General features: G+C 23.9%; 1 protein-coding gene across 1 annotated transcript; it reads right to left on the bottom strand.

Annotated features, from left to right (window-relative positions):
• Positions 1 to 7,239: 7,239 nt before the first annotated feature.
• Positions 7,240 to 11,226, bottom strand: LOC126749190 (uncharacterized). Its single transcript, XM_050458873.1, has one exon. The coding sequence runs from the start codon at positions 11,224 to 11,226 to the stop codon at positions 7,240 to 7,242; it is 3,987 nt and encodes a 1,328-aa protein (XP_050314830.1).
• Between the last annotated feature and the right edge of the window lie 50,772 nt (positions 11,227 to 61,998).

The following is a 61,998-nucleotide window of genomic DNA, read 5'->3' as shown; positions in this document are numbered from 1 at the left end:
CACATCTCGTGAGAGTTTTACTATTTCGCATATACAAGATAGCCAAATGATGTTTTTTACGGTTTGCACACAACCAGAGTTAAGAAAATGTAATAACTAATAGCGTTAACGATTGTTCCGATTCAAATTTATTTTAAAAATTAATATTTAGGTTATACAATATGACCCAAATGACCTTTTTTAAGTTTTGGACATAACCAGGGTTAAGAAAATATAACAATTAATCATTACAGCATTGTCCGATTTGATTCCAATTTAATTTTTGAAGTTCATTTAATGTACTGTAAATTATTTTTTAAATTTTTCTTATGAATTGTTTTTTAAAAAAATAATTATATCTCACTCATTACTGTTATCTATTATTCGAATAAAATTTAAATTTACTATTTCGCATATACAAGATAGCCAAATGATGTTTTTTACGGTTTCAACACAACCAGAGTTAAGAAAATGTAATAACTAATAGCGTTAACGATTGTTCCGATTTAATTTTTAGATATAATTTGATTAACCCTAACTGATTTTTTAAAATAATTTTGATGTATTGTATTTAAAAAAAAAAGTCATATCTCACTCAACTACGGTTATCTATTATTCAAATTTATTTTAAAACACCATCTCGTGAGAGTGTTAAGAAAATAGAACAATTAATCATTATAGCATTGTCCGATTTGACTACAGTTTCATTTTTGAAGTACTCTGTAATTTTATGTTTAAAATTTTTCTTATGAATTGTTTTTTTAAAAAAAGTAATTATATCTCACTCTATTACTGTTATCTATTATTCGAATATAATTTAAAATTTACTATTTCGCATATACAAGATAGCCAAATGATGTTTTTTACGGTTTGAACGAACACAACCAGAGTTAAGAAAATGTAATAACTAATTAGCGTTAACGATTGTTCCGATTTAATTTTCTTAGATATAATTTGATTAACCCTAAAATGATTTTTAAAAAATATTTTTTATGTATTGTGTCTTAAAAAAAAAATAGTCATTATCTCACCCAATTACGGTTATCTATTATTCAAATTTATTTCTAAAATTAATATTTTAGGTTAGACAAGATGACCCAAATGATCTTTTTTTAAGTTTTGGACATAACCAAGGGTTAAGAAAAATAGAACAATTAATCATTTACAGCAGTTGTCCGATTTGATTCCAATTTAATTTTTGAAGTTCATATTAATTGTACTGTAAATTATTTTTAAAATTTTCTTATGAATTGTTTTTTAAAAAAAATAATTATATCTCTCACTCTATTACTGTTATCTATTATTCGAATATAATTTAAATTTACTATTTCGCATATACAAGATAGCCAAATGATGTTTTTTTACGGTTTGCACACAACGCACACGAGTTAAGAAAATGTAATAACTAATAGCGTTAACGATTTGTTCCGATTTCAAAATTTATTTTTAAAATTAATTATTTAGGTTATACAATATGACCCAAATGACCTTTTTTAAGTTTTGGACATAACCAGGGAGTTAAGAAAATATAACTAATTAATCATTACAGCATTGTCCGATTTGATTCGCAATTTAATTTTTGAAGTTCATTTAATGTACTGTAAATTATTTTTTAAATTTTTCTTATGAATTGTTTTTTTAAAAAAAATAATTATATCTCACTCATTACTGTTATCTATTATTCGAATAAAAATTTAAATTTACTATTTCGCATATACAAGATAGCCAAATGATGTTTTTTACGGTTTCAACACAACCAGAGTTAAGAAAATGTAATAACTAATAGCGTTAACGATTGTTCCGATTTAATTTTTAGATATAATTTGATTAACCCTAACTGATTTTTAAAATAATTTTGATGTATTGTATTTAAAAAAAAAAGTCATATCTCACTCAACTACGGTTATCTATTATTCAAATTTATTTTAAAATTATTATTTAGGTTATACAAGATGACCCAAATGATCTTTTTTAAGTTTTGGACATAACCAGGGTTAAGAAAATAGAACAATTAATCATTATAGCATTGTCCGATTTGACTACAGTTTCATTTTTGAAGTACTGTAATTTATGTTTAAAATTTTTCTTATGAATTGTTTTTTTAAAAAATAATTATATCTCACTCTATTACTGTTATCTATTATTCGAATAAAATTTAAATTTACTATTTCGCATATACAAGATAGCCAAATGATGTTTTTTACGGTTTCAACACAACCAGAGTTAAGAAAATGTAATAACTAATAGCGTTAACGATTGTTCCGATTTAATTTTTAGATATAATTTGATTAACCCTAACTGATTTTTAAAATAATTTTGATGTATTGTATTTAAAAAAAAAAGTCATATCTCACTCAACTACGGTTATCTATTATTCAAATTTATTTTAAAATTATTATTTAGGTTATACAAGATGACCCAAATGATCTTTTTTAAGTTTTGGACATAACCAGGGTTAAGAAAATAGAACAATTAATCATTATAGCATTGTCCGATTTGACTACAGTTTCATTTTTGAAGTACTGTAATTTATGTTTAAAATTTTTCTTATGAATTGTTTTTTTAAAAAATAATTATATCTCACTCTATTACTGTTATCTATTATTCGAATATAATTTAAATTTACTATTTCGCATATACAAGATAGCCAAATGATGTTTTTTACGGTTTGAACACAACCAGAGTTAAGAAAATGTAATAACTAATAGCGTTAACGATTGTTCCGATTTAATTTTTAGATATAATTTGATTAACCCTAAATGATTTTTAAAAATATTTTTATGTATTGTGTTTAAAAAAAATAGTCATATCTCACCCAATTACGGTTATCTATTATTCAAATTTATTTTAAAATTAATATTTAGGTTAGACAAGATGACCCAAATGATCTTTTTTAAGTTTTGGACATAACCAGGGTTAAGAAAATAGAACAATTAATCATTACAGCATTGTCCGATTTGATTCCAATTTAATTTTTGAAGTTCATTTAATGTACTGTAAATTATTTTTAAAATTTTCTTATGAATTGTTTTTTAAAAAAAATAATTATATCTCACTCTATTACTGTTATCTATTATTCGAATATAATTTAAATTTACTATTTCGCATATACAAGATAGCCAAATGATGTTTTTTACGGTTTGCACACAACCAGAGTTAAGAAAATGTAATAACTAATAGCGTTAACGATTGTTCCGATTCAAATTTATTTTAAAATTAATATTTAGGTTATACAATATGACCCAAATGACCTTTTTTAAGTTTTGGACATAACCAGGGTTAAGAAAATATAACAATTAATCATTACAGCATTGTCCGATTTGATTCCAATTTAATTTTTGAAGTTCATTTAATGTACTGTAAATTATTTTTTAAATTTTTCTTATGAATTGTTTTTTAAAAAAATAATTATATCTCACTCATTACTGTTATCTATTATTCGAATAAAATTTAAATTTACTATTTCGCATATACAAGATAGCCAAATGATGTTTTTTACGGTTTCAACACAACCAGAGTTAAGAAAATGTAATAACTAATAGCGTTAACGATTGTTCCGATTTAATTTTTAGATATAATTTGATTAACCCTAACTGATTTTTAAAATAATTTTGATGTATTGTATTTAAAAAAAAAAGTCATATCTCACTCAACTACGGTTATCTATTATTCAAATTTATTTTAAAATTATTATTTAGGTTATACAAGATGACCCAAATGATCTTTTTTAAGTTTTGGACATAACCAGGGTTAAGAAAATAGAACAATTAATCATTATAGCATTGTCCGATTTGACTACAGTTTCATTTTTGAAGTACTGTAATTTATGTTTAAAATTTTTCTTATGAATTGTTTTTTTAAAAAATAATTATATCTCACTCTATTACTGTTATCTATTATTCGAATATAATTTAAATTTACTATTTCGCATATACAAGATAGCCAAATGATGTTTTTTACGGTTTGAACACAACCAGAGTTAAGAAAATGTAATAACTAATAGCGTTAACGATTGTTCCGATTTAATTTTTAGATATAATTTGATTAACCCTAAATGATTTTTAAAAATATTTTTATGTATTGTGTTTAAAAAAAATAGTCATATCTCACCCAATTACGGTTATCTATTATTCAAATTTATTTTAAAATTAATATTTAGGTTAGACAAGATGACCCAAATGATCTTTTTTAAGTTTTGGACATAACCAGGGTTAAGAAAATAGAACAATTAATCATTACAGCATTGTCCGATTTGATTCCAATTTAATTTTTGAAGTTCATTTAATGTACTGTAAATTATTTTTAAAATTTTCTTATGAATTGTTTTTTAAAAAAAATAATTATATCTCACTCTATTACTGTTATCTATTATTCGAATATAATTTAAATTTACTATTTCGCATATACAAGATAGCCAAATGATGTTTTTTACGGTTTGCACACAACCAGAGTTAAGAAAATGTAATAACTAATAGCGTTAACGATTGTTCCGATTCAAATTTATTTTAAAATTAATATTTAGGTTATACAATATGACCCAAATGACCTTTTTTAAGTTTTGGACATAACCAGGGTTAAGAAAATATAACAATTAATCATTACAGCATTGTCCGATTTGATTCCAATTTAATTTTTGAAGTTCATTTAATGTACTGTAAATTATTTTTTAAATTTTTCTTATGAATTGTTTTTTAAAAAAATAATTATATCTCACTCTATTACTGTTATCTATTACTCGAATATAATTTAAATTTACTATTTCGCATATACAAGATAGCCAAATGAGGTTTTTTACGGTTTGCACACAACCAGAGTTAAGAAAATGTTTTAACTAATAGCGTTAACGATTGTTCCGATTTCATTTTTAGATATAATTTGATTAACCCTAAATGATTTTTAAAAATATTTTGATGTATTTTGTTAAAAAAAATAGTCTTTTCTCACTCAATTACGGTTATCTATAATTCAAATTTATTTTAAAATTCATATTTAGGTTATTCAAGAAGACCCAAATGATCCTTTTTAAGTTTTGGACATAACCAGGGTTAAGAAAATAGAACAATTAATCATTATAGAATTGTCCGATTTGATTCCAATTTCATTTTTGAAGTTCATTTGATGTATTGTAAATTATTTTTAAAATTTTTCTTATGAATTGTTTTTTAAAAAAATAATTATATCTCACTCATTACTGTTATCTATTATTCGAATAAAATTTAAATTTACTATTTCGCATATACAAGATAGCCAAATGATGTTTTTTACGGTTTCAACACAACCAGAGTTAAGAAAATGTAATAACTAATAGCGTTAACGATTGTTCCGATTTAATTTTTAGATATAATTTGATTAACCCTAACTGATTTTTAAAATAATTTTGATGTATTGTATTTAAAAAAAAAAGTCATATCTCACTCAACTACGGTTATCTATTATTCAAATTTATTTTAAAATTATTATTTAGGTTATACAAGATGACCCAAATGATCTTTTTTAAGTTTTGGACATAACCAGGGTTAAGAAAATAGAACAATTAATCATTATAGCATTGTCCGATTTGACTACAGTTTCATTTTTGAAGAACTGTAATTTATGTTTAAAATTTTTCTTATGAATTGTTTTTTTAAAAAATAATTATATCTCACTCTATTACTGTTATCTATTATTCGAATATAATTTAAATTTACTATTTCGCATATACAAGATAGCCAAATGATGTTTTTTACGGTTTGAACACAACCAGAGTTAAGAAAATGTAATAACTAATAGCGTTAACGATTGTTCCGATTTAATTTTTAGATATAATTTGATTAACCCTAAATGATTTTTAAAATAATTTTGATGTATTGTGTTTAAAAAAAATAGTCTTTTCTCACTCAATTACGGTTATCTATAATTAAAATTTATTTTAAAATTAATATTTAAGTTATACAAGATGACCCAAATGATCTTTTTTAAGTTTTGGACATAACCAGGGTTAAGAAAATAGAACAATTTATCATTACAGCATTGTCCGATTTGATTCCAATTTAATTTTTGAAGTTCATTTAATGTACTGTAAATTATTTTTTAAATTTTTCTTATGAATTGTTTTTTAAAAAAATAATTATATCTCACTCTATTACTGTTATCTATTATTAGAATATAATTTAAATTTACTATTTCGCATATACAAGATAGCCAAATGATGTTTTTTATGGTTTGAACACAACCAGAGTTAAGAAAATGTAATAACTAATAGCGTTAACGATTGTTCCTATTTAATTTTTAGATATAATTTGATTAACCCTAAATGATTTTTAAAAATATTTTTATGTATTGTGTTTAAAAAAAATAGTCATATCTCACCCAATTACGGTTATCTATTATTCAAATTTATTTTAAAATTAATATTTAGGTTAGACAAGATGACCCAAATGATCTTTTTTAAGTTTTGGACATAACCAGGGTTAAGAAAATAGAACAATTAATCATTACAGCATTGTCCGATTTGATTCCAATTTAATTTTTGAAGTTCATTTAATGTACTGTAAATTATTTTTAAAATTTTCTTATGAATTGTTTTTTAAAAAAAATAATTATATCTCACTCTATTACTGTTATCTATTATTCGAATATAATTTAAATTTACTATTTCGTATATACAAGATAGCCAAATGATGTTTTTTACGGTTTGAACACAACCAGTGTTTTGTCTTCGAAGTGGACTGTATTTCTTGTAACTTGCTCTTGTTTACGCAAATTAAACCCGGTAGTTAGAATAAAAATAGTATTTATTAACTACATACAAAATTGGTAATTCGGTTTAGTAACAGCGTAAATTAAAATTAAAAAGAACTCGATTTCTTTGACGCGAGTCTTGATTGTGTCTGTCTTTTTGACGCGCCGTGATGTCACGGAGCATGAAGCAGCAGTAGCCATGGATACTTGCGCGGTGCGGCGTTGCCGTGTTTAACAGGAAATACTATGTTTCACAGTTTTATTTAGTTTTCAATAGTTTTTGCACAAAGTTTCACTGGCATGAACATGGCCCCGGCCTTGAAAGGACTACACTTTCAAATCACTTAAAGGCAAAGGACATATCTTCTGGAAACTCCTTTTGATGCATCCGGTACTCGTATGAATAGAAGCGATGCGAGAGATTCCATCTGCACCAGGATGAAGCTGAACTATTCGTCCCAATTTCCAGGCAGTCGGCGGAGCTTGATCATCTTTGATTAATACTAGGGAACCAATAGACAATTGACCTTGGCTGACCTTCTACTTCTGCCTTTGTTGTAACTCGGATAAGTAGTCCTGTTGCCAACGTCGCCAGAAATGCTGGCAGATCCTCTGCACCAATTGAAATCTGGACAGTCGATTTAGCTTAACGTCGTCAAGGTTCTCGTCAGGAGCGGCAGTCAAAGGTCTTCCGATGAGGAAATGAGCAGGGGTTAACGGGACTAGGTCGTTAGGTTCAGATGAGAGGGGACAAAGAGGGCGAGAGTTTAAGATGGCCTCGATTTGTGACAATGTAGTAGAAAACTCTTCAAAGGTAAGATGAGCATTTGCAAGGACACGTTTCAAATGATGTTTAACGCTCTTAACCCCACTCTCCCATAAACCCCCCATGTGCGGTGAGTATGGACAGATAAATTGCCAGTCTATTCCTTCACTCACAGCGGTACCCTTCAATTCATGTTGGTGCGATTTTAGAAAATCCTTAAGTTCGCGGTGTGCTCCCACAAAGGTTGTGCCGTTGTCACTTACTATTTTAGAGGGCTTTCCTCTTCGCGAAATAAAACGCCTAAGGGCCAAAATAAAAGAACTGGAAGTTAAACTAGAAACCAATTCGAGGTGCAATGCCTTTGTAGTAAAGCACACGAAAACTGAGATGTAACACTTCTCTAACTTGCAAGATCGAGACCTTCCAAATCCTGATCTCACCAAAAACGGACTAGCATAGTCAAGTCCAGTTACATGAAAGGGTGGCGAAGGAACAGTGCGATCGCGCGGTAAATTAGCCATAATTGGTTGAACAAAATCAGGTTTGACTCTAAAACATCTAATACAACGTTTAACAGTACTTCTAGCTAGGTTACGTCCCGAAATTGGCCAAAATTCGTCTCTTATTGATGACAACAAAGCTTGAGGTCCAACGTGAAGTAACTTAAGGTGTTGATAAGCAAAAAATAACTTAGTAAACGGATGACTGGAGTGTAAAAGTATTGGATGTTTTTTATCTGGTAAAAAATTAGAAAATTCTAATCGACCCCCAACCCGAATAATTTTATCTGAATCTAGAAATGGTGTTAAATTGAGAATTTTACTCTTGCTATCGATAGAACGCTTTTCAATAAGACATGAAAATTCGTATGGAAATGACTGTCTTTGCGCTACTTTAATTAAATATTTCTTTGCTAGGTTTATTTCTTGAATAAGAAGCGGACCCTGAATTCTATCAGAAATTGGTTTTAAACAATTATTTTTAAATCGCAAAATGTAAGCTGTAACGTGAATCAAACGAGAAAATTGTGAAAATCGCTCGAAAGGAAATTCTTCAATTTTAATTGTTGGCAGAACTGTGGTTGAAAATGGTTTCAACTCCGGAACGGTATCCAATTTCGATAAAGATGTAGGCCATTCAGCAGGAGGTGCCTTTAGAAACTTGGGTCCATACCACCACATATCCATTTCTAGAATTTGATTGTCATATAATCCTCTGGATAAGTGATCGGCAGGATTTTCTTGAGTGGGCACATGTCTCCAGTCTTGATCATTGGTGAGATTTTGAATTATCGCTATACGAGTGCCTACAAATGTCTTTAAAAGATTTGCACTAGTTTTGATCCAGGCTAAAACTATTGAAGAATCGGACCAATAAACAAATTTATCGATTTTTATGGTTAAAGACGTCGTGACCTTTTTTACTAGACGAGCAAGCAATAATGCCGCACATAATTCCAATCTAGGAATGGTAAGAGTCTTGATAGGTGCAACCTTGGATTTTGAGCATAAAAGATTTACAAAAACTTGGTTATTTTTATCTATGCTACGTACATATAGACATGCTCCATAGGCTCGCTCAGAGGCGTCAGCAAAGCCATGTAACTCGATTAACTGAGGCTCCTGGCACACTACATGTCGTTCAATGGTTAATTGATTTAAAAAAGGTAACTCGTTCTTGAATTTCGCCCACTGGCCGGATAGATCTACTGGAAGAGTTTCATCCCAAGGCAGCTTCTTAGACCACAATTTTTGCATGAAGATCTTAGCAAGAATGGTACAGGGACTTAGCATTCCTAACGGATCGAAAATGCGAGCTGTAAGGGACAATACTGATCTTTTCGTATCAGTTTTATAATTGTTTATATCAATACAAAATGCCAACTGGTCATTATAGCAGGACCAAGTTAAACCTAGAGTTTTCGTAGTCTCATGTGGGCCAAATGTCAAAATGCCGCATGACTTGTCCTCAGTTTCAATTCCATCGAGCACCCTTGGATCATTGGAATACCACTTGCGCAGCTCGAAACAGCCACTTCTTAAAATACGTGTTATTTCTCGACAAATATAGCGCGCATGCTCAATGGACTCTGAGCTGAAAAGAAGATCATCAACGTAAAATGATCGCCTAATGACATTAGCAACCTTAGGAAGGGAGTCAGCACATTCGTTGGCTAACTGGAATAAGCAACGAATAGCTAAATAACTTGCACTTGCTTGTCCATAGGTTACTGTATTTAGCATGTATGTCTTAAGTTGTTCCGTAGGGTTTTCTCGCCATAGTATTTGCTGAAGCTTTCTTTGCTCGGGATTTATCAGCACTTGTCTGTACATCATTTTGCAGTCAGCAGAAATGACGTAACGCTTTTCGCGGAATCTCAATAACATTGACAAAAGGTCGTCTTGTAAAACTGGACCTATAAATTGAATATTATTAAGAGATATTCCGTTGCTAGAGGGTGAACTGGCATTGAACACAACGCGAAGTTTTGTTGTCAAACTATCTTGTCGTAGAACTCCATGATGAGGCATGAAATATTGTACCCCACCAGGCACATAACTAGAATCAGCAATGGTCATGTGATTTAAAGATAGATACTCTTGCATAAACTTGATATATTGTACTCTTAACGACTCGTTTTTCAGCAATCTTTTCTCGAGATTATAAAACATGGCAAGATTGACTATAAACCTACCTTCATGGTTCCTAGTTGTAGTCTCTATAAAAATTTTCTCACACTCGGTTTCCTCGTTGGATAATGGCTTGACTTGATTTACCTCCTCGACTTCCCAGAACTTTGAAACTAAATCATGCAATTCTTGGTTAGTGCTTAAGTTGCAACAAACATCTTTTTCCTGCTCTCTTGTTTCAATTTCTCCCATTGGTCCTGCTACAATCCATCCAAGTTCAGTTTCTTGAATTGTAGGGCTATATTTACCACCTGACAACCTACCTGTTTTCAACAAACTCCAGAAAAGATCACAGCCAATCAAAAGTTCGACTGCTCCTGGCCTGTTAAAAGTTTCATCGGCAAGATGTAGATTGTGTGGTATATTTAAGGATTCTAGATTAATCTCAAAACCTGGGGTGACATTTGTTATTTCAGGAAGAATAAAACACATAAGCTTAGTTTTAAAATTGGTATATAACGAGCTCAAGTCAATTTGACATTTATTGCGCACCTTGGTAAGTGAATTTGATATGCCAAATATATTTAAATTTGCATCGAATGTGTCCAGTCCTAAAGTATCACACAAGTTTTTAGTGATAAAGGAAGACATGGATCCAGAATCTAGCAAAGCACGCACAGTGTGAGGAATGCCAAACTTATCCAGAACTTGAACACGAGCTGTTGATAACAATGTAACACGCTTACTTGATTTGGACACAGTACTAGTTAAAACTGGCTCGACTTGAGGTGTTTCATAGCTACTATTATCAGCATTTTGCCCCTGCGATACAGACTCACCTTTATCTTCATGCAATAAAGTATTGTGCCACAACTGACATTTCCTACAAGTGCCCCCTCTACATCTTTTAGGTGGATGCTGGCGTAAGCAGTTCTGACACAACTTGGCCCTATTAACAAAGTCGATGCGTTTTTTGACAGAAAGTTTAAGAAAATCTTCGCAGACATAAATAGAATGATCTTTCTTGCAATGGTAACATGAAATAGTAGAAGTAGATGTAACTAGAGACCTAGAGGAAAAACGTGGCTTGCTATCTCGTTTACCCTGTCTATCATCCTGTGCTAATTTCATGTTTGTTTTATACTCGAGAGTTTCTAAAAAGTCAGCCCGATTAGTTAAAAATATTTTTAAATTTTCTAGCGTAGGTGAATTTAATGTAATTGAATATTTTTCCCATTCACTAATGGTATTTGAATCGAGCTTAGAACTTACCATATAGATAAGTAAAGGATCCCATTCCCTAACTTGTTGATTTAATTGTTCTAGTGACCTTAGGTGCTTTGATACATCATCAATAATTTTTCGAATTCTACCCGAGGATTCCTTCTGAATATTTTCTAGAGTAAATAAAGCTTTGATGTGATTATGAACCAATAATTTTGAATTGTTAAACCGATTATTTAAGGTATCCCATGCAACGATATAACCATTTGCGGTAAACTCGATAGCTTTTAAAACTTGCGCTGCACTGCCTTCTAAAGAAGCCCTTAAGTAATGATATTTTTGAATGGCGGATAAGCATTCATTTTCATGAACCAAGGATTGAAAGGTTTCTTATACTCTAGCCACTCATGAAAAATACCGCTAAATTTGGGTAGGGGAATCACTGGCAATTTAACCCCACCTAAATCAAATTTTGGACTTGAACTTGATCTAGCATTTGAATGATATGAGTGCACTGACCCAACATCATCATTTTTACTCGCTGAATTTAAAATGTTTTTTGCTTTAGCTATTATTGCAAAATAGGACTCGTCCAATAACGCACGCTCGGTATATTGGTCATTTAAAAGAGCCAATGCAACACTTGCCTCGATATCATCTTGTATTGTCAAATAATCTTGATAAAAAATTTCAATTCGCGACAATCTTTCTTGAATTTGAATAATTTCTTCATCACTTAAAACTTGCCCCCGCAAAATACTCTCCTGTTTTTGATCTATAAATTTAGTAAAAACCGTAAGAGAACCCTTAATTGAACCCCTTTTGCGGATTAACTTGTCTAGGTCAGACTCTGCCATTGTTTATTTACCTATATAATTTTCCTTTGCTAGCGCCTTGACCTCGTCTCCCAAAACAACAACAAATAATATCCGCCCTCAACTCCGGCCTTGCGATGCTAATTCCACCTTTTTCAGCTAGCGATGAACTTAAACCGGCCCGTGCAATCGAGGAAATTTCTTGTTTTCTGGCTGGATTTTATTGTCTATTTGATGCGGCTCGTAAGGATTATGTTTTGTCTTCGAAGTGGACTGTATTTCTTGTAACTTGCTCTTGTTTACGCAAATTAAACCCGGTAGTTAGAATAAAAATAGTATTTATTAACTACATACAAAATTGGTAATTCGGTTTAGTAACAGCGTAAATTAAAATTAAAAAGAACTCGATTTCTTTGACGCGAGTCTTGATTGTGTCTGTCTTTTTGACGCGCCGTGATGTCACGGAGCATGAAGCAGCAGTAGCCATGGATACTTGCGCGGTGCGGCGTTGCCGTGTTTAACAGGAAATACTATGTTTCACAGTTTTATTTAGTTTTCAATAGTTTTTGCACAAAGTTTCACTGACATGAACAACCAGAGTTAAGAAAATGTAATAACTAATAGCGTTAACGATTGTTCCGATTTAATTTTTAGATATAATTTGATTAAACCTAAATGATTTTTAAAATAATTTTGATGTATTGTGTTTAAAAAAAATAGTCTTTTCTCACTCAATTACGGTTATCTATAATTAAAATTTATTTTAAAATTAATATTTAAGTTATACAAGATGACCCAAATGATCTTTTTTAAGTTTTGGACATAACCAGGGTTAAGAAAATAGAACAATTTATCATTACAGCATTGTCCGATTTGATTCCAATTTAATTTTTGAAGTTCATTTAATGTACTGTAAATTATTTTTTAAATTTTTCTTATGAATTGTTTTTTAAAAAAATAATTATATCTCACTCTATTACTGTTATCTATTATTCGAATATAATTTAAATTTACTATTTCGCATATACAAGATAGCCAAATGATGTTTTTTATGGTTTGAACACAACCAGAGTTAAGAAAATGTAATAACTAATAGCGTTAACGATTGTTCCTATTTAATTTTTAGATATAATTTGATTAACCCTAAATGATTTTTAAAAATATTTTGATGTATTTTGTTTAAAAAAAATAGTCTTTTCTCACTCAATTACGGTTATCTATAATTCAAATTTGTTTTAAAATTAATATTTAAGTTATACAAGATGACCCAAATGATCTTTTTTAAGTTTTGGACATAACCAGGGTTAAGAAAATAGAACAATTTATCATTACAGCATTGTCCGATTTGATTCCAATTTAACTTTTGAAGTTCATTTAATGTATTGTAAATTATTTTTTATTTTTTTTTTATGAATTGTTTTTTAAAAAAAATAATTATATCTCACTCTATTACTGTTATCTATTATTCGAATATAATTTAAATTTACTATTTCGCATATACAAGATAGCCAAACGATGTTTTTTATGGTTTGAGCACAACCAGAGTTAAGAAAATGTAATAACTAATAGCGTTAACGATTGTTCCGATTTAATTTTTAGATATAATTTGATTAATTCTAAATGATTTTTAAAAATATTTTGATGTATTGTGTTTAAAAAAAATAGTCATATCTCACTCAATTACGGTTACCTATCATTCAAATTTATTTTAAAATTAATATTTAGGTTATACAAGATGACCCAAATGATCGTTTTTAAGTTTTGGACATAACCAGGGTTAAGAAAATAGAACAATTAATCATTATAGAATTGTCCGATTTGATTCCAATTTCATTTTTGAAGTTCATTTGATGTACTATAAATTATTTTTAAAATTTTTCTTATGAATTGTTTTTTAAAAAAATAATTATATCTTACTCATTACTGTTATCTATTATTCGAATATAATTTAAATTTACTATTTCGCATATACAAGATAGCCAAATTATGTTTTTTACGGTTTGAACACAAACAGAGTTAAGAAAATGTAATAACTAATAGCGTTAACGATTGTTCCGATTTAATTTTTAGATATAATTTGATTAACCCTAAATGATTTTTAAAATAATTTTGATGTATTGTGTTTAAAAAAAATAGTCATATCTCACTCAATTACGGTTATCTATTATTCAAATTTATTTTAAAATTAATATTTAGGTTATACAAGATGACCCAAATGATCTTTTTTAAGTTTTGGACATAACCAGGGTAGAGAAAATAGAACAATTAATCATTACAGCATTGTCCGATTTGATTCCAATTTAATTTTTGAAGTTCATTTAATGTACTGTAAATTATTTTTAAAATTTTTCTTATGAATTGTTTTTTAAAAAAAATAATTATATCTCACTCTATTACTGTTATCTATTATTCGAATATAATTATTTACTATTTCGCATATACAAGATAGCCAAATGATGTTTTTTTATGGTTTGAACACAACCAGAGTTAAGAACATGTAATAACTAATATCGTTACCGATTGTTCTGATTTAATTTTTAGATATAATTTGATTAACCCTAAATGATTTTTAAAATAATTTTGATGTATTGTGTTTAAAAAAAATAGTCATATCTCACTCAATTACGGTTATCTATTATACAAATTTATTTTAAAATTAATATTTAGGTTATACAATATGCCCCAAATGATCGTTTTTAAGTTTTGGACATAACAAGTGTTAAGAAAATAGAACAATTAATCATTATAGCATTGTCCGATGTGACTCCAGTTTCATTTTTGAAGTACTGTAATTTACGTTTAAAATTTTTCTTATGAATTGTTTTTTAAAAAAATAATTATATCTCACTCTATTACTGTTATCTATTATTCGAATATAATTATTTACTATTTCGCATATACAAGATAGCCAAATGATGTTTTTTATGGTTTGAACACAACCAGAGTTAAGAACATGTAATAACTAATATCGTTACCGATTGTTCTGATTTAATTTTTAGATATAATTTGATTAACCCTATATGATTTTTAAAAATATTTTGATGTATTTTGTTTAAAAAAAATAGTCATATCTCACTCAATTACGGTTATCTATTATACAAATTTATTTTAAAATTAATATTTAGGTTATACAATATGCCCCAAATGATCGTTTTTAAGTTTTGGACATAACAAGTGTTAAGAAAATAGAACAATTAATCATTATAGCATTGTCCGATGTGACTCCAGTTTCATTTTTGAAGTACTGTAATTTACGTTTAAAATTTTTCTTATGAATTGTTTTTTTAAAAAATAATTATATCTCACTCTATTACTGTTATCTATTATTCGAATATAATTTAAATTTACTATTTCGCATATACAAGATAGCCAAATGATGTTTTTTATGGTTTGAGCACAACCAGAGTTAAGAAAATGTAATAACTAATAGCGTTAACGATTGTTCCGATTTAATTTTTAGATATAATTTGATTAATTCTAAATGATTTTTAAAAATATTTTGATGTATTGTGTTTAAAAAAAATAGTCATATCTCACTCAATTACGGTTACCTATTATTCAAATTTATTTTAAAATTCATATTTAGGTTATTCAAGATGACCCAAATGATCTTTTTTAAGTTTTGGACATAACCAGGGTTAAGAAAATAGAACAATTTATCATTACAGCATTGTCCGATTTGATTCCAATTTAATTTTTGAAGTTCATTTAATGAACTGTAAATTATTTTTAAAATTTTTCTTATGAATTGTTTTTTAAAAAAATAATTATATCTCACTCTATTACTGTTGTCTATTATTCGAATATAATTTAAATTTACTATTTCCAATATACAAGAGAGGCAAAATGATCTTTTTTATGGTTTGAACACAACCAGAGTTAAGAAAATGTAATAACTAACAGCGTTAACGATTGTTCCGATTTAATTTTTAGATATAATTTGATTAACCCTAAATGATTTTTAAAAATATTTTGATGTATTGTGTTTAAAAAATATAGTTATATCTGACTCAATTACGGTTACTTATTTTTCAAATTTATTTTAAAATTCATATTTAGGTTATTCAAGATGATCCAAATGATCCTTTTTAAGTTTTGGACATAACCAGGGTTAAGAAAATAGAACAATTAATCATTATAGAATTGTCCGATTTGATTCCAATTTCATTTTTGAAGTTCATTTGATGTACTGTAAATTATTTTTAAAATTTTTCTTATGAACTGTTTTTTAAAAAAATAATTATATCTCACTCTATTACTGTTATCTATTATTCAAATATAATTTAAATTTACTATTTCGCATATACAAGATAGCCAAATGATGTTTTTTATGGTTTGAACACAACCAGAGTTAAGAACATGTAATAACTAATATCGTTAACGATTGTTCCGATTTAATTTTTAGATATAATTTGATTAACCCTAAATGATTTTTAAAAATATTTTTATGTATTGTGTTTAAAAAAAATAGACATATCTCACCCAATTACGGTTATCTATTATTCAAATTTATTTTAAAATTAATATTTAGGTTATACAAGATGACCCAAATGATCTTTTTTAAGTTTTGGACATAACCAGGGTTAAGAAAATAGAACAATTAATGATTATAGCATTGTCCGATTTGACTCCAATTTAATTTTTGAAGTTCATTTAATGTACTGTAAATTATTTTTAAAATTTTTTTTATGAATTGTTTTTTAAAAAAAATAATTATATCTCACTCTATTACTGTTATCTATTATTCGAATATATTTTAAATTTACAATTTCGCATATACAAGATAGCCAAATAATGTTTTTTATGGTTTGAACACAACCAGAGTTAAGAAAATGTAATAACTAATAGCGTTAACGATTGTTCCTATTTAATTTTTAGATATAATTTGATTAACCCTAAATGATTTTTAAAAATATTTTTATGTATTGTGTTTAAAAAAAATAGACATATCTCACCCAATTACGGTTATCTATTATTCAAATTTATTTTAAAATTAATATTTAGGTTATACAAGATGACCCAAATGATCTTTTTTAAGTTTTGGACATAACAGGGTAGAGAAAATAGAACAATTAATCATTACAGCATTGTCCGATTTGATTCCAATTTAATTTTTGAAGTTCATTTAATGTACTGTAAATTATTTTTAAAATTTTTCTTATGAATTGTTTTTTAAAAAAATAATTAAATCTCACTCCATTACTGTTATCTATTATTGGAATATAATTTATATTTACTATCTCGCATATACAAGATAGCCAAATGATGTTTTTTACGGTTTGAACACAACCAGAGTTAAGAAAATATAATAACTAATAGCGTTGGCGATTGCTTCGATTTAATTTTAATTCAATTTTTAGATATAATCTGATTAACCCTAAATGATTTTTAAAAATAGTTTTATGTATTGTGTTTTAAAAAAATAGTCATATTTTACTCAATTACAGTTATCTATTATTCAAATTTATTTTAAAATTAATATTTAGGTTATACAATATGACCCAAATGACCTTTTTTAAGTTTTGGACATAACCAGGGTTAAGAAAATAGAACAATTAATCATTACAGCATTGTCCGATTTGATTCCATTTAATTTTTGAAGTTCATTTAATGTACTGTAAATTATTTTTTAAATTTTTCTTATGAATTGTTTTTTAAAAAAATAATTATATCTCACTCTATTACTGTTATCTATTATTCGAATATAATTTAAATTTACTATTTCGCATATACAAGATAGCCAAATATTGTTTTTTACGGTTTGCACACAACCAGAGTTAAGAAAATGTAATAACTAATAGCGTTAACGATTGTTCCGATTTAATTTTTAGATATAATTTGATTAACCCTAAATGATTTTTAAAAATATTTTGATGTATTTTGTTTAAAAAAAATAGTCTTTTCTCACTCAATTACGGTTATCTATAATTCAAATTTATTTTAAAATTAATATTTAAGCTATACAAGATGACCCAAATGATCTTTTTTAAGTTTTGGACATAACCAGGGTTAAGAAAATAGAACAATTTATCATTACAGCATTGTCCGATTTGATTCCAATTTAATTTTTGAAGTTCATTTAATGTACTGTAAATTATTTTTTAATTTTTTTTTATGAATTGTTTTTTAAAAAAATAATTATATCTCACTCATTACTGCTATCTATTATTCGAATATAATTTAAATTTACTATTTCGCATATACAAGATAGCCAAATTATGTTTTTTACGGTTTGAACACAACCAGAGTTAAGAAAATGTAATAACTAATAGCGTTAACGATTGTTCCGATTTCATTTTTAGATATAATTTGATTAACCCTAAATAATTTTTTAAAATAATTTTGATGTATTGTGTTTAAAAAAAATAGTCATATCTCACTCAATTACGGTTACCTATTATTCAAATTTATTTTAAAATTCATATTTAGGTTATTCAAGATGACCCAAATGATCTTTTTTAAGTTTTGGACATAACCAGGGTTAATAAAATAAAACAATTTATCATTACAGCATTGTCCGATTTGATTCCAATTTAATTTTTGAAGTTCATTTAATGAACTGTAAATTATTTTTAAAATTTTTCTTATGAATTGTTTTTTAAAAAAATAATTATATCTCACTCTATTACTGTTGTCTATTATTCGAATATAATTTAAATTTACTATTTTCCAATATACAAGAGAGGCAAAATGATGTTTTTTATGGTTTGAACACAACCAGAGTTAAGAAAATGTAATAACTAACAGCGTTAACGATTGTTCCGATTTAATTTTTAGATATAATTTGATTAACCCTAAATGATTTTTAAAAATATTTTGATGTATTGTGTTTAAAAAATATAGTTATATCTGACTCAATTACGGTTACTTATTATTCAAATTTATTTTAAAATTCATATTTAGGTTATTCAAGATGACCCAAATGATCCTTTTTAAGTTTTGGACATAACCAGGGTTAAGAAAATAGAACAATTAATCATTATAGAATTGTCCGATTTGATTCCAATTTCATTTTTGAAGTTCATTTGATGTACTGTAAATTATTTTTAAAATTTTTCTTATGAACTGTTTTTTAAAAAAATAATTATATCTCACTCTATTACTGTTATCTATTATTCAAATATAATTTAAATTTACTATTTCGCATATACAAGATAGCCAAATGATGTTTTTTATAGTTTGAACACAACCAGAGTTAAGAACATGTAATAACTAATATCGTTAACGATTGTTCCGATTTAATTTTTAGATATAATTTGATTAACCCTATATGATTTTTAAAAATATTTTGATGTATTTTGTTTAAAAAAAATAGTCGTTTCTCACTCAATTACGGTTATCTATTATTCAAATTGATTTTAAAATTAATATTTAGGTTATACAAGATGACCCAAATGATCTTTTTTAAGTTTTGGACATAACCAGGGTAGAGAAAATAGAACAATTAATCATTACAGCATTGTCCGATTTGATTCCAATTTAATTTTTGAAGTTCATTTAATGTACTGTAAATTATTTTTAAAATTTTTCTTATGAATTGTTTTTTAAAAAAATAATTATATCTCACTCTATTACTGTTATCTATTATTCGAATATAATTATTTACTATTTCGCATATACAAGATAGCCAAATGATGTTTTTTATGGTTTGAACACAACCAGAGTTAAGAACATGTAATAACTAATATCGTTACCGATTGTTCTGATTTAATTTTTAGATATAATTTGATTAACCCTATATGATTTTTTAAAATATTTTGATGTATTTTGTTTAAAAAAAATAGTCTTTTCTCACTTAATTACGGTTATCTATTATTCAAATTGATTTTAAAATTAATATTTAGGTTATACAAGATGACCCAAATGATCTTTTTTAAGTTTTGGACATAACCAGGGTTAAGAAAATAGAACAATTAATGATTATAGCATTGTCCGATTTGACTCCAATTTAATTTTTGAAGTTCATTTAATGTACTGTAAATTATTTTTAAAATTTTTCTTATGAACTGTTTTTTAAAAAAATAATTATATCTCACTCTATTACTGTTATCTATTATTCGAATATAATTTAAATTTACTATTTCGCATATACAAGATAGCCAAATGAGGTTTTTTACGGTTTGCACACAACCAGAGTTAAGAAAATGTTTTAACTAATAGCGTTAACGATTGTTCCGATTTAATTTTTAGATATAATTTGATTAACCCTAAATGATTTTTAAAATAATTTTGATGTATTGTGTTTAAAAAAAATAGTCATATCTCACTCATTTACGGTTATCCATTATTCAAATTTATTTTAAAATTAATATTTAGGTTATACAAGATGACCCAAATGATCTTTTTTAAGTTTTGGACATAACCAGGGTAGAGAAAATAGAACAATTAATCATTCCAGCATTGTCCGATTTGATTCCAATTTAATTTTTGAAGTTCATTTAATGTACTGTAAATTATTTTTAAAATTTTTCTTATGAATTGTTTTTTAAAAAAATAATTATATCTCACTCTATTACTGTTATCTATTATTCGAATATAATTATTTAATATTTCGCATATACAAGATAGCCAAATTATGTTTTTTACGGTTTGAACACAAACAGAGTTAAGAAAATGTAATAACTAATAGCGTTAACGATTGTTCCGATTTAATTTTTAGATATAATTTGATTAACCCTAAATGATTTTTAAAATAATTTTGATGTATTGTGTTTAAAAAAAATAGTCATATCTCACTCAATTACGGTTATCTATTATTCAAATTTATTTTAAAATTAATATTTAGGTTATACAAGATGACCCAAATGATCTTTTTTAAGTTTTGGACATAACCAGGGTAGAGAAAATAGAACAATTAATCATTACAGCATTGTCCGATTTGATTCCAATTTAATTTTTGAAGTTCATTTAATGTACTGTAAATTATTTTTAAAATTTTTCTTATGAATTGTTTTTTAAAAAAATAATTATATCTCACTCTATTACTGTTATCTATTATTCGAATATAATTATTTACTATTTCGCATATACAAGATAGCCAAATGATGTTTTTTATGGTTTGAACACAACCAGAGTTAAGAACATGTAATAACTAATATCGTTACCGATTGTTCTGATTTAATTTGATTAACCCTATATGATTTTTAAAAATATTTTGATGTATTTTGTTTAAAAAAAATAGTCTTTTCTCACTCAATTACGGTTATCTATTATTCAAATTGATTTTAAAATTAATATTTAGGTTATACAAGATGACCCAAATGATCTTTTTTAAGTTTTGGACCTAACCAGGGTTAAGAAAATAGAACAATTAATGATTATAGCATTGTCCGATTTGACTCCAATTTAATTTTTGAAGTTCATTTAATGTACTGTAAATTATTTTTAAAATTTTTCTTATGAACTGTTTTTTAAAAAAATAATTATATCTCACTCTATTACTGTTATCTATTATTCGAATATAATTTAAATTTACTATTTCGCATATACAAGATAGCCAAATGAGGTTTTTTACGGTTTGCACACAACCAGAGTTAAGAAAATGTTTTAACTAATAGCGTTACCGATTGTTCCGATTTAATTTTTAGATATAATTTGATTAACCCTAAATGATTTTTAAAAATATTTTGATGTATTTTGTTTAAAAAAAATAGTCTTTTCTCACTCAATTACGGTTATCTATAATTCAAATTTATTTTAAAATTAATATTTAAGTTATACAAGATGACCCAAATAATCTTTTTTAAGTTTTGGACATAACCAGGGTTAAGAAAATAGAACAATTTATCATTACAGCATTGTCCGATTTGATTCCAATTTAACTTTTGAAGTTCATTTAATGTATTGTAAATCATTTTTTAATTTTTTTTTATGAATTGTTTTTTAAAAAAATAATTATATCTCACTCTATTACTGTTATCTATTATTCGAATATAATTTAAATTTACTATTTCGCATATACAAGATAGCCAAATTATGTTTTTTACGGTTTGAACACAAACAGAGTTAAGAAAATGTAATAACTAATAGCGTTAACGATTGTTCCGATTTAATTTTTAGATATAATTTGATTAACCCTAAATGATTTTTAAAATAATTTTGATGTATTGTGTTTAAAAAAAATAGTCATATCTCACTCAATTACGGTTATCTATTTTTCAAATTTATTTTAAAATTAATATTTAGGTTATACAAGATGACCCAAATGATCTTTTTTAAGTTTTGGACATAACCAGGGTAGAGAAAATAGAAAAATTAATCATTACAGCATTGTCCGATTTGATTCCAATTTAATTTTTGAAGTTCATTTAATGTACTGTAAATTATTTTTAAAATTTTTCTTATGAATTGTTTTTTAAAAAAATAATTATATCTCACTCTATTACTGTTATCTATTATTCGAATATAATTATTTACTATTTCGCATATACAAGATAGCCAAATGATGTTTTTTATGGTTTGAACACAACCAGAGTTAAGAACATGTAATAACTAATATCGTTACCGATTGTTCTGATTTAATTTTTAGATATAATTTGATTAACCCTATATGATTTTTAAAAATATTTTGATGTATTTTGTTTAAAAAAAATAGTCTTTTCTCACTCAATTACGGTTATCTATTATTCAAATTGATTTTAAAATTAATATTTAGGTTATACAAGATGACCCAAATGATCTTTTTTAAGTTTTGGACATAACCAGGGTTAAGAAAATTATTGTGTTTAAAAAAGTAGTGATATCTCACACAATTACGGTTATCTATTATTCAAATTTATTTTAATATGAATATTTAGGTTATACAAGATGACCCAAATGATTCTTTTTAAGTTTTGGACATAACAAGGGTTAAGAAAATAGAACAATTAATCATTATAGCATTGTCCGATTGTATTCCAATTTAATTTTTGAAGTTCATTTAATGTACTGTAAATTATTTTTAAAATTTTTCTTATGAATTGTTTTTTAAAAAAATAATTATATCTTACTCTATTACTGTTATCTATTATTCGAATATAATTTAAATTTACTATTTCGCATATACAAGATAGCCAAATGATGTTTTTTACGGTTTGAACACAACCAGAGTTAAGAAAATATAATAACTAATAGCGTTGACGATTGTTCTGATTTAATTTTTAGATATAATTTGATTAACCCTATATGATTTTTTAAAATATTTTGATGTATTTTGTTTAAAAAAAATAGTCTTTTCTCACTTAATTACGGTTATCTATTATTCAAATTGATTTTAAAATTAATATTTAGGTTATACAAGATGACCCAAATGATCTTTTTTAAGTTTTGGACATAACCAGGGTGAAGAAAATAGAACAATTAATGATTATAGCATTGTCCGATTTGACTCCAATTTAATTTTTGAAGTTCATTTAATGTACTGTAAATTATTTTTAAAATTTTTCTTATGAACTGTTTTTTAAAAAAATAATTATATCTCACTCTATTACTGTTATCTATTATTCGAATATAATTTAAATTTACTATTTCGCATATACAAGATAGCCAAATGAGGTTTTTTACGGTTTGCACACAACCAGAGTTAAGAAAATGTTTTAACTAATAGCGTTAACGATTGTTCCGATTTAATTTTTAGATATAATTTGATTAACCCTAAATGATTTTTAAAATAATTTTGATGTATTGTGTTTAAAAAAAATAGTCATATCTCACTCAATTACGGTTATCCATTATTCAAATTTATTTTAAAATTAATATTTAGGTTATACAAGATGACCCAAATGATCTTTTTTAAGTTTTGGACATAACCAGGGTAGAGAAAATAGAACAATTAATCATTCCAGCATTGTCCGATTTGATTCCAATTTAATTTTTGAAGTTCATTTAATGTACTGTAAATTATTTTTAAAATTTTTCTTATGAATTGTTTTTTAAAAAAATAATTATATCTCACTCTATTACTGTTATCTATTATTCGAATATAATTATTTAATATTTCGCATATACAAGATAGCCAAATTATGTTTTTTACGGTTTGAACACAAACAGAGTTAAGAAAATGTAATAACTAATAGCGTTAACGATTGTTCCGATTTAATTTTTAGATATAATTTGATTAACCCTAAATGATTTTTAAAATAATTTTGATGTATTGTGTTTAAAAAAAATAGTCATATCTCACTCAATTACGGTTATCTATTATTCAAATTTATTTTAAAATTAATATTTAGGTTATACAAGATGACCCAAATGATCTTTTTTAAGTTTTGGACATAACCAGGGTAGAGAAAATAGAAAAATTAATCATTACAGCATTGTCCGATTTGATTCCAATTTAATTTTTGAAGTTCATTTAATGTACTGTAAATTATTTTTAAAATTTTTCTTATGAATTGTTTTTTAAAAAAATAATTATATCTCACTCTATTACTGTTATCTATTATTCGAATATAATTATTTACTATTTCGCATATACAAGATAGCCAAATGATGTTTTTTATGGTTTGAACACAACCAGAGTTAAGAACATGTAATAACTAATATCGTTACCGATTGTTCTGATTTAATTTTTAGATATAATTTGATTAACCCTATATGATTTTTAAAAATATTTTGATGTATTTTGTTTAAAAAAAATAGTCTTTTCTCACTCAATTACGGTTATCTATTATTCAAATTGATTTTAAAATTAATATTTAGGTTATACAAGATGACCCAAATGATCTTTTTTAAGTTTTGGACATAACCAGGGTTAAGAAAATTATTGTGTTTAAAAAAGTAGTGATATCTCACACAATTACGGTTATCTATTATTCAAATTTATTTTAATATGAATATTTAGGTTATACAAGATGACCCAAATGATTCTTTTTAAGTTTTGGACATAACAAGGGTTAAGAAAATAGAACAATTAATCATTATAGCATTGTCCGATTGTATTCCAATTTAATTTTTGAAGTTCATTTAATGTACTGTAAATTATTTTTAAAATTTTTCTTATGAATTGTTTTTTAAAAAAATAATTATATCTTACTCTATTACTGTTATCTATTATTCGAATATAATTTAAATTTACTATTTCGCATATACAAGATAGCCAAATGATGTTTTTTACGGTTTGAACACAACCAGAGTTAAGAAAATATAATAACTAATAGCGTTGACGATTGCTTCGATTTAATTTTAATTCAATTTTTAGATATAATCTGATTAACCCTAAATGATTTTTAAAAATAGTTTTATGTATTGTGTTTTAAAAAAATAGTCATATTTTACTCAATTACAGTTATCTATTATACAAATTTATTTTAAAATTAATATTTAGGTTATACAATATGCCCCAAATGATCGTTTTTAAGTTTTGGACATAACAAGTGTTAAGAAAATAGAACAATTAATCATTATAGCATTGTCCGATGTGACTCCAGTTTCATTTTTGAAGTACTGTAATTTACGTTTAAAATTTTTCTTATGAATTGTTTTTTTTAAAAATAATTATATCTCACTCTATTACTGTTATCTATTATTCGAATATAATTTAAATTTACTATTTCGCATATACAAGATAGCCAAATGATGTTTTTTACGGTTTGAACACAACCAGAGTTAAGAAAATATAATAACTAATAGCGTTGACGATTGCTTCGATTTAATTTTAATTCAATTTTAAGATATAATCTGATTAACCCTAAATGATTTTTAATAATTGTTTTATGTATTGTGTTTTAAAAAAATAGTCATATTTTACTCAATTACAGTTATCTATTATTCAAATTTATTTTAAAATTAATATTTAGGTTATACAATATGACCCAAATGACCTTTTTTAAGTTTTGGACATAACCAGGGTTAAGAAAATAGAACAATTAATCATTACAGCATTGTCCGATTTGATTCCAATTTAATTTTTGAAGTTCATTTAATGTACTGTAAATTATTTTTTAAATTTTTCTTATGAATTGTTTTTTAAAAAAATAATTATATCTCACTCTATTACTGTTATCTATTATTCGAATATAATTTAAATTTACTATTTCGCATATACAAGATAGCCAAATGATGTTTTTTACGGTTTGCACACAACCAGAGTTAAGAAAATGTAATAACTAATAGCGTTAACGATTGTTCCGATTTAAGTTTTAGATATAATTTGATTAACCCTAAATGATTTTTAAAAATATTTTGATGTATTTTGTTTAAAAAAAATAGTCTTTTCTCACTCAATTACGGTTATCTATAATTCAAATTTATTTCAAAATTAATATTTAAGCTATACAAGATGACCCAAATGATCTTTTTTAAGTTTTGGACATAACCAGGGTTAAGAAAATAGAACAATTTATCATTACAGCATTGTCCGATTTGATTCCAATTTAATTTTTGAAGTTCATTTAATGTACTGTAAATTATTTTTTAATTTTTTTTTATGAATTGTTTTTTAAAAAAATAATTATATCTCACTCTATTACTGTTATCTATTATTCGAATATAATTTAAATTTACTATTTCGCATATACAAGATAGCCAAACGATGTTTTTTATGGTTTGAGCAGAACCAGAGTTAAGAAAATGTAATAACTAATAGCGTTAACGATTGTTCCGATTTAATTTTTAGATATAATTTGATTAATTCTAAATGATTTTTAAAAATATTTTGATGTATTGTGTTTAAAAAAAATAGTCATATCTCACTCAATTACAGTTACCTATTATTCAAATTTATTTTAAAATTAATATTTAGGTTATACAAGATGACCCAAATAATCGTTTTTAAGTTTTGGACATAACCAGGGTTAAGAAAATAGAACAATTAATCATTATAGAATTGTCCGATTTGATTCCAATTTCATTTTTGAAGTTCATTTGATGTACTATAAATTATTTTTAAAATTTTTCTTATGAATTGTTTTTTAAAAAAATAATTATATCTCACTCATTACTGCTATCTATTATTCGAATATAATTTAAATTTACTATTTCGCATATACAAGATAGCCAAATTATGTTTTTTACGGTTTGAACACAACCAGAGTTAAGAAAATGTAATAACTAATAGCGTTAACGATTGTTCCGATTTCATTTTTAGATATAATTTGATTAACCCTAAATAATTTTTAAAATAATTTTGATGTATTGTGTTTAAAAAAAATAGTCATATCTCACTCAATTACGGTTATCTATTATTCAAATTTATTTTAAAATTAATATTTAGGTTATACAAGATGACCCAAATGATCTTTTTTAAGTTTTGGACATAACCAGGGTAGAGAAAATAGAACAATTAATCATTACAGCATTGTCCGATTTGATTCCAATTTAATTTTTGAAGTTCATTTAATGTACCGTAAATTATTTTTAAAATTTTTCTTATGAATTGTTTTTTAAAAAAATAATTATATCTCACTCTATTACTGTTATCTATTATTCGAATATAATTATTTACTATTTCGCATATACAAGATAGCCAAATGATGTTTTTTATGGTTTGAACACAACCAGAGTTAAGAACATGTAATAACTAATATCGTTAACGATTGTTCCGATTTAATTTTTAGATATAATTTGATTAACCCTATATGATTTTTAAAAATATTTTGATGTATTTTAGGTTATACAAGATGACCCAAATGATCTTTTTTAAGTTTTGGACATAACCAGGGTTAAGAAAATAAAACAATTAATGATTATAGCATTGTCCGATTTGACTCCAATTTAATTTTTGAAGTTCATTTAATGTACTGTAAATTATTTTTAAAATTTTTTTTATGAATTGTTTTTTAAAAAAAATAATTATATCTCACTCTATTACTGTTATCTATTATTCGAATATATTTTAAATTTACAATTTCGCATATACAAGATAGCCAAATGATGTTTTTTACGGTTTGAACACAACCAGAGTTAAGAAAATGTTTTAACTAATAGCGTTAACGATTGTTCCGATTTAATTTTTAGATATAATTTGATTAACCCTAAATGATTTTTAAAATAATTTTGATGTATTGTGTTTAAAAAAAATAGTCATATCTCACTCAATTACGGTTATCCATTATTCAAATTTATTTTAAAATTAATATTTAGGTTATACAAGATGACCCAAATGATCTTTTTTAAGTTTTGGACATAACCAGGGTAGAGAAAATAGAACAATTAATCATTCCAGCATTGTCCGATTTGATTCCAATTTAATTTTTGAAGTTCATTTAATGTACTGTAAATTATTTTTAAAATTTTTCTTATGAATTGTTTTTTAAAAAAATAATTATATCTCACTCTATTACTGTTATCTATTATTCGAATATAATTATTTAATATTTCGCATATACAAGATAGCCAAATTATGTTTTTTACGGTTTGAACACAAACAGAGTTAAGAAAATGTAATAACTAATAGCGTTAACGATTGTTCCGATTTAATTTTTAGATATAATTTGATTAACCCTAAATGATTTTTAAAATAATTTTGATGTATTGTGTTTAAAAAAAATAGTCATATCTCACTCAATTACGGTTATCTATTATTCAAATTTATTTTAAAATTAATATTTAGGTTATACAAGATGACCCAAATGATCTTTTTTAAGTTTTGGACATAACCAGGGTAGAGAAAATAGAACAATTAATCATTACAGCATTGTCCGATTTGATTCCAATTTAATTTTTGAAGTTCATTTAATGTACTGTAAATTATTTTTAAAATTTTTCTTATGAATTGTTTTTTAAAAAAATAATTATATCTCACTCTATTACTGTTATCTATTATTCGAATATAATTATTTACTATTTCGCATATACAAGATAGCCAAATGATGTTTTTTATGGTTTGAACACAACCAGAGTTAAGAACATGTAATAACTAATATCGTTACCGATTGTTCTGATTTAATTTGATTAACCCTATATGATTTTTAAAAATATTTTGATGTATTTTGTTTAAAAAAAATAGTCTTTTCTCACTCAATTACGGTTATCTATTATTCAAATTGATTTTAAAATTAATATTTAGGTTATACAAGATGACCCAAATGATCTTTTTTAAGTTTTGGACCTAACCAGGGTTAAGAAAATAGAACAATTAATGATTATAGCATTGTCCGATTTGACTCCAATTTAATTTTTGAAGTTCATTTAATGTACTGTAAATTATTTTTAAAATTTTTCTTATGAACTGTTTTTTAAAAAAATAATTATATCTCACTCTATTACTGTTATCTATTATTCGAATATAATTTAAATTTACTATTTCGCATATACAAGATAGCCAAATGAGGTTTTTTACGGTTTGCACACAACCAGAGTTAAGAAAATGTTTTAACTAATAGCGTTACCGATTGTTCCGATTTAATTTTTAGATATAATTTGATTAACCCTAAATGATTTTTAAAAATATTTTGATGTATTTTGTTTAAAAAAAATAGTCTTTTCTCACTCAATTACGGTTATCTATAATTCAAATTTATTTTAAAATTAATATTTAAGTTATACAAGATGACCCAAATAATCTTTTTTAAGTTTTGGACATAACCAGGGTTAAGAAAATAGAACAATTTATCATTACAGCATTGTCCGATTTGATTCCAATTTAACTTTTGAAGTTCATTTAATGTATTGTAAATCATTTTTTAATTTTTTTTTATGAATTGTTTTTTAAAAAAATAATTATATCTCACTCTATTACTGTTATCTATTATTCGAATATAATTTAAATTTACTATTTCGCATATACAAGATAGCCAAATTATGTTTTTTACGGTTTGAACACAAACAGAGTTAAGAAAATGTAATAACTAATAGCGTTAACGATTGTTCCGATTTAATTTTTAGATATAATTTGATTAACCCTAAATGATTTTTAAAATAATTTTGATGTATTGTGTTTAAAAAAAATAGTCATATCTCACTCAATTACGGTTATCTATTTTTCAAATTTATTTTAAAATTAATATTTAGGTTATACAAGATGACCCAAATGATCTTTTTTAAGTTTTGGACATAACCAGGGTAGAGAAAATAGAAAAATTAATCATTACAGCATTGTCCGATTTGATTCCAATTTAATTTTTGAAGTTCATTTAATGTACTGTAAATTATTTTTAAAATTTTTCTTATGAATTGTTTTTTAAAAAAATAATTATATCTCACTCTATTACTGTTATCTATTATTCGAATATAATTATTTACTATTTCGCATATACAAGATAGCCAAATGATGTTTTTTATGGTTTGAACACAACCAGAGTTAAGAACATGTAATAACTAATATCGTTACCGATTGTTCTGATTTAATTTTTAGATATAATTTGATTAACCCTATATGATTTTTAAAAATATTTTGATGTATTTTGTTTAAAAAAAATAGTCTTTTCTCACTCAATTACGGTTATCTATTATTCAAGTTGATTTTAAAATTAATATTTAGGTTATACAAGATGACCCAAATGATCTTTTTTAAGTTTTGGACATAACCAGGGTTAAGAAAATTATTGTGTTTAAAAAAGTAGTGATATCTCACACAATTACGGTTATCTATTATTCAAATTTATTTTAATATGAATATTTAGGTTATACAAGATGACCCAAATGATTCTTTTTAAGTTTTGGACATAACAAGGGTTAAGAAAATAGAACAATTAATCATTATAGCATTGTCCGATTGTATTCCAATTTAATTTTTGAAGTTCATTTAATGTACTGTAAATTATTTTTAAAATTTTTCTTATGAATTGTTTTTTAAAAAAATAATTATATCTTACTCTATTACTGTTATCTATTATTCGAATATAATTTAAATTTACTATTTCGCATATACAAGATAGCCAAATGATGTTTTTTACGGTTTGAACACAACCAGAGTTAAGAAAATATAATAACTAATAGCGTTGACGATTGTTCTGATTTAATTTTTAGATATAATTTGATTAACCCTATATGATTTTTTAAAATATTTTGATGTATTTTGTTTAAAAAAAATAGTCTTTTCTCACTTAATTACGGTTATCTATTATTCAAATTGATTTTAAAATTAATATTTAGGTTATACAAGATGACCCAAATGATCTTTTTTAAGTTTTGGACATAACCAGGGTGAAGAAAATAGAACAATTAATGATTATAGCATTGTCCGATTTGACTCCAATTTAATTTTTGAAGTTCATTTAATGTACTGTAAATTATTTTTAAAATTTTTCTTATGAACTGTTTTTTAAAAAAATAATTATATCTCACTCTATTACTGTTATCTATTATTCGAATATAATTTAAATTTACTATTTCGCATATACAAGATAGCCAAATGAGGTTTTTTACGGTTTGCACACAACCAGAGTTAAGAAAATGTTTTAACTAATAGCGTTAACGATTGTTCCGATTTAATTTTTAGATATAATTTGATTAACCCTAAATGATTTTTAAAATAATTTTGATGTATTGTGTTTAAAAAAAATAGTCATATCTCACTCAATTACGGTTATCCATTATTCAAATTTATTTTAAAATTAATATTTAGGTTATACAAGATGACCCAAATGATCTTTTTTAAGTTTTGGACATAACCAGGGTAGAGAAAATAGAACAATTAATCATTCCAGCATTGTCCGATTTGATTCCAATTTAATTTTTGAAGTTCATTTAATGTACTGTAAATTATTTTTAAAATTTTTCTTATGAATTGTTTTTTAAAAAAATAATTATATCTCACTCTATTACTGTTATCTATTATTCGAATATAATTATTTAATATTTCGCATATACAAGATAGCCAAATTATGTTTTTTACGGTTTGAACACAAACAGAGTTAAGAAAATGTAATAACTAATAGCGTTAACGATTGTTCCGATTTAATTTTTAGATATAATTTGATTAACCCTAAATGATTTTTAAAATAATTTTGATGTATTGTGTTTAAAAAAAATAGTCATATCTCACTCAATTACGGTTATCTATTATTCAAATTTATTTTAAAATTAATATTTAGGTTATACAAGATGACCCAAATGATCTTTTTTAAGTTTTGGACATAACCAGGGTAGAGAAAATAGAAAAATTAATCATTACAGCATTGTCCGATTTGATTCCAATTTAATTTTTGAAGTTCATTTAATGTACTGTAAATTATTTTTAAAATTTTTCTTATGAATTGTTTTTTAAAAAAATAATTATATCTCACTCTATTACTGTTATCTATTATTCGAATATAATTATTTACTATTTCGCATATACAAGATAGCCAAATGATGTTTTTTATGGTTTGAACACAACCAGAGTTAAGAACATGTAATAACTAATATCGTTACCGATTGTTCTGATTTAATTTTTAGATATAATTTGATTAACCCTATATGATTTTTAAAAATATTTTGATGTATTTTGTTTAAAAAAAATAGTCTTTTCTCACTCAATTACGGTTATCTATTATTCAAATTGATTTTAAAATTAATATTTAGGTTATACAAGATGACCCAAATGATCTTTTTTAAGTTTTGGACATAACCAGGGTTAAGAAAATTATTGTGTTTAAAAAAGTAGTGATATCTCACACAATTACGGTTATCTATTATTCAAATTTATTTTAATATGAATATTTAGGTTATACAAGATGACCCAAATGATTCTTTTTAAGTTTTGGACATAACAAGGGTTAAGAAAATAGAACAATTAATCATTATAGCATTGTCCGATTGTATTCCAATTTAATTTTTGAAGTTCATTTAATGTACTGTAAATTATTTTTAAAATTTTTCTTATGAATTGTTTTTTAAAAAAATAATTATATCTTACTCTATTACTGTTATCTATTATTCGAATATAATTTAAATTTACTATTTCGCATATACAAGATAGCCAAATGATGTTTTTTACGGTTTGAACACAACCAGAGTTAAGAAAATATAATAACTAATAGCGTTGACGATTGCTTCGATTTAATTTTAATTCAATTTTTAGATATAATCTGATTAACCCTAAATGATTTTTAAAAATAGTTTTATGTATTGTGTTTTAAAAAAATAGTCATATTTTACTCAATTACAGTTATCTATTATACAAATTTATTTTAAAATTAATATTTAGGTTATACAATATGCCCCAAATGATCGTTTTTAAGTTTTGGACATAACAAGTGTTAAGAAAATAGAACAATTAATCATTATAGCATTGTCCGATGTGACTCCAGTTTCATTTTTGAAGTACTGTAATTTACGTTTAAAATTTTTCTTATGAATTGTTTTTTTTAAAAATAATTATATCTCACTCTATTACTGTTATCTATTATTCGAATATAATTTAAATTTACTATTTCGCATATACAAGATAGCCAAATGATGTTTTTTACGGTTTGAACACAACCAGAGTTAAGAAAATATAATAACTAATAGCGTTGACGATTGCTTCGATTTAATTTTAATTCAATTTTAAGATATAATCTGATTAACCCTAAATGATTTTTAATAATTGTTTTATGTATTGTGTTTTAAAAAAATAGTCATATTTTACTCAATTACAGTTATCTATTATTCAAATTTATTTTAAAATTAATATTTAGGTTATACAATATGACCCAAATGACCTTTTTTAAGTTTTGGACATAACCAGGGTTAAGAAAATAGAACAATTAATCATTACAGCATTGTCCGATTTGATTCCAATTTAATTTTTGAAGTTCATTTAATGTACTGTAAATTATTTTTTAAATTTTTCTTATGAATTGTTTTTTAAAAAAATAATTATATCTCACTCTATTACTGTTATCTATTATTCGAATATAATTTAAATTTACTATTTCGCATATACAAGATAGCCAAATGATGTTTTTTACGGTTTGCACACAACCAGAGTTAAGAAAATGTAATAACTAATAGCGTTAACGATTGTTCCGATTTAAGTTTTAGATATAATTTGATTAACCCTAAATGATTTTTAAAAATATTTTGATGTATTTTGTTTAAAAAAAATAGTCTTTTCTCACTCAATTACGGTTATCTATAATTCAAATTTATTTCAAAATTAATATTTAAGCTATACAAGATGACCCAAATGATCTTTTTTAAGTTTTGGACATAACCAGGGTTAAGAAAATAGAACAATTTATCATTACAGCATTGTCCGATTTGATTCCAATTTAATTTTTGAAGTTCATTTAATGTACTGTAAATTATTTTTTAATTTTTTTTTATGAATTGTTTTTTAAAAAAATAATTATATCTCACTCTATTACTGTTATCTATTATTCGAATATAATTTAAATTTACTATTTCGCATATACAAGATAGCCAAACGATGTTTTTTATGGTTTGAGCAGAACCAGAGTTAAGAAAATGTAATAACTAATAGCGTTAACGATTGTTCCGATTTAATTTTTAGATATAATTTGATTAATTCTAAATGATTTTTAAAAATATTTTGATGTATTGTGTTTAAAAAAAATAGTCATATCTCACTCAATTACAGTTACCTATTATTCAAATTTATTTTAAAATTAATATTTAGGTTATACAAGATGACCCAAATAATCGTTTTTAAGTTTTGGACATAACCAGGGTTAAGAAAATAGAACAATTAATCATTATAGAATTGTCCGATTTGATTCCAATTTCATTTTTGAAGTTCATTTGATGTACTATAAATTATTTTTAAAATTTTTCTTATGAATTGTTTTTTAAAAAAATAATTATATCTCACTCATTACTGCTATCTATTATTCGAATATAATTTAAATTTACTATTTCGCATATACAAGATAGCCAAATTATGTTTTTTACGGTTTGAACACAACCAGAGTTAAGAAAATGTAATAACTAATAGCGTTAACGATTGTTCCGATTTCATTTTTAGATATAATTTGATTAACCCTAAATAATTTTTAAAATAATTTTGATGTATTGTGTTTAAAAAAAATAGTCATATCTCACTCAATTACGGTTATCTATTATTCAAATTTATTTTAAAATTAATATTTAGGTTATACAAGATGACCCAAATGATCTTTTTTAAGTTTTGGACATAACCAGGGTAGAGAAAATAGAACAATTAATCATTACAGCATTGTCCGATTTGATTCCAATTTAATTTTTGAAGTTCATTTAATGTACCGTAAATTATTTTTAAAATTTTTCTTATGAATTGTTTTTTAAAAAAATAATTATATCTCACTCTATTACTGTTATCTATTATTCGAATATAATTATTTACTATTTCGCATATACAAGATAGCCAAATGATGTTTTTTATGGTTTGAACACAACCAGAGTTAAGAACATGTAATAACTAATATCGTTAACGATTGTTCCGATTTAATTTTTAGATATAATTTGATTAACCCTATATGATTTTTAAAAATATTTTGATGTATTTTAGGTTATACAAGATGACCCAAATGATCTTTTTTAAGTTTTGGACATAACCAGGGTTAAGAAAATAGAACAATTTATCATTACAGCATTGTCCGATTTGATTCCAATTTAACTTTTGAAGTTCATTTAATGTATTGTAAATTATTTTTAAAATTTTTCTTATGAACTGTTTTTTAAAAAAATAATTATATCTCACTCTATTACTGTTATCTATTATTCGAATATAATTTAAATTTACTATTTCGCATATACAAGATAGCCAAATGAGGTTTTTTACGGTTTGCACACAACCAGAGTTAAGAAAATATTTTAACTAATAGCGTTAACGATTGTTCCGATTTAATTTTTAGATATAATTTGATTAACCCTAAATGATTTTTAAAAATATTTTGATGTATTTTGTTTAAAAAAAAATAGTCTTTTCTCACTCAATTACGGTTATCTATAATTCAAATTTATTTTAAAATTAATATTTAAGTTATACAAGATGATCCAAATGATCGTTTTTAAGTTTTGGACATAACAAGGGTTAAGAAAATAAAACAATTAATCATTATAGCATTGTCCGATTTGACTTCAGTTTCATTTTTAAAGTTCATTTGATGTACTGTAAATTATTTTTAAAATTTTTCTTATGAACTGTTTTTTAAAAAAATAATTATATCTCACTCTATTACTGTTATCTATTATTCGAATATAATTTAAATTTACTATTTCGCATATACAAGATAGCCAAACGATGTTTTTTATGGTTTGAGCACAACCAGAGTTAAGAAAATGTAATAACTAATAGCGTTAACGATTGTTCCGATTTAATTTTTAGATATAATTTGATTAATTCTAAATGATTTTTAAAAATATTTTGATGTATTGTGTTTAAAAAAAATAGTCATATCTCACTCAATTACGGTTACCTATTATTCAAATTTATTTTAAAATTAATATTTAAGTTATACAAGATGACCCAAATGATCTTTTTTAAGTTTTGGACATAACCAGGGTTAAGAAAATAGAACAATTTATCATTACAGCATTGTCCGATTTGATTCCAATTTAACTTTTGAAGTTCATTTAATGTATTGTAAATTATTTTTAAAATTTTTCTTATGAACTGTTTTTTAAAAAAATAATTATATCTCACTTTATTACTGTTATCTATTATTCGAATATAATTTAAATTTACTATTTCGCATATACAAGATAGCCAAATGAGGTTTTTTACGGTTTGCACACAACCAGAGTTAAGAAAATATTTTAACTAATAGCGTTAACGATTGTTCCGATTTAATTTTTAGATATAATTTGATTAACCCTAAATGATTTTTAAAAATATTTTGATGTATTTTGTTTAAAAAAAATAGTCTTTTCTCACTCAATTACGGTTATCTATAATTCAAATTTATTTTAAAATTAATATTTAAGTTATACAAGATGATCCAAATGATCGTTTTTAAGTTTTGGACATAACAAGGGTTAAGAAAATAGAACAATTAATCATTATAGCATTGTCCGATTTGACTTCAGTTTCATTTTTAAAGTTCATTTGATGTACTGTAAATTATTTTTAAAATTTTTCTTATGAACTGTTTTTTAAAAAAATAATTATATCTCACTCTATTACTGTTATCTATTATTCGAATATAATTTAAATTTACTATTTCGCATATACGAGATAGCCAAACGATGTTTTTTATGGTTTGAGCACAACCAGAGTTAAGAAAATGTAATAACTAATAGCGTTAACGATTGTTCCGATTTAATTTTTAGATATAATTTGATTAATTCTAAATGATTTTTAAAAATATTTTGATGTATTGTGTTTAAAAAAAATAGTCATATCTCACTCAATTACGGTTACCTATTATTCAAATTTATTTTAAAATTAATATTTAGGTTATACAAGATGACCCAAATGATCGTTTTTAAGTTTTGGACATAACCAGGGTTAAGAAAATAGAACAATTAATCATTATAGAATTGTCCGATTTGATTCCAATTTCATTTTTGAAGTTCATTTGATGTACTATAAATTATTTTTAAAATTTTTCTTATGAATTGTTTTTTAAAAAAATAATTATATCTTACTCATTACTGTTATCTATTATTCGAATATAATTTAAATTTACTATTTCGCATATACAAGATAGCCAAATTATGTTTTTTACGGTTTGAACACAAACAGAGTTAAGAAAATGTAATAACTAATAGCGTTAACGATTGTTCCGATTTAATTTTTGATATAATTTGATTAACCCTAAATGATTTTTAAAATAATTTTGATGTATTGTGTTTAAAAAAAATAGTCATATCTCACTCAATTACGGTTATCTATTATTCAAATTTATTTTAAAATTAATATTTAGGTTATACAAGATGACCCAAATGATCGTTTTTAAGTTTTGGACATAACCAGGGTAGAGAAAATAGAACAATTAATCATTACAGCATTGTCCGATTTGATTCCAATTTAATTTTTGAAGTTCATTTAATGTACTGTAAATTATTTTTAAAATTTTTCTTATGAATTGGTTTTAAAAAAAATAATTATATCTCACTCTATTACTGTTATCTATTATTCGAATATAATTATTTACTATTTCGCATATACAAGATAGCCAAATGATGTTTTTTATGGTTTGAACACAACCAGAGTTAAGAACATGTAATAACTAATATCGTTACCGATTGTTCTGATTTAATTTTTAGATATAATTTGATTAACCCTATATGATTTTTAAAAATATTTTGATGTATTTTGTTTAAAAAAAATAGTCTTTTCTCACTCAATTACGGTTATCTATTATTCAAATTGATTTTAAAATTAATATTTAGGTTATACAAGATGACCCAAATGATCTTTTTTAAGTTTTGGACATAACCAGGGTTAAGAAAATTATTGTGTTTAAAAAAGTAGTGATATCTCACACAATTACGGTTATCTATTATTCAAATTTATTTTAATATGAATATTTAGGTTATACAAGATGACCCAAATGATTCTTTTTAAGTTTTGGACATAACAAGGGTTAAGAAAATAGAACAATTAATCATTATAGCATTGTCCGATTGTATTCCAATTTAATTTTTGAAGTTCATTTAATGTACTGTAAATTATTTTTAAAATTTTTCTTATGAATTGTTTTTTAAAAAAATAATTATATCTTACTCTATTACTGTTATCTATTATTCGAATATAATTTAAATTTACTATTTCGCATATACAAGATAGCCAAATGATGTTTTTTACGGTTTGAACACAACCAGAGTTAAGAAAATATAATAACTAATAGCGTTGACGATTGCTTCGATTTAATTTTAATTCAATTTTTAGATATAATCTGATTAACCCTAAATGATTTTTAAAAATAGTTTTATGTATTGTGTTTTAAAAAAAATAGTCATATTTTACTCAATTACAGTTATCTATTATACAAATTTATTTTAAAATTAATATTTAGGTTATACAATATGCCCCAAATGATCGTTTTTAAGTTTTGGACATAACAAGTGTTAAGAAAATAGAACAATTAATCATTATAGCATTGTCCGATGTGACGCCAGTTTCATTTTTGAAGTACTGTAATTTACGTTTACAATTTTTCTTATGAATTGTTTTTTTAAAAAATAATTATATCTCACTCTATTACTGTTATCTATTATTCGAATATAATTTAAATTTACTATTTCGCATATACAAGATAGCCAAATGATGTTTTTTATGGTTTGAGCACAACCAGAGTTAAGAAAATGTAATAACTAATAGCGTTAACGATTGTTCCGATTTAATTTTTAGATATAATTTGATTAATTCTAAATGATTTTTAAAAATATTTTGATGTATTGTGTTTAAAAAAAATAGTCATATCTCACTCAATTACGGTTACCTATTATTCAAATTTATTTTAAAATTCATATTTAGGTTATTCAAGATGACCCAAATGATCTTTTTTAAGTTTTGGACATAACCAGGGTTAAGAAAATAGAACAATTTATCATTACAGCATTGTCCGATTTGATTCCAATTTAATTTTTGAAGTTCATTTAATGAACTGTAAATTATTTTTAAAATTTTTCTTATGAATTGTTTTTTAAAAAAATAATTATATCTCACTCTATTACTGTTGTCTATTATTCGAATATAATTTAAATTTACTATTTCCAATATACAAGAGAGGCAAAATGATGTTTTTTATGGTTTGAACACAACCAGAGTTAAGAAAATGTAATAACTAATAGCGTTAACGATTGTTCCGATTTAATTTTTAGATATAATTTGATTAACCCTAAATGATTTTTAAAAATATTTTGATGTATTGTGTTTAAAAAATATAGTTATATCTGACTCAATTACGGTTACTTATTATTCAAATTTATTTTAAAATTCATATTTAGGTTATTCAAGATGACCCAAATGATCCTTTTTAAGTTTTGAACATAACCAGGGTTAAGAAAATAGAACAATTAATCATTATAGAATTGTCCGATTTGATTCCAATTTCATTTTTGAAGTTCATTTGATGTACTGTAAATTATTTTTAAAATTTTTCTTATCAACTGTTTTTTAAAAAAATAATTATATCTCACTCTATTACTGTTATCTATTATTCAAATATAATTTAAATTTACTATTTCGCATATACAAGATAGCCAAATGATGTTTTTTATGGTTTGAACACAACCAGAGTTAAGAACATGTAATAACTAATATCGTTAACGATTGTTCCGATTTAATTTTTAGATATAATTTGATTAACCCTATATGATTTTTAAAAATATTTTGATGTATTTTGTTTAAAAAAAATAGTCGTTTCTCATTCAATTACGGTTATCTATTATTCAAATTGATTTTAAAATTAATATTTAGGTTATACAAGATGACCCAAATGATCTTTTTTAAGTTTTGGACATAACCAGGGTTAAGAAAATAGAACAATTAATGATTATAGCATTGTCCGATTTGACTCCAATTTAATTTTTGAAGTTCATTTAATGTACTGTAAATTATTTTTAAAATTTTTTTATGAATTGTTTTTAAAAAAAAATAATTATATCTCACTCTATTACTGTTATCTATTATTCGAATATATTTTAAATTTACAATTTCGCATATACAAGATAGCCAAATAATGTTTTTTCTGGTTTGAACACAACCAGAGTTAAGAAAATGTAATAACTAATAGCGTTAACGATTGTTCCTATTTAATTTTTAGATATAATTTGATTAACCCTAAATGATTTTTAAAAATATTTTTATGTATTGTGTTTAAAAAAAATAGTCATATCTCACCCAATTACGGTTATCTATTATTCAAATTGATTTTAAAATTAATATTTAGGTTATACAAGATGACCCAAATGATCTTTTTTAAGTTTTGGACATAACCAGGGTTAAGAAAATAGAACAATTAATCATTACAGCATTGTCCGATTTGATTCCAATTTAATTTTTGAAGTTCATTTAATGTACTGTAAATTATTTTTAAAATTTTTCTTATGAATTGTTTTTTAAAAAAATAATTAAATCTCACTCCATTACTGTTATCTATTATTGGAATATAATTTATATTTACTATTTCGCATATACAAGATAGCCAAATGATGTTTTTTACGGTTTGAACACAACCAGAGTTAAGAAAATATAATAACTAATAGCGTTGGCGATTGCTTCGATTTAATTTTAATTCAATTTTTAGATATAATCTGATTAACCCTAAATGATTTTTAAAAATAGTTTTATGTATTGTGTTTTAAAAAAATAGTCATATTTTACTCAATTACAGTTATCTATTATTCAAATTTATTTTAAAATTAATATTTAGGTTATACAATATGACCCAAATGACCTTTTTTAAGTTTTGGACATAACCAGGGTTAAGAAAATAGAACAATTAATCATTACAGCATTGTCCGATTTGATTCCAAACGATGTTTTTTATGGTTTGAGCAGAACCAGAGTTAAGAAAATGTAATAACTAATAGCGTTAACGATTGTTCCGATTTAATTTTTAGATATAATTTGATTAATTCTAAATGATTTTTAAAAATATTTTGATGTATTGTGTTTAAAAAAAATAGTCATATCTCACTCAATTACGGTTACCTATTATTCAAATTTATTTTAAAATTAATATTTAGGTTATACAAGATGACCCAAATAATCGTTTTTAAGTTTTGGACATAACCAGGGTTAAGAAAATAGAACAATTTATCATTACAGCATTGTCCGATTTGATTCCAATTTCATTTTTGAAGTTCATTTAATGAACTGTAAATTATTTTTAAAATTTTTCTTATGAATTGTTTTTTAAAAAAATAATTATATCTCACTCTATTACTGTTGTCTATTATTCGAATATAATTTAAATTTACTATTTCCAATATACAAGAGAGGCAAAATGATGTTTTTTATGGTTTGAACACAACCAGAGTTAAGAAAATGTAATAACTAATAGCGTTAACGATTGTTCCGATTTAATTTTTAGATATAATTTGATTAACCCTAAATGATTTTTAAAAATATTTTGATGTATTGTGTTTAAAAAATATAGTTATATCTGACTCAATTACGGTTACTTATTATTCAAATTTATTTTAAAATTCATATTTAGGTTATTCAAGATGACCCAAATGATCCTTTTTAAGTTTTGGACATAACCAGGGTTAAGAAAATAGAACAATTAATCATTATAGAATTGTCCGATTTGATTCCAATTTCATTTTTGAAGTTCATTTGATGTACTGTAAATTATTTTTAAAATTTTTTTATGAATTGTTTTTTAAAAAAATAATTAAATCTCACTCCATTACTGTTATCTATTATTGGAATATAATTTATATTTACTATTTCGCATATACAAGATAGCCAAATGATGTTTTTTATGTTTTTTACGGTTTGAACACAACCAGAGTTAAGAAAATGTAATAACTAATAGCGTTAACGATTGTTCCGATTTAATTTTTAGATATAATTTGATTAATTCTAAATGATTTTTAAAAATATTTTGATGTATTGTGTTTAAAAAAAATAGTCATATCTCACTCAATTACGGTTACCTATTATTCAAATTTATTTTAAAATTAATATTTAGGTTATACAAGATGACCCAAAAAATCGTTTTTAAGTTTTGGACATAACCAGGGTTAAGAAAATAGAACAATTAATCATTATAGAATTGTCCGATTTGATTCCAATTTCATTTTTGAAGTTCATTTGATGTACTATAAATTATTTTTAAAATTTTTCTTATGAATTGTTTTTTAAAAAAATTATTATATCTCACTCATTACTGTTATCTATTATTCGAATATAATTTAAATTTACTATTTCGCATATACAAGATAGCCAAATTATGTTTTTTACGGTTTGAACACAACCAGAGTTAAGAAAATGTAATAACTAATAGCGTTAACGATTGTTCCGATTTAATTTTTAGATATAATTTGATTAACCCTAAATAATTTTTAAAATAATTTTGATGTATTGTGTTTAAAAAAAATAGTCATATCTCACTCAATTACGGTTATCTATGATTCAAATTTATTTTAAAATTAATATTTAGGTTATACAAGATGACCCAAATGATCTTTTTTAAGTTTTGGACATAACCAGGGTAGAGAAAATAGAACAATTAATCACTACAGCATTGTCCGATTTGATTCCAATTTAATTTTTGAAGTTCATTTAATGTACTGTAAATTATTTTTAAAATTTTTCTTATGAATTGTTTTTTAAAAAAATAATTAAATCTCACTCCATTACTGTTATCTATTATTGGAATATAATTTATATTTACTATTTCGCATATACAAGATAGCCAAATGATGTTTTTTATGTTTTTTACGGTTTGAACACAACCAGAGTTAAGAAAATATAATAACTAATAGCGTTGGCGATTGCTTCGATTTAATTTTAATTCAATTTTTAGATATAATCTGATTAACCCTAAATGATTTTTAAAAATAGTTTTATGTATTGTGTTTTAAAAAAATAGTCATATTTTACTCAATTACAGTTATCTATTATTCAAATTTATTTTAAAATTAATATTTAGGTTATACAATATGACCCAAATGACCTTTTTTAAGTTTTGGACATAACCAGGGTTAAGAAAATAGAACAATTAATCATTACAGCATTGTCCGATTTGATTCCAATTTAATTTTTGAAGTTCATTTAATGTACTGTAAATTATTTTTAAAATTTTTCTTATGAATTGTTTTTTAAAAAAATAATTATATCTCACTCTATTACTGTTATCTATTATTAGAATATAATTATTTACTATTTCGCATATACAAGATAGCCAAATGATGTTTTTTATGGTTTGAACACAACCAGAGTTAAGAACATGTAATAACTAATATCGTTACCGATTGTTCTGATTTAATTTTTAGATATAATTTGATTAACCCTATATGATTTTTAAAAATATTTTGATGTATTTTGTTTAAAAAAAATAGTCTTTTCTCACTCAATTACGGTTATCTATTATTCAAATTGATTTTAAAATTAATATTTAGGTTATACAAGATGACCCAAATGATCTTTTTTAAGTTTTGGACATAACCAGGGTTAAGAAAATAGAACAATTTGTCATTACAGCATTGTCCGATTTGATTCCAATTTAATTTTTGAAGTTCATTTAATGAACTGTAAATTATTTTTAAAATTTTTCTTATGAATTGTTTTTTTAAAAAATAATTATATCTCACTCTATTACTGTTATCTATTATTCGAATATAATTTAAATTTACTATTTCGCATATACAAGATAGCCAAATGATGTTTTTTATGGTTTGAGCACAACCAGAGTTAAGAAAATGTAATAGCTAAAAGCGTTAACGATTGTTCCGATTTAATTTTTAGATATAATTTGATTAATTCTAAATGATTTTTAAAAATATTTTGATGTATTGTGTTTAAAACAAATAGTCATATCTCACTCAATTACGGTTATCTATTATTCAAATTTATTTTAAAATTAGTATTTAGGTTATACAAGATGATCCAAATGATCGTTTTTAAGTTTTGGACATAACAAGGGTTAAGAAAATAGAACAATTAATCATTATAGCATTGTCCGATTTGACTTCAGTTTCATTTTTAAAGTTCATTTGATGTACTGTAAATTATTTTTAAAATTTTTGTTATGAATTGTTTTTTAAAAAAATAATTATATCTCACTCTATTACTGTTGTCTATTATTCGAATATAATTTAAATTTACTATTTCGCATATACAAGAGAGGCAAAATGATGTTTTTTATGGTTTGAACACAATCAGAGTTAAGAAAATGTAATAACTAATAGCGTTAACGATTGTTCCGATTTAATTTTTAGATATAATTTGATTATTTCTAAATGATTTTTAAAAATATTTTGATGTATTGTGTTTAAAAAAAATAGTCATATCTCACTCAATTACGGTTATCTATTATTCAAATTTATTTTAAAATTAGTATTTAGGTTATACAAGATGATCCAAATGATCGTTTTTAAGTTTTGGACATAACAAGGGTTAAGAAAATAGAACAATTAATCATTATAGCATTGTCCGATTTGACTTCAGTTTCATTTTTAAAGTTCATTTGATGTACTGTAAATTATTTTTAAAATTTTTGTTATGAATTGTTTTTTAAAAAAATAATTATATCTCACTCTATTACTGTTGTCTATTATTCGAATATAATTTAAATTTACTATTTCGCATATACAAGATAGCCAAATGATGTTTTTTATGGTTTGAGCACAACCAGAGTTAAGAAAATGTAATAGCTAAAAGCGTTAACGATTGTTCCGATTTAATTTTTAGATATAATTTGATTATTTCTAAATGATTTTTAAAAATATTTTGATGTATTGTGTTTAAAAAAAATAGTCATATCTCACCCAATTAGGGTTATTTATTATTCAAATTTATTTTAAAATCAATATTTAGGTTATACAAGATGACCCAAATGATCGTTTTTAAGGTTTGGACATAACAAGGGTTAAGAAAATAGAACAATTAATCATTATAGCATTGTCCGATTTGATTCCAATTTAATTTTTGAAGTTCATTTAATGTACTGTAAATTATTTTAAAAATTTTTCTTATGAATTGTTTTTTAAAAAAATAATTATATCTCACTCTATTACTGTTATCTATTATTCGAATATAATTTAAATTTACTATTTCGCATATACAAGATAGCCAAATGATGTTTTTTACGGTTTGAACACAACCAGAGTTAAGAAAATATAATAACTAATAGCGTTGACGATTGCTTCGATTTAATTTTAATTCAATTTTTAGATATAATCTGATTAACCCTAAATGATTTTTAAAAATAGTTTTATGTATTGTGTTTTAAAAAAATAGTCATATTTTACTTAATTACAGTTATCTATTATACAAATTTATTTTAAAATTAATATTTAGGTTATACAATATGACCCAAATGATCGTTTTTAAATTTTGGACATAACAAGTGTTAAGAAAATAGAACAATTAATCATTATAGCATTGTCCGATTTGACTCCAGTTTCATTTTTGAAGTACTGTAATTTACGTTTAAAATTTTTCTTATGAATTGTTTTTTTAAAAAATAATTATATCTCACTCTATTACTGTTATCTATTATTCGAATATAATTTAAATTTACTATTTCGCATATACAAGATAGCCAAATAATGTTTTTTATGGTTTGAACACAACCAGAGTTAAGAAAATGTAATAACTAATAGCGTTAACGATTGTTCCTATTTAATTTTTAGATATAATTTGATTAACCCTAAATGATTTTTAAAAATATTTTGATGTATTGTGTTTAAAAAATATAGTTATATCTGACTCAATTACGGTTACTTATTATTCAAATTTATTTTAAAATTCATATTTAGGTTATTCAAGATGACCCAAATGATCCTTTTTAAGTTTTGGACATAACCAGGGTTAAGAAAATAGAACAATTAATCATTATAGAATTGTCCGATTTGATTCCAATTTCATTTTTGAAGTTCATTTGATGTACTGTAAATTATTTTTAAAATTTTTCTTATGAACTGTTTTTTAAAAAAATAATTATATCTCACTCTATTACTGTTATCTATTATTCGAATATATTTTAAATTTACAATTTCGCATATACAAGATAGCCAAATAATGTTTTTTATGGTTTGAACACAACCAGAGTTAAGAAAATGTAATAACTAATAGCGTTAACGATTGTTCCTATTTAATTTTTAGATATAATTTGATTAACCCTAAATGATTTTTAAAAATATTTTTATGTATTGTGTTTAAAAAAAATAGTCATATCTCACCCAATTACGGTTATCTATTATTCAAATTTATTTTACAATTAATATTTAGGTTATACAAGATGACCCAAATGATCTTTTTTAAGTTTTGTACATAACCAGGGTTAAGAAAATAGAACAATTAATCATTACAGCATTGTCCGATTTGATTCCAATTTAATTTTTGAAGTTCATTTAATGTACTGTAAATTATTTTTAAAATTTTTGTTATGAATTGTTTTTTAAAAAAATAATTAAATCTCACTCTATTACTGTTATCTATTATTGGAATATAATTTATATTTACTATTTCGCATATACAAGATAGCCAAATGATGTTTTTTACGGTTTGAACACAACCAGAGTAAGAAAATATAATAAATAATAGCGTTGGCGATTGCTTCGATTTAATTTTAATTCAATTTTTAGATATAATCTGATTAACCCTAAATGATTTTTAAAAATAGTTTTATGTATTGTGTTTTAAAAAAATAGTCATATTTTACTCAATTACAGTTATCTATTATTCAAATTTATTTTAAAATTAATATTTAGGTTATACAATATGACCCAAATGATCTTTTTTAAGTTTTGAACATAACCAGGGTTAAGAAAATAGAACAATTAATCATTACAGCATTGTCCGATTTGATTCCAATTTAATTTTTGAAGTTCATTTAATGTACTGTAAATTATTTTTAAAATTTTTCTTATGAATTGTTTTTTAAAAAAATAATTATATCTCACTCTATTACTGTTATCTATTATTCGAATATAATTATTTACTATTTCGCAAATAGCCAAATGATGTTTTTTATGGTTTGAACACAACCAGAGTTAAGAACATGTAATAACTAATATCGTTACCGATTGTTCTGATTTAATTTTTAGATATAATTTGATTAACCCTATATGATTTTTAAAAATATTTTGATGTATTTTGTTTAAAAAAAATAGTCTTTTCTCACTCAATTGCGGTTATCTATTATTCAAATTGATTTTAAAATTAATATTTAGGTTATACAAGATGACCCAAATGATCTTTTTTAAGTTTTGGACATAACCAGGGTTAAGAAAATTATTGTGTTTAAAAAAGTAGTGATATCTCACACAATTACGGTTATCTATTATTCAAATTTATTTTAATATGAATATTTAGGTTATACAAGATGACCCAAATGATTCTTTTTAAGTTTTGGACATAACAAGGGTTAAGAAAATAGAACAATTAATCATTATAGCATTGTCCGATTGTATTCCAATTTAATTTTTGAAGTTCATTTAATGTACTGTAAATTATTTTTAAAATTTTTCTTATGAATTGTTTTTTAAAAAAATAATTATATCTTACTCTATTACTGTTATCTATTATTCGAATATAATTTAAATTTACTATTTCGCATATACAAGATAGCCAAATGATGTTTTTTACGGTTTGAACACAACCAGAGTTAAGAAAATATAATAACTAATAGCGTTGACGATTGCTTCGATTTAATTTTAATTCAATTTTTAGATATAATCTGATTAACCCTAAATGATTTTTAAAAATAGTTTTATGTATTGTGTTTTAAAAAAATAGTCATATTTTACTCAATTACAGTTATCTATTATACAAATTTATTTTAAAATTAATATTTAGGTTATACAATATGCCCCAAATGATCGTTTTTAAGTTTTGGACATAACAAGTGTTAAGAAAATAGAACAATTAATCATTATAGCATTGTCCGATGTGACTCCAGTTTCATTTTTGAAGTACTGTAATTTACGTTTAAAATTTTTCTTATGAATTGTTTTTTTTAAAAATAATTATATCTCACTCTATTACTGTTATCTATTATTCGAATATAATTTAAATTTACTATTTCGCATATACAAGATAGCCAAATGATGTTTTTTACGGTTTGAACACAACCAGAGTTAAGAAAATATAATAACTAATAGCGTTGACGATTGCTTCGATTTAATTTTAATTCAATTTTAAGATATAATCTGATTAACCCTAAATGATTTTTAATAATTGTTTTATGTATTGTGTTTTAAAAAAATAGTCATATTTTACTCAATTACAGTTATCTATTATTCAAATTTATTTTAAAATTAATATTTAGGTTATACAATATGACCCAAATGACCTTTTTTAAGTTTTGGACATAACCAGGGTTAAGAAAATAGAACAATTAATCATTACAGCATTGTCCGATTTGATTCCAATTTAATTTTTGAAGTTCATTTAATGTACTGTAAATTATTTTTTAAATTTTTCTTATGAATTGTTTTTTAAAAAAATAATTATATCTCACTCTATTACTGTTATCTATTATTCGAATATAATTTAAATTTACTATTTCGCATATACAAGATAGCCAAATGATGTTTTTTACGGTTTGCACACAACCAGAGTTAAGAAAATGTAATAACTAATAGCGTTAACGATTGTTCCGATTTAAGTTTTAGATATAATTTGATTAACCCTAAATGATTTTTAAAAATATTTTGATGTATTTTGTTTAAAAAAAATAGTCTTTTCTCACTCAATTACGGTTATCTATAATTCAAATTTATTTCAAAATTAATATTTAAGCTATACAAGATGACCCAAATGATCTTTTTTAAGTTTTGGACATAACCAGGGTTAAGAAAATAGAACAATTTATCATTACAGCATTGTCCGATTTGATTCCAATTTAATTTTTGAAGTTCATTTAATGTACTGTAAATTATTTTTTAATTTTTTTTTATGAATTGTTTTTTAAAAAAATAATTATATCTCACTCTATTACTGTTATCTATTATTCGAATATAATTTAAATTTACTATTTCGCATATACAAGATAGCCAAACGATGTTTTTTATGGTTTGAGCAGAACCAGAGTTAAGAAAATGTAATAACTAATAGCGTTAACGATTGTTCCGATTTAATTTTTAGATATAATTTGATTAATTCTAAATGATTTTTAAAAATATTTTGATGTATTGTGTTTAAAAAAAATAGTCATATCTCACTCAATTACAGTTACCTATTATTCAAATTTATTTTAAAATTAATATTTAGGTTATACAAGATGACCCAAATAATCGTTTTTAAGTTTTGGACATAACCAGGGTTAAGAAAATAGAACAATTAATCATTATAGAATTGTCCGATTTGATTCCAATTTCATTTTTGAAGTTCATTTGATGTACTATAAATTATTTTTAAAATTTTTCTTATGAATTGTTTTTTAAAAAAATAATTATATCTCACTCATTACTGCTATCTATTATTCGAATATAATTTAAATTTACTATTTCGCATATACAAGATAGCCAAATTATGTTTTTTACGGTTTGAACACAACCAGAGTTAAGAAAATGTAATAACTAATAGCGTTAACGATTGTTCCGATTTCATTTTTAGATATAATTTGATTAACCCTAAATAATTTTTAAAATAATTTTGATGTATTGTGTTTAAAAAAAATAGTCATATCTCACTCAATTACGGTTATCTATTATTCAAATTTATTTTAAAATTAATATTTAGGTTATACAAGATGACCCAAATGATCTTTTTTAAGTTTTGGACATAACCAGGGTAGAGAAAATAGAACAATTAATCATTACAGCATTGTCCGATTTGATTCCAATTTAATTTTTGAAGTTCATTTAATGTACCGTAAATTATTTTTAAAATTTTTCTTATGAATTGTTTTTTAAAAAAATAATTATATCTCACTCTATTACTGTTATCTATTATTCGAATATAATTATTTACTATTTCGCATATACAAGATAGCCAAATGATGTTTTTTATGGTTTGAACACAACCAGAGTTAAGAACATGTAATAACTAATATCGTTAACGATTGTTCCGATTTAATTTTTAGATATAATTTGATTAACCCTATATGATTTTTAAAAATATTTTGATGTATTTTAGGTTATACAAGATGACCCAAATGATCTTTTTTAAGTTTTGGACATAACCAGGGTTAAGAAAATAAAACAATTAATGATTATAGCATTGTCCGATTTGACTCCAATTTAATTTTTGAAGTTCATTTAATGTACTGTAAATTATTTTTAAAATTTTTTTTATGAATTGTTTTTTAAAAAAAATAATTATATCTCACTCTATTACTGTTATCTATTATTCGAATATATTTTAAATTTACAATTTCGCATATACAAGATAGCCAAATGATGTTTTTTACGGTTTGCACACAACCAGAGTTAAGAAAATGTAATAACTAATAGCGTTAACGATTGTTCCGATTTAATTTTTAGATATAATTTGATTAACCCTAAATGATTTTTAAAAATATTTTGATGTATTTTGTTTAAAAAAAATAGTCTTTTCTCACTCAATTACGGTTATCTATAATTCAAATTTATTTTAAAATTAATATTTAAGCTATACAAGATGACCCAAATGATCTTTTTTAAGTTTTGGACATAACCAGGGTTAAGAAAATAGAACAATTTATCATTACAGCATTGTCCGATTTGATTCCAATTTAATTTTTTTTTATGAATTGTTTTTTAAAAAAATAATTATATCTCACTCTATTACTGTTATCTATTATTCGAATATAATTTAAATTTACTATTTCGCATATACAAGATAGCCAAACGATGTTTTTTATGGTTTGAGCAGAACCAGAGTTAAGAAAATGTAATAACTAATAGCGTTAACGATTGTTCCGATTTAATTTTTAGATATAATTTGATTAATTCTAAATGATTTTTAAAAATATTTTGATGTATTGTGTTTAAAAAAAATAGTCATATCTCACTCAATTACAGTTACCTATTATTCAAATTTATTTTAAAATTAATATTTAGGTTATACAAGATGACCCAAATAATCGTTTTTAAGTTTTGGACATAACCAGGGTTAAGAAAATAGAACAATTAATCATTATAGAATTGTCCGATTTGATTCCAATTTCATTTTTGAAGTTCATTTGATGTACTATAAATTATTTTTAAAATTTTTCTTATGAATTGTTTTTTAAAAAAATAATTATATCTCACTCATTACTGCTATCTATTATTCGAATATAATTTAAATTTACTATTTCGCATATACAAGATAGCCAAATTATGTTTTTTACGGTTTGAACACAACCGGAGTTAAGAAAATGTAATAACTAATAGCGTTAACGATTGTTCCGATTTAATTTTTAGATATAATTTGATTAACCCTAAATAATTTTTAAAATAATTTTGATGTATTGTGTTTAAAAAAAATAGTCATATCTCACTCAATTACGGTTATCTATTATTCAAATTTATTTTAAAATTAATATTTAGGTTATACAAGATGACCCAAATGATCTTTTTTAAGTTTTGGACATAACCAGGGTAGAGAAAATAGAACAATTAATCATTACAGCATTGTCCGATTTGATTCCAATTTAATTTTTGAAGTTCATTTAATGTACTGTAAATTATTTTTAAAATTTTTCTTATGAATTGTTTTTTAAAAAAATAATTATATCTCACTCTATTACTGTTATCTATTATTCGAATATAATTATTTACTATTTCGCAAATAGCCAAATGATGTTTTTTATGGTTTGAACACAACCAGAGTTAAGAACATGTAATAACTAATATCGTTACCGATTGTTCTGATTTAATTTTTAGATATAATTTGAATAACCCTATATGATTTTTAAAAATATTTTGATGTATTTTGTTTAAAAAAAATAGTCTTTTCTCACTCAATTACGGTTATCTATTATTCAAATTGATTTTAAAATTAATATTTAGGTTATACAAGATGACCCAAATGATCTTTTTTAAGTTTTGGACATAACCAGGGTTAAGAAAATCATTGTGTTTAAAAAAGTAGTGATATCTCACACAATTACGGTTATCTATTATTCAAATTTATTTTAATATGAATATTTAGGTTATACAAGATGACCTAAATGATTCTTTTTAAGTTTTGGACATAACAAGGGTTAAGAAAATAGAACAATTAATCATTATAGCATTGTCCGATTTGATTCCAATTTAATTTTTGAAGTTCATTTAATGTACTGTAAATTATTTTAAAAATTTTTCTTATGAATTGTTTTTTAAAAAAATAATTATATCTCACTCTATTACTGTTATCTATTATTCGAATATAATTTAAATTTACTATTTCGCATATACAAGATAGCCAAATGATGTTTTTTACGGTTTGAACACAACCAGAGTTAAGAAAATATAATAACTAATAGCGTTGACGATTGCTTCGATTTAATTTTAATTCAATTTTAAGATATAATCTGATTAACCCTAAATGATTTTTAAAAATAGTTTTATGTATTGTGTTTTAAAAAAATAGTCATATTTTACTTAATTACAGTTATCTATTATACAAATTTATTTTAAAATTAATATTTAGGTTATACAATATGACCCAAATGATCGTTTTTAAATTTTGGACATAACAAGTGTTAAGAAAATAGAACAATTAATCATTATAGCATTGTCCGATTTGACTCCAGTTTCATTTTTGAAGTACTGTAATTTACGTTTAAAATTTTTCTTATGAATTGTTTTTTTAAAAAATAATTATATCTCACTCTATTACTGTTATCTATTATTCGAATATAATTTAAATTTACTATTTCGCATATACAAGATAGCCAAATGATGTTTTTTATGGTTTGAGCACAACCAGAGTTAAGAAAATGTAATAACTAAAAGCGTTAACGATTGTTCCGATTTAATTTTTAGATATAATTTGATTAATTCTAAATGATTTTTAAAAATATTTTAATGTATTGTGTTTAAAAAAAATAGTCATATCTCACTCAATTACGGTTATCTATTATTCAAATTTATTTTAAAATTAGTATTTAGGTTATACAAGATGATCCAAATGATCGTTTTTAAGTTTTGGACATAACAAGGGTTAAGAAAATAGAACAATTAATCATTATAGCATTGTCCGATTTGACTTCAGTTTCATTTTTAAAGTTCATTTGATGTACTGTAAATTATTTTTAAAATTTTTCTTATGAACTGTTTTTTAAAAAAATAATTATATCTCACTCTATTACTGTTATCTATTATTCGAATATAATTTAAATTTACTATTTCGCATATACAAGATAGCCAAATGAGGTTTTTTACGGTTTGTAAACGATGTTTTTTATGGTTTGAGCACAACCAGAGTTAAGAAAATGTAATAACTAATAGCGTTAACGATTGTTCCGATTTAATTTTTAGATATAATTTGATTAATTCTAAATGATTTTTAAAAATATTTTGATGTATTGTGTTTAAAAAAAATAGTCATATCTCACTCAATTACGGTTACCTATTATTCAAATTTATTTTAAAATTAATATTTAAGTTATACAAGATGACCCAAATGATCTTTTTTAAGTTTTGGACATAACCAGGGTTAAGAAAATAGAACAATTTATCATTACAGCATTGTCCGATTTGATTCCAATTTAACTTTTGAAGTTCATTTAATGTATTGTAAATTATTTTTAAAATTTTTCTTATGAACTGTTTTTTAAAAAAATAATTATATCTCACTCTATTACTGTTATCTATTATTCGAATATAATTTAAATTTACTATTTCGCATATACAAGATAGCCAAATGAGGTTTTTTACGGTTTGCACACAACCAGAGTTAAGAAAATATTTTAACTAATAGCGTTAACGATTGTTCCGATTTAATTTTTAGATATAATTTGATTAACCCTAAATGATTTTTAAAAATATTTTGATGTATTTTGTTTAAAAAAAATAGTCTTTTCTCACTCAATTACGGTTATCTATAATTCAAATTTATTTTAAAATTAATATTTAAGTTATACAAGATGATCCAAATGATCGTTTTTAAGTTTTGGACATAACAAGGGTTAAGAAAATAAAACAATTAATCATTATAGCATTGTCCGATTTGACTTCAGTTTCATTTTTAAAGTTCATTTGATGTACTGTAAATTATTTTTAAAATTTTTCTTATGAACTGTTTTTTAAAAAAATAATTATATCTCACTCTATTACTGTTATCTATTATTCGAATATAATTTAAATTTACTATTTCGCATATACAAGATAGCCAAACGATGTTTTTTATGGTTTGAGCACAACCAGAGTTAAGAAAATGTAATAACTAATAGCGTTAACGATTGTTCCGATTTAATTTTTAGATATAATTTGATTAATTCTAAATGATTTTTAAAAATATTTTGATGTATTGTGTTTAAAAAAAATAGTCATATCTCACTCAATTACGGTTACCTATTATTCAAATTTATTTTAAAATTAATATTTAAGTTATACAAGATGACCCAAATGATCTTTTTTAAGTTTTGGACATAACCAGGGTTAAGAAAATAGAACAATTTATCATTACAGCATTGTCCGATTTGATTCCAATTTAACTTTTGAAGTTCATTTAATGTATTGTAAATTATTTTTAAAATTTTTCTTATGAACTGTTTTTTAAAAAAATAATTATATCTCACTTTATTACTGTTATCTATTATTCGAATATAATTTAAATTTACTATTTCGCATATACAAGATAGCCAAATGAGGTTTTTTACGGTTTGCACACAACCAGAGTTAAGAAAATATTTTAACTAATAGCGTTAACGATTGTTCCGATTTAATTTTTAGATATAATTTGATTAACCCTAAATGATTTTTAAAAATATTTTGATGTATTTTGTTTAAAAAAAATAGTCTTTTCTCACTCAATTACGGTTATCTATAATTCAAATTTATTTTAAAATTAATATTTAAGTTATACAAGATGATCCAAATGATCGTTTTTAAGTTTTGGACATAACAAGGGTTAAGAAAATAGAACAATTAATCATTATAGCATTGTCCGATTTGACTTCAGTTTCATTTTTAAAGTTCATTTGATGTACTGTAAATTATTTTTAAAATTTTTCTTATGAACTGTTTTTTAAAAAAATAATTATATCTCACTCTATTACTGTTATCTATTATTCGAATATAATTTAAATTTACTATTTCGCATATACGAGATAGCCAAACGATGTTTTTTATGGTTTGAGCACAACCAGAGTTAAGAAAATGTAATAACTAATAGCGTTAACGATTGTTCCGATTTAATTTTTAGATATAATTTGATTAATTCTAAATGATTTTTAAAAATATTTTGATGTATTGTGTTTAAAAAAAATAGTCATATCTCACTCAATTACGGTTACCTATTATTCAAATTTATTTTAAAATTAATATTTAGGTTATACAAGATGACCCAAATGATCGTTTTTAAGTTTTGGACATAACCAGGGTTAAGAAAATAGAACAATTAATCATTATAGAATTGTCCGATTTGATTCCAATTTCATTTTTGAAGTTCATTTGATGTACTATAAATTATTTTTAAAATTTTTCTTATGAATTGTTTTTTAAAAAAATAATTATATCTTACTCATTACTGTTATCTATTATTCGAATATAATTTAAATTTACTATTTCGCATATACAAGATAGCCAAATTATGTTTTTTACGGTTTGAACACAAACAGAGTTAAGAAAATGTAATAACTAATAGCGTTAACGATTGTTCCGATTTAATTTTTGATATAATTTGATTAACCCTAAATGATTTTTAAAATAATTTTGATGTATTGTGTTTAAAAAAAATAGTCATATCTCACTCAATTACGGTTATCTATTATTCAAATTTATTTTAAAATTAATATTTAGGTTATACAAGATGACCCAAATGATCGTTTTTAAGTTTTGGACATAACCAGGGTAGAGAAAATAGAACAATTAATCATTACAGCATTGTCCGATTTGATTCCAATTTAATTTTTGAAGTTCATTTAATGTACTGTAAATTATTTTTAAAATTTTTCTTATGAATTGGTTTTAAAAAAAATAATTATATCTCACTCTATTACTGTTATCTATTATTCGAATATAATTATTTACTATTTCGCATATACAAGATAGCCAAATGATGTTTTTTATGGTTTGAACACAACCAGAGTTAAGAACATGTAATAACTAATATCGTTACCGATTGTTCTGATTTAATTTTTAGATATAATTTGATTAACCCTATATGATTTTTAAAAATATTTTGATGTATTTTGTTTAAAAAAAATAGTCTTTTCTCACTCAATTACGGTTATCTATTATTCAAATTGATTTTAAAATTAATATTTAGGTTATACAAGATGACCCAAATGATCTTTTTTAAGTTTTGGACATAACCAGGGTTAAGAAAATTATTGTGTTTAAAAAAGTAGTGATATCTCACACAATTACGGTTATCTATTATTCAAATTTATTTTAATATGAATATTTAGGTTATACAAGATGACCCAAATGATTCTTTTTAAGTTTTGGACATAACAAGGGTTAAGAAAATAGAACAATTAATCATTATAGCATTGTCCGATTGTATTCCAATTTAATTTTTGAAGTTCATTTAATGTACTGTAAATTATTTTTAAAATTTTTCTTATGAATTGTTTTTTAAAAAAATAATTATATCTTACTCTATTACTGTTATCTATTATTCGAATATAATTTAAATTTACTATTTCGCATATACAAGATAGCCAAATGATGTTTTTTACGGTTTGAACACAACCAGAGTTAAGAAAATATAATAACTAATAGCGTTGACGATTGCTTCGATTTAATTTTAATTCAATTTTTAGATATAATCTGATTAACCCTAAATGATTTTTAAAAATAGTTTTATGTATTGTGTTTTAAAAAAAATAGTCATATTTTACTCAATTACAGTTATCTATTATACAAATTTATTTTAAAATTAATATTTAGGTTATACAATATGCCCCAAATGATCGTTTTTAAGTTTTGGACATAACAAGTGTTAAGAAAATAGAACAATTAATCATTATAGCATTGTCCGATGTGACGCCAGTTTCATTTTTGAAGTACTGTAATTTACGTTTACAATTTTTCTTATGAATTGTTTTTTTAAAAAATAATTATATCTCACTCTATTACTGTTATCTATTATTCGAATATAATTTAAATTTACTATTTCGCATATACAAGATAGCCAAATGATGTTTTTTATGGTTTGAGCACAACCAGAGTTAAGAAAATGTAATAACTAATAGCGTTAACGATTGTTCCGATTTAATTTTTAGATATAATTTGATTAATTCTAAATGATTTTTAAAAATATTTTGATGTATTGTGTTTAAAAAAAATAGTCATATCTCACTCAATTACGGTTACCTATTATTCAAATTTATTTTAAAATTCATATTTAGGTTATTCAAGATGACCCAAATGATCTTTTTTAAGTTTTGGACATAACCAGGGTTAAGAAAATAGAACAATTTATCATTACAGCATTGTCCGATTTGATTCCAATTTAATTTTTGAAGTTCATTTAATGAACTGTAAATTATTTTTAAAATTTTTCTTATGAATTGTTTTTTAAAAAAATAATTATATCTCACTCTATTACTGTTGTCTATTATTCGAATATAATTTAAATTTACTATTTCCAATATACAAGAGAGGCAAAATGATGTTTTTTATGGTTTGAACACAACCAGAGTTAAGAAAATGTAATAACTAATAGCGTTAACGATTGTTCCGATTTAATTTTTAGATATAATTTGATTAACCCTAAATGATTTTTAAAAATATTTTGATGTATTGTGTTTAAAAAATATAGTTATATCTGACTCAATTACGGTTACTAATTATTCAAATTTATTTTAAAATTCATATTTAGGTTATTCAAGATGACCCAAATGATCCTTTTTAAGTTTTGAACATAACCAGGGTTAAGAAAATAGAACAATTAATCATTATAGAATTGTCCGATTTGATTCCAATTTCATTTTTGAAGTTCATTTGATGTACTGTAAATTATTTTTAAAATTTTTCTTATCAACTGTTTTTTAAAAAAATAATTATATCTCACTCTATTACTGTTATCTATTATTCAAATATAATTTAAATTTACTATTTCGCATATACAAGATAGCCAAATGATGTTTTTTATGGTTTGAACACAACCAGAGTTAAGAACATGTAATAACTAATATCGTTAACGATTGTTCCGATTTAATTTTTAGATATAATTTGATTAACCCTATATGATTTTTAAAAATATTTTGATGTATTTTGTTTAAAAAAAATAGTCGTTTCTCATTCAATTACGGTTATCTATTATTCAAATTGATTTTAAAATTAATATTTAGGTTATACAAGATGACCCAAATGATCTTTTTTAAGTTTTGGACATAACCAGGGTTAAGAAAATAGAACAATTAATGATTATAGCATTGTCCGATTTGACTCCAATTTAATTTTTGAAGTTCATTTAATGTACTGTAAATTATTTTTAAAATTTTTTTATGAATTGTTTTTAAAAAAAAATAATTATATCTCACTCTATTACTGTTATCTATTATTCGAATATATTTTAAATTTACAATTTCGCATATACAAGATAGCCAAATAATGTTTTTTCTGGTTTGAACACAACCAGAGTTAAGAAAATGTAATAACTAATAGCGTTAACGATTGTTCCTATTTAATTTTTAGATATAATTTGATTAACCCTAAATGATTTTTAAAAATATTTTTATGTATTGTGTTTAAAAAAAATAGTCATATCTCACCCAATTACGGTTATCTATTATTCAAATTGATTTTAAAATTAATATTTAGGTTATACAAGATGACCCAAATGATCTTTTTTAAGTTTTGGACATAACCAGGGTTAAGAAAATAGAACAATTAATCATTACAGCATTGTCCGATTTGATTCCAATTTAATTTTTGAAGTTCATTTAATGTACTGTAAATTATTTTTAAAATTTTTCTTATGAATTGTTTTTTAAAAAAATAATTAAATCTCACTCCATTACTGTTATCTATTATTGGAATATAATTTATATTTACTATTTCGCATATACAAGATAGCCAAATGATGTTTTTTACGGTTTGAACACAACCAGAGTTAAGAAAATATAATAACTAATAGCGTTGGCGATTGCTTCGATTTAATTTTAATTCAATTTTTAGATATAATCTGATTAACCCTAAATGATTTTTAAAAATAGTTTTATGTATTGTGTTTTAAAAAAATAGTCATATTTTACTCAATTACAGTTATCTATTATTCAAATTTATTTTAAAATTAATATTTAGGTTATACAATATGACCCAAATGACCTTTTTTAAGTTTTGGACATAACCAGGGTTAAGAAAATAGAACAATTAATCATTACAGCATTGTCCGATTTGATTCCAAACGATGTTTTTTATGGTTTGAGCAGAACCAGAGTTAAGAAAATGTAATAACTAATAGCGTTAACGATTGTTCCGATTTAATTTTTAGATATAATTTGATTAATTCTAAATGATTTTTAAAAATATTTTGATGTATTGTGTTTAAAAAAAATAGTCATATCTCACTCAATTACGGTTACCTATTATTCAAATTTATTTTAAAATTAATATTTAGGTTATACAAGATGACCCAAATAATCGTTTTTAAGTTTTGGACATAACCAGGGTTAAGAAAATAGAACAATTTATCATTACAGCATTGTCCGATTTGATTCCAATTTCATTTTTGAAGTTCATTTAATGAACTGTAAATTATTTTTAAAATTTTTCTTATGAATTGTTTTTTAAAAAAATAATTATATCTCACTCTATTACTGTTGTCTATTATTCGAATATAATTTAAATTTACTATTTCCAATATACAAGAGAGGCAAAATGATGTTTTTTATGGTTTGAACACAACCAGAGTTAAGAAAATGTAATAACTAATAGCGTTAACGATTGTTCCGATTTAATTTTTAGATATAATTTGATTAACCCTAAATGATTTTTAAAAATATTTTGATGTATTGTGTTTAAAAAATATAGTTATATCTGACTCAATTACGGTTACTTATTATTCAAATTTATTTTAAAATTCATATTTAGGTTATTCAAGATGACCCAAATGATCCTTTTTAAGTTTTGGACATAACCAGGGTTAAGAAAATAGAACAATTAATCATTATAGAATTGTCCGATTTGATTCCAATTTCATTTTTGAAGTTCATTTGATGTACTGTAAATTATTTTTAAAATTTTTTTATGAATTGTTTTTTAAAAAAATAATTAAATCTCACTCCATTACTGTTATCTATTATTGGAATATAATTTATATTTACTATTTCGCATATACAAGATAGCCAAATGATGTTTTTTATGTTTTTTACGGTTTGAACACAACCAGAGTTAAGAAAATGTAATAACTAATAGCGTTAACGATTGTTCCGATTTAATTTTTAGATATAATTTGATTAATTCTAAATGATTTTTAAAAATATTTTGATGTATTGTGTTTAAAAAAAATAGTCATATCTCACTCAATTACGGTTACCTATTATTCAAATTTATTTTAAAATTAATATTTAGGTTATACAAGATGACCCAAAAAATCGTTTTTAAGTTTTGGACATAACCAGGGTTAAGAAAATAGAACAATTAATCATTATAGAATTGTCCGATTTGATTCCAATTTCATTTTTGAAGTTCATTTGATGTACTATAAATTATTTTTAAAATTTTTCTTATGAATTGTTTTTTAAAAAAATTATTATATCTCACTCATTACTGTTATCTATTATTCGAATATAATTTAAATTTACTATTTCGCATATACAAGATAGCCAAATTATGTTTTTTACGGTTTGAACACAACCAGAGTTAAGAAAATGTAATAACTAATAGCGTTAACGATTGTTCCGATTTAATTTTTAGATATAATTTGATTAACCCTAAATAATTTTTAAAATAATTTTGATGTATTGTGTTTAAAAAAAATAGTCATATCTCACTCAATTACGGTTATCTATGATTCAAATTTATTTTAAAATTAATATTTAGGTTATACAAGATGACCCAAATGATCTTTTTTAAGTTTTGGACATAACCAGGGTAGAGAAAATAGAACAATTAATCACTACAGCATTGTCCGATTTGATTCCAATTTAATTTTTGAAGTTCATTTAATGTACTGTAAATTATTTTTAAAATTTTTCTTATGAATTGTTTTTTAAAAAAATAATTAAATCTCACTCCATTACTGTTATCTATTATTGGAATATAATTTATATTTACTATTTCGCATATACAAGATAGCCAAATGATGTTTTTTATGTTTTTTACGGTTTGAACACAACCAGAGTTAAGAAAATATAATAACTAATAGCGTTGGCGATTGCTTCGATTTAATTTTAATTCAATT

Source organism: Anthonomus grandis, chromosome 22 (genome assembly GCF_022605725.1).
Source record: "Anthonomus grandis grandis chromosome 22, icAntGran1.3, whole genome shotgun sequence".
Classification (NCBI taxonomy): Eukaryota; Metazoa; Arthropoda; class Insecta; order Coleoptera; family Curculionidae; genus Anthonomus; species Anthonomus grandis.
This window is presented reverse-complemented; position numbering and strand designations above follow the sequence as displayed.

What these genes read in the sequence shown, in the direction of transcription:
- LOC126749190 (XM_050458873.1), bottom strand. Translation starts at nt 11,226, where the DNA reads ATGAAATTAGCACAGGATGATAGACAGGGTAAACGAGATAGCAAGCCA.